This window comes from Macaca fascicularis, chromosome 16 (assembly GCF_037993035.2).
Source record: "Macaca fascicularis isolate 582-1 chromosome 16, T2T-MFA8v1.1".
NCBI lineage: Eukaryota > Metazoa > Chordata > Mammalia > Primates > Cercopithecidae > Macaca > Macaca fascicularis.
Genome location: NC_088390.1, coordinates 20699600 through 20769826, shown reverse-complemented (window position 1 = coordinate 20769826; position 70227 = coordinate 20699600). Strand labels below are relative to the sequence as shown.

Genomic DNA, 70227 nt, shown 5'->3' with positions numbered 1-70227 from the left:
GACACGGGTGGGATGAGTGTGTAAGTAAATGAAAAAACAGCCGAACAAGCAAACTCACTCACTCACCCTCCTGAGGCTCACAAGCAGGAGTGGAGGCAGAGATCAGTGGATAAGGGACGAGGGGCCTGGAGCCCCTGCAGGCAGTCAGACCCAGCATCCCAGGAACATGGAAGCCAATGACCCAGCCATGGCACCAGAGGCCAGCCTTGCCAGAAGAGGGCTCCTGGGCTCAGATCTGTGCTGCCTACCAGCCCCACGTGTGAGCCTTTCACTGGTTACTTGCCTCTCTGTGCCTTGGTTTCCCAGCCACAAGGTGAAGGTGATGGTAGCTGCTTGGGCAATATTTGTGGAGCTCATTGTGGGTTGGTATAGAAAGTTGGACGGGAGCTGGCTGTGCCAATGTTGGTCATTGTTTTTGAGTATTTGCCATGGGCAGATGATGGGCTCACACCCGCCCCAGGAGACAGTGCTAGGATGCCCATTTTGTAGATGAGGAAACTGAGGCACAGAGAAGTAAAGGAACTGGCCCAAGGTTACGCAGCTGGTAAGAGGCAGAGCCAGGATTCGAACTGAGCCCTCACTCCACAGCCCAGGTGCTGGAGGGAGAGACAGGAGGGGCGTTGGCAGGAGGGGGTACTGGCTTCCAGATCATTGCCCCTCTCCCCCTCCCATACAGGACCATGGGTGACAAAGGGGATGGCGGGCAGGAGGCCTGCTCAATCGGGATGCTGAACACTGCTGCCCAGCAACCTGGCCATTCATCTTCACTGACCACACAGATGCCAGAGCCAGCCTCTTAGCTCACAGCCAACGAGGTTAAAAATACACCCAAACCATGTTTCTATTGACTTGGCCCTGAGTTACGGCCTGGGGCCTGTGGCTGCCTCCAGCTCAGACTCTGGAGACAGGGCGTGCCGGGCTGGCCACCTCCCCACCAGAGGGACCAGCTCACCTTCCTCGCCTAGGAAAGGAGCTGACCCGCCCCTCCCTGCAGGCTCATGGGAGCGTTTCCCAGACACCAGGCCTGCAAGAAGCTCCTCCAGGCCTGACCCTGTGGCCAGCGGGGAGCCGGCCAGGCCTAGTGTGATTCAGGAGAGGAAGAAGGGCCTTTGGAATTTGCTGTCGTGTCAGTTTCTCCTCCTCAGCTGGGAAGACCTAAAGAGGGGCCTGGATGCTGAGTCAAAATCAAAGCCAGAAGGGCCTTGGAGACCCTGGAGAGGGGGCTGAGCTTTCTGCAGCCCTCAGGGTGGGGCTGAAGACCCGGCGTGCTGGTGGGTGCATGGGGTGAGTTCTCTCCCATTCCATTCCTGGTGAAGAAAGCGGAGGCGCTGCGGTCACCCAGGCCTCCTCTAATGCCTCTCCCCCTCCACACACACACACACACACACACACACACACAGGTTCCTCATCTACTTGCAGGTGCTGCCCTGGATAGGCGCCTTTGTCACCTCCTCAACTGACATCTCCCTTCTCCCCATTAACAGAAGCCAGGCCTCATCCAGCCAGGGGCCAATGGCGCAACCTCCAGAGCTGGGCTGTCCACTGCGGCAGCGTCTCACCACGCATTCACACTTAAACAAATGAAAATGACCTATAATAAGAATTCCACTCCTCCATCAAATGAGCCACATTCTGGGTGCTCAATGGCCACCTGTGGCTGGTGGCTGTCATTTGGACAGCACAGATCTGGAATATTCCCATCAACACAGAGAGTTCTGTTGCACAGCTCAACTCTGGAGGATGACTCCTGACTGGGCGAAACCAGTCAGGGAATCCCACTCCCCAACGCAAGTAGGGGGTCTGTGGCTGCCTCCTGATGTACTTCTGAACAATGATGAAACATAAGGGAAGGCTGGGAGAGATGGACCTCCTGGTATGAAGAGACAGACGTGAGAGAAGCAGACTCTTAACACATTGGCTGGCCCCCTTGCCTCCAGCCTTTGAAGGCCGTGAGAGGATGCAATGACTGGAGCTGAGGCAGCCATCTTGCAACTATGAGGCAAAAAGCCTAAGAACAAAAACCAACACGCACAGGATGGAAGGAGCCTGGGGCTCCACCAAGCTATGGAACTAACTGCCTCTGCAGTTTTTGTTCAATGAATCCAATTTCTTTATTACTAAGCCACTGTAGTTGACGAATTCTGTCACCTACAGCTGAATACTCTCTAACTGATAAGACTACAAACCAATACCCACATTTTGCTCTTAGGCCTTTAGGTAAACTTTTACCTCTTACAGAAATGTTCCCCTTCTCATCTCTGTTCAATCTATCCATGTGTTAGGGCCCAGATCAAAGCCTGCCTCCCCCAAGAAGACTTCCCTGAACCTCCCCCACAAATCTGGAAGCAACCACTCCCTCCTCGGCCTTAGAATTGGTCCCTGTCTTCCAACCCTCAGCACCAGTGAGGGCAGGGCCTACACCTGTCTTCACGGAGCTGCGCCCCAGGCCCTTAGAAACATGTCCACCAAGTAACAGGAGCTCAACTGACATTTGGTGAATAAAAGAATAGATGCTTTATTTCAGCCTCCTCATCATGCCCTATACAACATGGTTTAAACAAAAGCTTGCAAAATGGAGCAAGTTTCTCATGGCTCTCAGAAGTGGGGAAATCAAAGCAGACGACCTGCCCAGACCTCACACCACACACCCATGTACCTTCCTGGACAATTGAGGAGTCAAATGGAGATGCAGGAGGAAAATTTTATTTTAATTCTGTGCAAAATTGACAGATGAATGGATAAGATGTGGTTGATACCCACAGTGGAATATGATTCAGCCTTAAAAAGGAAGAACACTCTGATACGTGCTGCCACATGCGAACCTTGAGGACATCATGCTAAGGCGTGAAAGGACAAACGTGACTTCACTTACATGAGGTCCTTAACTTGTCAAATTCACAGAGACAGAGAGTAGAATGGTGGTTGCCCGGGGATGGGGAAGAGATGAGAAGTTGTTTAATGATGACAGAGTTTCAGTTTTGCAAGATGAAAAGAATTCTGGAGATGGATGGTGGTGATGACTGCACAACAATATAAACGCACTTAATGCCATTGAACTGTGCACTTAAAAATGGTTGCCAGGAGTGTTGGCTCACTCCTGTAATCCCAGCACTTTGGGAGGCCGAGGTGGGTGGATCATGAGGTCAGGAGATCAAGACCATCCTGGCTAACATGGTGAAACCCCTCTCTACTAAAAATACAGAAAAAAAAAATTATCAGGGCATGGTGGCGGGCGCCTGTAGTCCCAGTTACTCGAGAGGCTGAGTCAGGAGAATGGCGTGAACCCGGGAGGCAGAGCTTGCAGTGAGCCGAGATCGTGCCACTGCACTCCAGCCTGGGCGACAGGGCGAGACTCCATCTCAAAAAAAAAAAAAAAATGGTTCAGATGGCAGATTTTATATTATGTGTTTCTTACCACAATTAAAAATTTGCAGGCCGGGCGCGGTGGCTCATGCCTGTAATCCCAGCACTTTGGGAGGCCAAGACGGGCGGATCACGAGGTCAGAAGATCGAGACCATCCTGGCTAACACAGTGAAACCCCATCTCTACTAAAAATACAAAAAATTAGCCGGGCGCGGTGGCGGGCACCTGTAGTCCCAGCTACTCAGGAGGCTAAGGCAGGAGAATGGCATGAACCCGGGGGGCGGAGCTTGCAGTGAGCCGAGATCCAGCCACTGCACTCCAGCCAGGGGGACAGAGCGAGACTCCGTCTCGAAAAAAAAAAAAAAAAAAAAATTTGCTTAAATGCTATGTGGAACTGTGATATTGTTAAATATACGTTTGATCTTCTTCCCTTTTCCTGGCATACAACTCCTGAAATCCTTGGACTCTCCAAAGTGATGTCTTCTTGCATGTGAATGATTCACTGAGGGCTGGTAGCCCCTACGTAGCTTCAGGATGGGGCTGGTCAGAGGAAAGACCAAGGCAGGATCAGTCCTGGGAAGAGGAGAGAGGCTGACGGTTAAGTTGATCACCAGTGACATTGCAATCATATCATATTACAATCAATTGTATCTCCGTAATGAAACCTCCATAAAAACATAAAAGGACAGATTCAGGGAGCTGAACATATGAAGGTTCCTAGAGGGCAGTGCTCCCCAGGGAAGGCATGGACGTTCCATACCCCTTCCCCATAACTTACCCTACACATCCCTTCAGCTGTCACCTTTGTCATATCTCTTGTAATAAACCAGTCAATATACATAAGCATCTCCCTAAGTTCCGTGATCCACTCTAGCAAGTTAAACCCAAGGATGTGGTCATGGGAACGCCAATTTCTCGTTAGTTGACCAGAAGCACAGGTGAAACAACCTGGGGCTTTTGATTGACGTTGGAAGTTGGGGGGCAGTCTTGGGAATTGAACCCTTGCTACCACACTGGACTGGGGTCTGCTTGCCAAGTGCAGTAAAGCCAAACGTCCACACTGAGGTTTCGCAGCAGGAGAAGAGAGGGCATTTATTTGCAGGGCACCAAGCAAGGAGAATGGGACAGCTCACACTTGAGACCCAACCTCCCCAGTCAATTACAAACAAGGCCTTTTAAACACAGAGGTACATTTCAGGAAAGCAGAAGTTACAAGTACAATCATAAATCAATATACGGGGGCTACACATTGGTTTGGCCTAAAAACGTGGGATGTCTCGAAGCGGGTGCACTTCCGGGTCATAGGCAGATTCAGACTCTCTGATTTGCCATTGATTAAGGAATCTAGGCTTTGTCTGAAAACTTGGGGTCAGCAGAAAGGAATGGCCTGTGGGTGTGGCTTCTTCCAGGCCCCTCAGGAAGAAATGTAGATCAAAGAACAGCAGTGGTCAGAGTTCAGTGCTCAGCTCCCCATTATCTGGAGTCTCCATGCCAGCAGATTCCACGTGGTGGGGGTCCAGGTTTTTGAAAAGCTCAGGGTCGGTGACCGGTTAGCTCAGTTGGTTAGAGTGTGGTGCTGAAAAACAACTCAGGGACATACGTGAAGATCTTATCTTCGGTTTCTATAGGGAACGAAACACCTGACTCTAACTTCCTTGGCTATAGTTTTATGTTACTATTACCTTCTTGCTTATCGAGTTGCTTATTTACTTCTCAAGCCTAGCTGGGTACCTGGAAATTCCTCTGAAAGGACTCAAGATTTTCCTTTATCTCCTTGTGTGGGGTAGGGTGGCAGTGCTGACGTGCCCCTAAGAGGGATCTCTCCTCTGTCTCCTCAGCCTGTGGTCTGATGCTGTCTTCAGATCGATGGTGTCAGAACCCAGCTGGTGTCTGCTGCAGAAGTGCTTGCTTGCTGGTGTGGAGAAATCCCCCCAACATTTGGTCCGAGTGTTCTGTGTTGATTGTTGAGCGATAGGATAGAGAAAGCACTTTGGTTTCGGTTTTTCTATACCCACAGAGAAAGATACATATTCAAAGAGTTTGTTCAATGACTGGATACAGTTTAGACCAGAATGACTCCAATAGGCCCATCATCCGCCTGAAGAAACAGAGCGTTCCAGTCCCATGGAGGCCCTGAGTGTCCCCACCCAGCTTCAAGCCCTCTCCCCTCAGAGCAAACTCCCTTGCTTTTTACAGTTCTGAAGGTGGATTCTTAAACAATATACAGTTCAATTTTGCTTGGTTTTCACCTCTACATAAATGGAACAAAGAAAACACTAGATCGCTTCTGCGGCTCCCTCTTCTCCCTGGGTATCTTGGGGTGAGCATTTTTATTATTATCTGTTAAACTTGCATGCATGCCATGTTCTCTTGGCATGTCTCATACACTTAACAGTTACAAATAGATACACACAGTGCTAAATATAAAGTTCAAAGTCTTAAAAAAATAAAGCAGTTTAAGTGACTGTTTTCATGGTCTTCAGATGAGGAAGCCCTGTCCAAGCATATCACCAAAGACAAGCCACAAAAGAATAGACTGACACGTTTCATGACAAAACAGCTTAAAAAGCCTGTGGATTAAAAAACACCTGAAGCAGAGTAGGACGGGCAAAACAAAAACTGTGAAAATAAGGCACTGGAAAGATGAATATCTTTACTACGTGATGAGGCCCTTTCCAAATCAGACAGGAAAAGGGTGACGAGCCCCTCACTCTGGTTCTAATGGAAGTTGGTTCAACAGTTTAAGAGGGCAATGTATATCCAAAGGTGAAAGAAAAGCTCACCCTTTAACCTAGTAACCCTATTTTTAGGAATTTTGCTTAAGGAAATAGCCCGAGATGTGCACTAAAATTCCTTTACAAAATGCCCTTCACAATCCTACCTAAAATCAGGGGAAAAAATGGAAGTGACCTAAATGTTAAACAATATGGGATGGTTTAAACTATCAAAACTATTGAAATCATGTTCCAGAAAAAGTCTTTCCTTAAGTTGAGAAATAATGACGTTGTCGTAGCTTCATGAAGAAGAAGGTGGTACTCTGATAGATCGCTGATTAGAACGGTACAGTCACTCTGGAAAACATTTTGGCAGCCTTTTCTAAAGTCGAATCTCCCTTTATCACAGAACCCAGAAATTCTATTCTCAGCTCTTTACCCAAGAGAAGTGAAAACATGTGATCACACAAAACTTGTACACAAATGTTCATAGCGTCTTAATTCACAATAGCCCCAAACTGGAAACAACCCAAGTGTCCCTCAACTGTTGAATGGGTAATAAACAAACCGTGGTACATCCATACCGTGAAATACGACTCAGCAATAAAAAGGAATGGACTTTTGGCTCAAGCTCAAAAGCATTATGTTCCATTTATATGGCATTCTGGAAAAGGTGAAACTCTAGTGACAGTAAACAAATCCACGTTTAGGCCGGGCCCGGTGGCTCACGCCTGTAATCCCAGCACTTTGGGAGGCCGAGGCGGGCAGATCACAAGGTCAGGAGATCGAGACCATCTTGGCGAACACGGTGAAACCCCGTCTCTACTGAAAATACAAAAAAGTTAGCTGGGTGTGGTGACGGACGCCTCTAGTCCCAGCTTCTAGGGAGGCTGAGGCAGGAGAATGGCGTTAACCCGGGAGGCGGCAGAGCTTGCAGTGAGCCGAGATTGCGCCACTGCACTCCAGCCTGGGCAACAGAGCGAGACTCCGTCTCAAAAAAAAAAAAAAAAAATCCACGTTTGGTGAGGGCGTGGGAGGGGTGGGGTGGAAATGGAAGTCAACCGCAAATATGCAGGTGAGGTCTCTGGGGTGTGAAGGAAGGGTCCTAAATGTTTAGCATGGCAGGGGTTACACAACTGTCTCCATTTATCAAACTGACACTTCAAGTTGGTGAATTTTAAAGTCTATAAATTATGCCTCAATTAAGCTGATTCTTTAACAGTTTTTTAAAGCATGTTATAAAATAACATGGTTGAGCCAGGCATGGTGGCTCACGTCTGTAATCCCAGCACTTTGGGAGGCCGAGGCAGGTGGATCACCTGAGGTCAGGAGTTCAAGACCAGCCTGGCCAAAATGGTGAAACCCCATCTCTACTAAAAATACAAAAATTAGCTGGGTATGGTTGTGGGCGCCTGTAATCCCAGCTACTCGGGAGGTTGAGGCAGGAGAGTCGCTTGAACCCGGGAGGCAGAGGTTTCAGTGAGCCGAGATCACACCATTGCACTCCAGCATGGGGGACAAGAGCGAGACTTCATCTCAAAAAAAATTAATTAATAAAATAAAATAAAATAAAATAACATGATTGGTAGGGTCTCAATTTTGTGTAAAAAAGAAGTATACACCTGTGTTAGTCAGGACAGATTAAGACAAGCTGTGGTAACAAAACCCCTCAATTTTGATGGTTTAAGCAAACTAACGTTCATTTCCTCATCATGTCCCAGTCTAAGATAAACTGGGTAATGTCTAAGGCGGCTCTACTCCACACGGTGACGCTGGCATCCAAGCAGCATCCATCCTGCAGTTCTACCCTCTCAACATGTGACTTCCATGGTTACTGCCAACAAAAGAGGAGGATGTGAGAAGGCCCAACTCTTAACTGTCTCTACTGTGGTTGGCACAGGTCCCCGCTGCATCTGCCATCTGCCAGGATGAGTCATGTGACCTCAACTCAACAGGCAGGGAGGCTGGGAAAGGAAGGAGACCATGGATATGTAGCGAGTGCTGGTTGTCTCTGCTGTAAAATTTCCTTACAGTCACCAGATACCTCTTGCTCCCTTTTTCCTATACAGAGAACACACCCCTCTTCCCTAAGGGGCAAAAGCCTGTGCCACCCAGCATTGCCTCCAGCTGAGGGTGATGTGCAGGTCTATGTCTGTGAGGGTCCTCTTGTCCAGGGCCTTCTGAACTAAAATGACTGGTTACCTACCCTTCTCCATACTCCCCAGTACACTCTGGTGGATACCACGGGCATCCTTCCCACCTACAGCCTATGCAGACATGTCAAGATTCATAGTGAGTTTGAGAGCCCGCCGGGCACACTGTGGGGAGCCCCTACCTTGAGGATGAGGATGGGCCTTATATCAGGCCCTGATGCTTCTCAGGGGAGAAACTCCCTGTCCAGTGTCCTCCAGGGCCCCTCATTCTGCCTTTTGGGGTGTTCTCTTTCTGCCTGTTTCCTTTTTCTTCTTGTCCCTATCTGGGGTGAGATTTCCCACGTTCTCAGTTCACTTCCTGTCTCCTAGAAGGGCAAAGGTCCTAATGTCATTTAATCCCTTTTTAAGTTTCAAGTCATCAAAGGCTTTTGTAAGCCAAGCATGGGATTTCCCTGGAATCACATTCCCTTTAAACATCTCATAGGACTCTGATCTAGTTTCCTCCAGTCTGTTCTGTGTGCCTTATAGGGATGATGGGGGATCAAGGCTCCCTCTACCTTAGATGCCACTGTGTCTTTGGAGATTACCACAGCAGTAGAAGAAAAACAGAGAGGAGGCACACCAGGTCTTAATTGCTTCCAACTGGAAGTAACAGTCATCGCTGAGACTGGGAGGACTTGCTACACTCCCCTCTCATGGGTGATTACAAGGGGTTCATAGAAAGGTCAGAGGGGCTGGAAGAGTGCAGGCCCCATGAACTCTCCGTGCTAATAAATTAAAACTCCCTTCCAGGGCAGGGCCCACACTGAGATCTGACTGAGAGTAGGTGGGGTATGGTGGCTCACGCCTGTAATCCCAGAACTTTGGGAGGCCAAGGTGGCCAGATTGCTTGAGCTCAGGAGTTTGAGACCAGTATGGCAAAACAAAACCTTGTCTCTACAGAAAACACAAAAATTAACTGGGCATGGTGGCACACACCTGTAATCCCAGCTATTTGGGAGGCTGACGCAGGAGGATCACTTGAGCCCAGGAGGTCAAGGCTGCAGTGAGCTGTGATCATGCCACTGCATTTAAGCCTGGGCAACAGAGTGAGACACTGTCAAAAAAAAAAAAAAAAAAAAAAAAAAAGAACTGGGTGAGAGTAGAATCCAAAATGGACAGAACAGAGACAACAAGAACCACAAACTAGAAATGAAAGAAAGAAAGAGCAAGAGAGGGCGGGAGGGAGGAAGCGAGAAAAGGTCTAGGTAGAAAGGAAAAGGGGTATAAAATACAAGATCCTATTTTTTATCACTTCACAAAAACAACAGAAGAGGAAACTATAGAGCCGTAAAGTTAGAAAAGTGAGTCTGACCCACCCTCTTCTTCAGAGTTTAGAAAACTTATTTCATTAAAAAATGAGCAACACAGGCCGGGCGCGGTGGCTCAAGCCTGTAATCCCAGCACTTTGGGAGGCCGAGACGGGTGGATCACGAGGTCAGGAGATCGAGACCATCCTGGCTAACACTGTGAAACCCCGTCTCTACTAAGAAATACAAAAAACTAGCTGGGCGAGGTGGCGGGCGCCTGTAGTCCCAGCTACTCGGGAGGCTGAGGCCGGAGAATGGCGTGAACCCGGGAGGCGGAGCTTGCAGTGAGCTGAGATCCGGCCACTGCACTCCAGCCTGGGCTACAGAGCGAGACTCCGGCTCAAAAAAAAAAAAAAAAAAAAAAAAATGAGCAACACAAAATGACTGTGGTTAAACCCCATACAAATTATTGTAACAAAAATGAGAATGATGAACAACGTCCCTACAGATAAGGAAGGCATTCCAGAAACGCATGCCCCAAAGTACATGACCCAAAGTGTAGAAACTCATTTAAAAATGAGCCAACAGTAATTAAGAAAGTAACCAAAGTTATAAAAGAATAACAAAAGTTGGAAGACTTCAGGAAAGATGTGCTAGAACTGAATAAATAATTAGAAATAAAAGAAAAACTCTATTTCAGAATGACGACTAAACTAGAAGGAACACAAGAACAGATGAATGCAAAGAAGATAAAATGGTGAACATTTCTAAAACAAAAAAAATGGAAGACAAAGAACTAGGATTGAGAGAAAGTGACTATGTAGATGACAGGCAAACGATCTAACATATGTATAATAGTAGCTGCTGAAAAAGCAAACCGAAGCTAAAGAATCAAAGAAAGACTAAACACTACAATTTAAAAACACTTTCCTTAGATAAATACAAACTTGAAACAACATTGTGTACCTTAAAAAAGTGAGCCGGCACATCCAACAGAGAATCATATTCTATGACATGTTCTATGGATGCCATGAAGAATCTGGGAAAAGATCAAGTCACTCTTAGACAAGATGGCATGACAGAAAGAAAACAGAGAAAGAAAAAGATTAAGTCACTTATCAGGAAAATCAGATTGTCATCAGACTTACCTACAACATTACTTCATGCCAGAAGACAAGGGACTGTATGGTCACATTATTAAAGGGGTAAAGTATGATCCAAGAAAGATATGTCTCCAGCCAAACTGATGTTCAAGTATAAGAGCCATAAACAATTATCAACATGCAAAAACTCCAAGAATATTATTCCTGGGAGCACCTCCTGAGGACCCTATCAGAAAACTAGCATCAGGCACCCAAAGTGACTAGAGAAACATAAACATAAGGGCCGGTGGTGAGTATTCAACATATACAGCATATACTTACTTATACAATTAGGAGCAAACAATGGTGGTAAGGAAAAAAGTACAGCTGTTACAGTATGATTATGAGATATTTGAGTGAAAATGGGAAGAGCATATGAAAAGTAGAATAAGCTTGTTGACTGCCTTATAGTTAATAACTAGAAGTAAAAGGATATTAATTCAAATCAGGTGCTGTGGGAGAGAAAGGAAAGGGAAGAGGACACTAGCAAATTTCAATATTATTCTTAATAGGAAACCAACAGACAAAAAAAAGGGGCCTGAAAGCATTATGCACAGATATTAGTATAAAGGTAATCATTTCCGCAAAAATATGACCCTTCCTAAGTACCAAAAAAAAACCAATAAGAGATAGATAAAAATAAAAGCCACACTGAAAAACAATTTGTTGAAAAGACTTACATCAGTATAAATGTAACATAAAACAATATGACAGAACTGAGGTTAAACATACTGATTATATGGTCTTAATTCACCTATTAGGAGGAAATCAGATTTCTATATTGGCCAACAAAACAAAATTCAAACCTGTGCTTTAAAATTTCTCTGGAGGCTGAGATAGACCCTCACACCTGTAATCCCAACACTTTGGGGGACCAAGACAGGAGGATTGATTGAACTCAGGAGTTTGAGACCAGCCTGGGCAACATAGGAAAACCCTATCTCAAAAAAAAAAAAAAAAAATTAGCTCAGTTCAATGGTGCACACCTGTGGTCCCAGCTACTCAGAAGGCACAGGAGGGATTGCTTGAATCCAGGCAGTTGAGGCTGCAGTAAGCTATGATCACACCACTATACTCCAGCCTGGGTGACAGAGCAAGACCTTGTCTCAAATAAAAAATAAGTAAAATAAGATAAAATAAAATCTCTCTGGAGTGATGGCCAGAACATATTGTCTAGTGAAAAGTGTGACGTAGGGAAGTAACTCTAATATGCTACCATTTATCTAATACAGAGGCAGGATACACACTTACATGAACCATCTTATACTGAAAATGGAAAAGGAAGGGTGTTCTGATCACCTGAAGCAGCATAACAAACTACCTTTTTGGTAGGTCTGAACAATCATTTTATTACGTAAATGATTATTTGGATCTGGAATTCAGGCAGGGCTGGCTGGGTGGTTTTTCTTTCCCGCGCGGCGTCGATAGAGATCACTCATTGACATCCAGTTGGAGAATGGGCTGATCTGGAGGCTCCATGACGGCTTCACTCACACAGCAGTGTTTGGTAGGACCTCTGAAAGGCTGGGCTCAGCAGGTGGACCCAGTGCCTACGCGTGGCCTCTCCAAAAAGGGGTCTTGGAGTGACTGGACCTCACGCGGTGGCTTAGGCGGCTCCAAGCATGAATGCCCCAGGTAAGCTGGGTGGAGGCACTAAAGCATTTACAACCCACCTCAGAAGTCTCTGAGTATCACTTCTGCCACACTGTTAGCTAAAGCAGTCACAAGTCCTTCAGATACAAGCAGAGGGACGTGGAACACATCTCTTTTTTTTTTCTTTTTTTTTTGAGACGGAGTCTGGCTCTGTTGCCCAGGCTGGAGTGCAGTGGCCGGATCTCAGCTCACTGCAAGCTCCGCCTGCCGGGTTCCCGCCATTCTCCTGCCTCAGCCTCCCGAGTAGCTGGGACTACCGGCACCCGCCACCTCGCCCGGCTAGTTTTTTGTATTTTTTTTTTTAGTAAAGACGGGGTTTCACCGTGTTAGCCAGGATAGTCTCGATCTCCTGACCTCGTGATCCACCCATCTAGGCCTCTCAAAGTGCTGGGATTACAGGCTTGAGCCACCACGCCCGGCTGGAACACATCTCTTAACGGGATGAATATCCAAGGATTTGTGGCCATGTTTTACAAATGCCATGAAGGATAAACTGTATATTGTGTATAATGCTTACATATGGGGAAGAGTGGAGACAGGGTGGGACAGACAGGGATAGAAGTTAGGCTTCTCTGAATATAATTCATTCCGTAGATTTGATTTTAGAAACACGTAAGTATGTTATATAATTATAAAACTTTTACAAATTCCCTAAACATTGAAAGCAAAAGGAAACAAATGAACCTCTGTATACATGTTTTTTGTTCTGTTTCTTTGTTCGTTTGTTTTCAGATGGAGTCTTGCTCTCTCACCCAGGCTGGCGTGCAGCAGCACCATCTTGGCTCACTGCAACCTCCACCTCCTGGGTTCAAGCAATCCTTCTGCTTGTCTCCCGAGTAGCTGGGACTACAGGTGCGAGCCACCACACCGGGCTAATTTTTGTATTTTTGGGAGAGACGGGGTGTCACCATATTGGCCAAGCTGGTCTCGAACTCTTGACCTCGTGATCCATCTGCCTTGGTCTCCCAAAGTGCTGGGATTACAGGCATGAGCCACTGTGCCCAGCCTGTGTATACATGTTTTACTACCACATTGAGAAGAAGTATTCCAAGGAACTTCAAAATACCATAAATTGACTATACATTTCTAGTGCAATATGCCCTGAAAACAAAAAGAAAAAATCATTTTAAACTGTTTCAATCATTGCATTATGCTGATGATGGTGCTGGTATTATTCTGATATCATTGTGTGTGTATAGTGGCTTCATGCAAATGGTTTTCTTACTCTATTAATGTGTGTCATTGAGAACCAGATTCTTTCCTAGAGAAAATGAATATAAATAAATGATAGAAGTTAAGTAAAAGCCCTGAGGGCCTACATTTGAATTATGAATCATTATGAATTAATGGTGTAGAAATACTGACCACAGGCTGGGCACAGTGGCTTAAGCCTGTAATCCCAACACTTTGAGAGGCCGAGGTGGGCAGATCACATGAGGTCAGGAATTCAAGACCAGCCAGGCCAACATGGTAAAACTCCGTCTCTACTAACAAAACAAAAATTAGCCAGGTGTAGTAGCACACACCCGTAATCCCAGCTACTCAGGAGGTTGAGGCAAGAGAATCATTGGAACCCAGGAGGCGGAGGTCGCGGTAAGTGGAGATAGCGCCACTGCACTCCAGCCTGGACAACAGTGGGAGACTGTCTCAAAAAAAGAAGAGGAAGAGGAAGAAGAGGAAGAAGAGGAAGAGGAGGAGGAGGAGGAAGTATTGACCAGGGCAGCACTGTGCACTCCTGGTACCCAAGTTGTGGGGTTTTAAAATTTTATTTTCCTTTTTTTATGTTTTGTTTTACATGCTATTTTGACAAAGGTTGTGGTTTCTAAACACCATTTCTCACTAAAAGGAACTAGGGCTCCTAGGAGAAATGGCTGACTCCAGGTCTAGAGCAGTGAATGCACACAATAAACTTGCAGCTTCCTGCTAAACCAGAGAGCAAGTACATTCTCAAAGACCACTGGGGTCATGTCCAAAGTACTCAAGAGCCAGCTTGAAAGATGGGACAATTTGAACTTCAATAAGGGCAATTAATGCAATCAATTAAAACACATAAAATGTCTTTGAACTCACCAGTTTGTACTTATTTTTTTATCCCTACTTGATCACCACTGGAAGAACAATTTAATTTAGAAAACTGTTAGAGGAACCAGATCAAGCATATATCAGTTTGTAAACTGTACCACCAGGTAGCCAAATAGCAGAAGTTTGGTAGATGGGAAGTTTCTCTCTATAGAAACATTTCAGCAAATATATGAAGGAATGATAGACTATCACCATTACGCAACCACTAATTAGTTTTAAATTTATTTGCAACCACTAATAAATTAATGAGTCCAGGCACTGAGCATCAGCAGCTGCTAGTACCACAAAGAGAGGATAGAACACTGCCTCCCAACAGAAGAGCACAGAACTCTGCACCAAGTGCTCTTGCCAAAAAAAAAAAAAAAAAGTCCAACCTGATCTGGTCAAGTCACTAGACCAGCTATGGATTTACCGGAAATGCAGACTATGGGAAACTCTACAATCTAACAACCCAGTTTCTTCAACAAATAAATTATAGGAAAACAGGGAGGGGCAACCACTAAATGAAAGACACGGAGGCAAACCATCAGCCAGCCAGTCGAGAGGCGGGGTCTTATTCAGATACCAAATGAAACCATTCTTTTGCTAATTCTATTATTTATGAGACAATTGGAAATTTGAACCGAGACTGGATGGTTGCTGATATTAAGGGATGGTTGTTACTTGTGCAAATATGAAAGACTGTTATTGCCATTTTTTAGGATCCTAATCATCCAGAGCTATGCTCTGAAATATTTGTGAATTAAATTATACTGTGTCTGGGATGAATGGAACGAATGTTCAGATAATTTGGGAGGGGAAGTAGCTGAGGGTAGAGATGAGACAGGACTGTGTGCGGGCATCACTGCTGCAGCTGGTGGTGGCTTCCTGAAGGTTCCTTATGTGACTCTTTGTTTCTGTGTATGTTTGAACCTTTCATAATAAAAGGCTTGTGTATGTAAATTTTCACACAATAAAAAATTTATATTTAGGAAAAAGGCTAGAAGGATACAAATCAAAATGCTAGCAGACAGGATTATAGGTAAAATTACTTTTTAAATTGCTTAATATCTTCAACAGTACTTTAAAAATCTGGGAAAGAGATGAAACCAAACTATCCCACCCTTCTGCAAGCAAGGTTTTGCCTGTGCACTGCGGGTGGTCGGATACATTGGCACCACTGGACCAGGCAGACGTTTGGCTGTGCCAACCACGGCCCTTACAGGCAAATGCACTTCTCCTACCCGATTTCGCTTCTGGGAATCATGCCCGAGGAAATCATCTCAAATCTGAAATGCCAACAAAGCTGCCTGCGCAAGCTGTCCAGGTCGGGGCTATTTACTGGAGTGGATGCTGGAGTCAGAGGCCGCGTCCAGGGCAGGGAGTGTCTCGGGGAAGCCACGGAAAACGGTAACCACGGGGCAGAAGGCCGCAGACGACGCTGGGGCGCCAGGGATGCGCATCTGCACATATGACACATTGGTTTTGCAAACACGTGTGGAAAATGGACGGAAGCCAGTTATCAGCCTCCCGGGACACCTCGCTAGTATTTAAAATGGAAACGCCCCTAACCCCTCCTGAGGGAACCTGGCTTTCTCAAACGGCCCCGGAAGTTCCCAGGAGGCCTAGGGTCCCTCACCCCACTGCTGCCATGTTCCGTGTCGTTACACTCGCGACCTAGCTTTGTCGTTTGCAACTTGTCCCTGATCGCCTGGAGGGTTCCGTCTACACTCGCTCCTTTTCCCCACCTCTGACGCCCCTCCCAGGCTGCTGCCTGTGTCCACTTTCCCTGAAGATGGAAGAAGGTCGGGTTTCCCTGGGAGGGTCCTCATAGGACCTGCCTGGCCACTCCTTGCCTCAGGACGCCCTGGGCCGGCCACCTCCAGAAACATCTTCCTGCATCCTCAGCAAGAGCTGCCTTTCCACACCCACAGAATCCTCTGCATATTTTCTTACATGAAGACCATTCTTCCTAAAAGAATCTTGTCCCCGCTTTAAAGTTTGTGCTCCCTCCCTGCGGACGGAATGACAACCCGCACCTCTATTCCCTTCCCGCAGCGGTGGACCCAACTGTTCCGGGGAAGGCTGGCTCCCTTAAAAAAAAAAAAAAAAAAAAAAAAAAAAAAAAAAAAAAAAAAAAAAGAGAGAGAGAGAGACTACATTTCCCAGACTCCTTTGCGGCCACGGTTGGCCATGTGACCCAATACTGCCAACGGGGTCAGAGCGGCGCGGGGCGCCTCTCCTGTAGGTGCGCTGGAGGAACTGGACGAACTCACACCCCGAAGGGCATAAGAGCGATGGAACCCAGCCCGCAGTCCCTCCGTGAACCACTGACTGTTACAGGAGCGAATAATCGTCTTCGAGATGGAGTCTCGCTGTGTCGCCCAGGCTGGAGTGCAGTGGCGCGATCTTGGCTTACTGCAACCTCCCCCTCCGGGTTCAAGCAGTTCTTCCTGCCTCAGCCTCCCGAGTAGCTGGAATTACAGGCGCCTGCCACCACGCCTGGCTAATTTTTATAATTTTTAGTAGAGACGGGGTTTCGTAATGTTAGCCAGGCTGGTCTCGAACTCCTGACCTCAGGCGATCCGCGTGCCTCGGCCTCCCAAAGTGCTAGGATTACAGGCGTGAAACACTGCGCTCGGCTGGTTTCGTTTTTTAATAAGTAACCAAACCTGCATTCTAGCCAATAAACTCATTCTATTAAAACCTGCCTATAGTGCCCAGGGGCAGCAGGTTGTCTCGTGTCAGGTTCTCCCAGAAGCTGAGTCTGAGTGGAGGATTCAGGTGCAAATGTTTCCCTAGGGAGTTTCTCCCAGCAGAAACCTGCGAGGGAGCCAGGGGAAAAGAAGGAGAAGACAAGCAAGGGTTTCTTCATTTTCCATCCTTGCCATGGCCCGAGCCCAAGGGAGCTCTGCGGCACAAATTATGCCTCTGAGTTTGTCCTGCCTTAAGGCAAGGGGCTGGGCTTCCCTGCTGCATACTTCTCTGAAGCAGGTTTGAGATGCAAGGGTTAGCAACACAGCACAGAGCAGGCAGGGAGCTGGCTTCTCCCAGTAAGGAGGTCTGCAGGCTCCGGTCGAGGCACCAACATTACTCTATGCCCAGGAGTCCCAGACTCTTCGAAGCAGCCTTCCAGGCCCTCTGTGATTTCCACACCTGTCAACCTCCCCCACCCACCTCGGCCCACCTCCTCACACCTTGACCCAACAAAATGAATGACTGACAGCCCCACAAACACTTCCCCAGGACCTTCAACTGGGAGTGCAATACCCCCACCCCACCAGCCTTTGTTCCCAGGACCTCCAGCCAGCACTCTAACACCCGGGCCTTCATCCTCTGCCTTCTGGAGATTTCTGGCAGACACCACAAGACCTGGGATAGGACTGCTTAGCAAAGTATGCTGGCATTTGCCCAGAGAGGGTGTCAGGTCCCAGCACACGGGGCTGAGAACGTGGAGAATCAGAGAGGTGCAGTGACTTGCCCAGGGCCACACAGCTAACAGGAGGGAGGAGCTGAGATGATGAGGAAAGGAGAAAGCAGTGCCACCGAGAAGTCTAAAGGTGCGAGAGAAGCTGGGGGAGGTAGACCTCAGACTCTGTGGGGAAGCACCAGCGGTGATGTGGAGGGCATGGTCCAGTGGGGCAGCAAGGGTCCCTGCAACATCAGGCGTCATTTGCTGAGCACTTTGTGGTCAGCTCCTGTACTCCCCACCATGATTCTCAGAGGCGCTGTCTGCTTGGCTTCGCCCAGTACACTCTCAGACACTGAGAAGCTTTGGATTCAAGTAAATCCTAGGAAATACCATAGGGAAGTGGAGAAGTGAGACAGGGAAGAGCCAACTAAGGCTGTTGTCATCTGCAGAGCTATTGCTGGGTGCAACTGGAGCTCCATCCCCTGGAGATGGCGCAGGAGATACACTTCCAGGTCTCCTCTCTTGGCTGGACGGATGCTCGTGAGGAACACCAGCCTCAGCTGGCTGGCTTTGCACTCACTCAAGCAGCTTTGACCCCTCAGCTCCACTTCACAGCAACCAAACCGTGAGGGATGTGCTGACTCACTGAAAGTCATCCACAGACAGAAGGGACCAAGTGGGCCCCAAGAGGGGGTCTGGGCACCTGGCCAGGCTCTGCCCTAGCTCCAATCAGGGGCTCCAGGACCCCAAGATGGCAGGTCTGTGCCTGCCTGCAAGCACAGCCTGTGAAATGTCACAGTCCCAGGACAGATGCCTCCAGCCTCCTAGCCCAAGGTCTAAGGGCAAGCCCAGCTCTGCCATGGATGTGTGTCCTGAGGGACCCCACGGGGACAGATCGTAGTTGAAGGCGACTGTAGGAAGCAGAATAAACTTGGGTTTGGCCCAAGAGGAGGCAGTGGAGGCAGGGACCAGAGGGACAGCACTATTCATGGAGTGCCTACTGTGCGCCAGCCTGTTCCATGCTGCAGGGTTCTGTTGAAACCACCCACAATCTGGCCGGGTGCCGTGGCTCAAGCCTGTAATCCCAGCACTTTGGGAGGCCGAGACGGGTGGATCACGAGGTCAGGAGATCGAGACCATCCTGGCTAACACGGTGAAACCCCGTCTCTACTAAAAAAAATACAAAAACTAGCCAGGCGAGGTGGCGGGCGCCTGTAGTCCCAGCTACTCGGGAGGCTGAGGAAGGAGAATGGCATAAACCCAGGAGGCGGAGCTTGCAGTGAGCTGAGATCCGGCCACTGCACTCCAGCCTGGGCAACAGAGCGAGACTCCGTCTCAAGAAAAAAAAAAAAAAGAAACCACCCACAATCCTGCAAAGATCCTGCCCCAATCTGCAGATGAGGAAACTGAGTCTCTGAGAGGTGCAGTGACATCTTCAAGGTCATACAACCTGGGGTGAGAGTGTCAAATTCAAGGTTATCTGACCCAAGGGCTGGGGACAGTGGGGGCTGAAGAGGCACGGAGTAGGGCTTTGAGGGCTAACAGGCGTGATCTTGCTGCCGCTGTTGTTCTTAATACAATTAGATGACATCTCTCCCCGGCTCGCAGCCCTCCAGTGACTTTTACCCTCAATATGAAGTTCAGTCTCTCTGCCACGCCCTGCAGGGCCCATGCCGTCTGTCCTTCAACCCCTTGGTCTCTTGGGTGGCACGCAATCCCTGGCTGCCCCAGGGACTTTTAAATTCAAATATAAAAACTTTAATTACTTAAATGTAATCATTTAATGGTAATTAAGCTTAACTAGTTTAAATGACTTTCCTAATTAACTTAGATAGAGTTCACTGCTTCTCCTTAGGGAGTGATCATGGGGTGATGCTGGAAGAATGGGGGGAGCACGGCTTTCCGCGAGGGTGAGTGCCTCCTCCCTGCCTGACGCCCTGGCTGAGCAGGCCCAGGTCTGTCTGAGCCCTGCTACAGCTACGGTTCTAGAACACAACGTGGCACATAGGAGGTGCTCAGATAATGCGTGCCATGGGCCAAGCCCTGTGGACAATAACCCAGATAAGGCCCTGCTGTCAGGTTCATGCTGTGCCTCCTTTTCCTTGGATGTCATGGGAATAGGGAGCCATGGAGGGTTTGGGAGGCAGACAAAGAAAGAATTTCCTAGGCTAGTGCCCAGAGCAACTCCCCCATCCCCAACCAGAGCTTGCAGCTGCCGCTGCCTCCCCAGGCCTCCCCAAGTCCCCAGTAAGGCTGGCCCAGAACAGGAATAGAGCAGCCCACGGCTTCTGTGAGGACAGAGTGGGTGGCTGCAGCTAAACCTGACTTGGCAGGTGGCTCCCTGGGGCGGGGCAGAACCTCAGCTTGGGGTAGGGACTAGGGGCAGGACACTTGGGTTTCTGGGCTTCCCTGGCTCTGCCTCACTCTCTGGTGGCCTCAGGAGGGGTCAGAGCCTCACTGAGCCTCTGTAACCTCCAGGAGAAGCTGGCTGCCCTGGGTGTGAAGACACACAAGCTCTGATAAACATAGTACAGCCAATGTATATATAGACCCTCCCACCTGGTTTCCAAAAGGATTTGCAACAGCTTTCACAAAAGGCGAAGAAATGAGCATTGAGAGTGAGCCAGGGTTTACACATGGGCCCCTCACGTCACAGGCCTGGGGAACTAGAACAGGGACAAGAAGATGGAGTCCAGATCCCTCCAGGAATCGTGTCTGTATGTGAGTGAGCTCCCCATCAGGGCGGGTATGCAAAGCAGAGGCCGGCAGGCCTTGGTGGGGGTGTGGTCGAGGGGATTGGTGCATCAGGTAGAGGTGCGGTCAGATGTCAAGCCCCTGTTGGAAGATGAGGTGACTGGTCCTGCCTGCCCACCATGGCCCCTGCCCACAAGGAAACCAGGATGAGATAATGCTGGTGTTGGGGGCCTGTATTCATCTGTTTCATTGTTGCTATAACAAAATACCACAAACTGGATGATTTCTTCTTTTTTCTTTTTTTAAATGGAGACAGGGTCTCAATCTGTCAGCCAGGCTGGTGTGCAGTGGCAATCACCGCTCAATGCAGCCTCGATCTCCTGGGCTCAAGCAATCCTTCCACTTCAGCTCCTGCAGTAGCTGGGACTGCAGACAGCCACCACCATACCTGGCTTTTTTGTAAGGATGGGGTGTTGCTATGTTGCCCCAGCTGGTCTTGAGCTCCTGGCCTCAAGCGATCCTCCCGCCTTGGCCTCCCAAAGTGCTGGGATTACAAGTGTGAGCCATGTGCCCAGCCCAGACTGGGTACTTTCTAAACAACAGAAATTTCTCAGGGTTCTGGAGGCTGGGAAGTCAAGATCCAGGCCGGCATCTAACAAGGACTTCCTGCTGTGTCCTCCCATGGCAGAAGGAAGGCGGAAAGGCAAGAGAGTGCTGGAAGGAGCGGGGGAGGGCAAAACGCCCTTTTATTACAACCAACCGCCTGGGTAACTAACCCACTGGGAGATGGCTGGCGGCTTTCATCCATTCAGGAGGGCGGCCCCCCAGGACCTAATCCCGCTGTGAAGCCCCATCTCCTAACACAGCAGCTTGGGGGACACATTCCATCCTGCTGGCCCCTGACCATTCCCTGGGGGAAGAGGGACTTGACCACTGTTTCGGGGCTGCTGGAGCCTGAGCCGCCAGGTGGGCAGCACGGGCCTCCTTGGGCTCCGAGGGAGGGCATGGGAGCGGGAGGGAAGCCCGGACGACGCTAATCCCCGGCATGAGTGCTGCCTGCTGTCTGGCCTGAAGCTCCTGCCTTCCCTTCTGTGAGGTGCAGAGTCCTCAGCCAGCACAAGGCGTGAATCGGCTCGCTTCTAGACAGCCTTCCCAGGGCGGACCCCTGGAAGAAACAGAACGGCAACACTGCCCCCAGACCACCTCCCGCCCAGCCCTGCTGCCTGCTGTCTGCGCTGAGCCTTGGGGCAGCCTTCCTGCACCTGCCCTGTCTGCTGTGAGCAAGGCCGGCTCCTCCTGGTCTTGCGGGGGAGGCGGTCAGCGGAGCAAGAATGAAAATAAATAAATGTGAAGAAAGTGCGGCAGGACAAGGGTGGTCAGGGAGGCATCTGAGCAGACGCTGAGCGGGAGCACATCCGGGGAAGAGCGTTGCGGGCGGAGAACAAGACGGCCCGTGCAGAGGCCCTGCGCCGCCAGGCTCGGGGTGAAGCGCAGGGAGCCAGGCTCAGGGTACCGGGGAGGCGGGGGCGGGCGCCCAGGGTAGGGCACTGTGGACCATGAGGAGGCCCCCACCGAAGACGGGAGCTGCAGCAGGGATCTGGAGGAGAGGCTGCTCGCCCTGGCCTCTAGAAGGGAATTCGCCAAATCCTCCCTCCACAGCCTCGCTGCTCCGGAGCAGGCCTGTCTGCTGCGTTTTCTTTTTTTCTTTTTTTTTTTTTTTTTTGAGGAGTGTCACTCTGCCACCCAGGCTGGAGTGTAGCAGTGCGATCTCAGCTCACTGCAATCTCTGCCTCCCAGGTTCAAGCGATTCTCCTGCCTCAGCCTCCCAAATAGCTTGGATCACAGACGTGCGCCGCCACGCCCGTCTAATTTTTGTATTTTTTTTTAAGTAGAGACGCAGTTTCACCATCTTGGCCAGGCTGGTCTCGAACTCCCGACCTCAGGTGATCCACCTACCTTGGCCTCCCAAAGTGCTGGATTACAGGCGTGAGCCAACACGCCCGGCCTGTCTGCTGCATTTTTAATGCTGCCTGATGAGGAGGCTCTCACGGCTGTAATTGAACAGAAAGTCCACACGCCTCTGCCATCTCCGGGTCCAGAGACTCATTAATCCCGGGCCTGGAAGAGGCGCCTGCCCGGACCCTGCTGCCTGACAGGAAATGCGGGCGTCCGGCCTCGGGGGAGGGGGGGCCCGGCCGCTCCCCATCCCCATTCCCCTACTTCAGGGCCAGGGAACAGGGGAGAGGGGCCCTGCCGCTTGAGACCTCCACGGAGGCCCTGGGTAGTATAAACTGTCAAGGGCCTGGGCTTCGTAAATGTTAGTGAACTGCACACTGGCTTCCCCACTCTGATGGCTGGATACGCTCTGTAAAAGCCAAAGTGTCCCATAAATGGCAAGGGAACTGGAAACGAATGGGGCTGCAGTCGTGCGTGGAGGCGCCTGCTCTCTATGAAGGGCTGAGGCGTCCAGCCAGGCCTGCGAGCCGCGAGCTGCGCGGTGAGCTGCTGGGCGCTGGGTAACCTCAGGGGCGCGCACGGTAAATCGCTAGGCTTTGGGTCTGCTGCTCTCTGCAGGCTGCAGAGTCCCCAGAAGCCCCGAGGGCCGGGCCTGGGGGTGCACACGGGTAGGACAGCCACGGAGGCCGAGAACTGGGCTGACGCGTGGCAAGCCCGCGGCCTCCAGCCGCGCCGAGGACACACGAGGACGCGGACCGGCGCTCGGGGCCGGGCGGGGCTCCAGGGCACGCTGTTGAAGCCGAGCTCTATCGCCCCCTGGCGGCTACAGGAGACGGAACCTGGGGCCGCGCCCCACCAAGGGATTCATTCCCTTCCTCCCCCCTTCCCTCCCTCCCTCATTCATTCTTTCATGTGTTCATTCAGCAGAAGTCGAGCGCTCCCTCGGTGTCGGCAGCATTCTCAGTGCTGACGACACAACAGTGACAAATCAGGTCTCGGCCTGGATAACCCAGGATAATGAGCCAGACTGGCTGGGCCTGGTGGGTGGAGGCTATTTGAGCCAGGGTGGTCCTGGAAGACGTCGCTGAGGAGGTGACATGGGAGACCCGGATGGGATTGTGGGGAGCCAGTCACAGGAAGACGGGGGAGGGGGTGTTCTACGCAGAGTGAACAGTCAGTGCAAAGGTCCTGGGGTGAGAACAAGTCTTCACGATTGAAGGATGGAGGGAGGGAGACAACAGCTCCCAGGAATTATTAGCCCCTGTGCCAGGGAAGGGTTAGAGGGCAGAGACCTGACCCAGACTGGGACTGGAGGACAGGAGGAGTGCGGCAGGACAAGAGTGAGACAGACCCCATGGGGACCCTCCTCCTGGGAACACACCCTAAGCTTCCTCAGAGGACCACAGAGGCCCTGCTCCCAGACCTTGAGCCATAGTGCGCTGAGTCCCTCATGCCTGCCCTGACCTGAGCCGTCACACCCACCCTCCTGGCGTGGGGATGAATCCGACTCCTTCCCAGCTGGTAAGAGCCAGTCCTGGGACTTTGGGGTACCCTGGGCACGGTGTGCTGAGCTCTTGGAGTCCCTGGGTCCTGACTGGTCCCCATGAGGGGGTGAACCTGAGACTGATGAACAGCCAAGGTGGACGCAAATCCTTCAGGGCATCAGCTGAACTTTGACCCCAACGGTACCTGCTTATGTGAGCAAATTCGCTGCTTCCCCCGGCCATGCTGCCAGTGTCACAGGGCCAGACTGCAAGGGCACCTTCATCAGGCTGCCCCCACTCCCCTCGGAGCCTTCTGCGGAGCCCACCACCTGTCCCCAAGTCTGTTTTTCTCTTATAAGCTGTGTGGCTTTGGGCAAGTGATGTCAGCTCTCTGGGTCTGTTTTCCCATCTGTAAACTGGAGGTCACGTAACCTCCATGAGGTCACCGTGTCCAGCCCAGGCACAGTGTCCGGGGTGCTCGCCGCTCTGTGCACCTGGCTGTCATCACTACTCCAGGACAGTGGGATGGGTGGCCGCCACCAGCGGGCTGGGCCTGTGTGTTCGCTGCTCTGTCCAGCATCAGTACAGGGCCTGGTGCCTGGATGATCACAGCATGTTACCTCGTCACAGCCCTCTGGGGGCCTCTGTGTCCTCAGATATAGAAGGGCCTGATGGGTCAGCAACCCTCCCTCCCCTAAGCACGACACCCTGGCCCTGGCCCAGAGGCAAGGGTCCCTCGAGGGGCCACAACCTTCCCCAAGTAAAAGGGGGGCTCGCAGGTGTCATACGGAGTCTCACACAACCTTTAATCCTTTTCTTTTTTTTTTTTTAATTAAAACAGCAACCAGGTAACTGCCCCAACCCATCAGGGAAAGGACCCGGGATGGGCAGTCGTTTTTTCAAAAAAATATATTTTCTTTTTTTAAAAACAACACCAAAGCAAACCCATAGCCCCCGCTGAGCCAGTCCTCAGGGAGAGTGGGCGGCAAGGCTCCCCCTGCACTTCTCTGAGCAGAGATCTTGGGCCCCTCCCACTGGACCCCAGCCTGAGCAGAGGGCGAGGCTGATACCCTATGGGGTGGGGGAGAAGCGATCAGATCCAAACCATGCAAGAAAAACAAGCCAAACCCATAAAGCAAAAGAAAAAATCAACAGAGGATAAATTAAAAAAAAAACGAAAAGGTGAATGACACCGATTAGGGTGGCAGGCAGGACTGGGTGACCCAGTGTGCCCCGCAGAGGCCCCGTTTGCCAGTGCCAGCGGAAGGCCTTGGGCGGCTCATGGCATCTCCCTCATGGGAGTCTTGGGGGATTCACACAGCTCATCCCCTCTTGTGTACCCCGCACCAAAGCCGGGATAGAGGTGTGGCCACCCTGGGCCAAAGTGTGCAAAGTCCATTCAGTCAAGAGATTAAAAAAATATACAACTTGGCTGGCATCCAGGCTGGGCAAGGCAGTGGCCCATTCACCCAGGCACCAGCGGCCTGCTGTGCAAGGGGCAGCAGCATCCACAGGGGGCATCCAGGCCCCCTCAGTCCAGGATCTCAGCAGCTGGAGACGGGTCCTTGGAGCAGCAGGGAGAGGCACTGGTGGGGCCGACAAGGGCCTGGCTGGCAGCCCTGATGGTCTGCTTCTTTGGCACTTGGGACAAATGGCTCGCTGCAGAGTCAGGTGGGAACAGGCCCCTTGGTTCCTCCCAGGTGCCCTGGGCCAGGATGGCAGTAGCTTATGGTGTGGGTGAGCACTGCCCCCGCAGATGGGGCTGTGGGGCTCTGGAGGGCCGGAGTGGGGTCCGAGGCCCAGCCCCTATGAGTCTTCGCCCAGGATCTCCTTCACGAAGGCAGCGATGTCTGTCTTCTTGGTTTTGTGCAAGGTGAAGAAGGGGTGCTCCTGGGGGTGACAGAAGGCACAGTCACCATGGAGGGGGTAGCGGGAGGGGGAGGTGGCCACTCCTCCCCAACCAGCTCCAGCCCAAGTGTTCCTCCTGACTGGCAAAATCCTACTCATCCTTCTAGGACCTCCACCCCCAGGAGGCCCTCCATGACAGTCACGATGGCATTTGTGGCTCCTCCTCAGCTCTCTTGTGGTCACTCTCCAGCCACACTGACCTCCCTTTTCCCCGACACGTCAGGCCTCTGCCCATGCTGGACCTTCTGCTTGGGACGCCTCTCCGTCAGCAGATAACCCTTATTCATCCTTCCAGGCTCAGTTCAAATGGTCCCTCCTCCATGAAGCCTTCCCTGATGCCACCCTTGGCCCCTCTGCCCCATTCTGTCACACACTGCCTGTGTATCCTTCCCAGGGCCTGGCATGCAGGAAGGAGGGAGGAGGGAGCCAGGCATGCAGGAGCAAACAAATGACCGAGCACCTAAAGGAGTGAACACAGGGCCAGCCGGAGGAGCTACCCATCTGTGTGCAGGACGTAGCCCTCTGCCCAGAGCCCCACTCAGCCCCAGCCAGCCCCGAAGAGCAAGGCAGGCACCTCCCGCCCGTACTCACCATCAGCTCCAGGTAGCTCATACGCTCTGCGGGGTTCTTCCTCAGGCTAGGAGAGAAGAGTGCAGCTGTGGCCAGGCGGGCAGGTAGGAAGGAAGCCCAGCCCCCGAGGGCCAGCCAAGCCACTCTGGGATTGCCCCAGGCCTGGCAGCAGGGGACACGTGCACCCAGGGAAGAAGGGACAGGAGTGTCCAGGGCTTCTCCCAGGGTGGAGGGGCATTCATAGGGGCAAACTAGAGACTCGCAGCAAGTTTCTGGCTCTTGGGGTCCTGGTTTTCTTGTCTCCATAGTGACCTAGGAATTTCCATATCAACACCAAAATGGGACTGCAATGTTCTGCCTAACAAGCATATACTCGGTATCCTCAGTCAGGAGAGAAAACTCCTTATCATGGGTTCTGGGAGAGGTTAGTCCCCAGTTAAAGGGGTCAGACTGCCCAGGGACACTGCTGGGCTCCTCTGTTGCTGATTATGGTCAACAACAAAAGTGCTGGGACCATGGGTGTGAGCCACCGCACCCGGCCGCTTCTTCCTTACCCATTTCTTGCTCTGTTTAATTATGGTCAGAGAAGTTGGTCTGTATGACTTTGCCTTCTTCCTTAGTCCCTCTGTAACCTCAAACATGATTTTTTTTTTTAAGAGAGAATCTCGCTCTGTCGCCCATGCTGGAGTGCAGTCGCATGATCTCGGCTCAGGCTCACTGCAACCTCTGGCTCCTGGGTTCAAGCGATTCTCGTGCTTCAGCCTCCTGAGTAGCTGGGATTACAGGCGTACACCACCATGCCTGGCTAATTTTTCTATTTTTAGTAGAGACAGCGTTTCCCCATGTTGATCAGGCTGGTCTCCAACTCCTGACCTTGTAATCCGCCCGCCTCAGCCTCTCAAAGTGCTGGGATTACAGGCATGAGCCACCGCACCCAGCCTCTCAAACATGATTTTTATAAGGCTCCTGTGGGGCATTCTTTAATTTGGTACAAAGTTCTAGATATCAGTAAAAGCAAACTTGTTTTTTGTGTTCAAATCTTCCATACACTTTGTTCTCTTTTCAGTCTGTCTGATTTGTCCACTTCTGGAAGAACTATATTAAAATCTCCCACCAGGACCATCGTTTTGTCAAATGCGCCTCATGCTCCAGCTGTTTCTGCCTTACATATTTCGATGCCATGTCATCTGGGGGGTTATTTGCAAAAACAAAAAGGAACAGGGCCCAGGAAGGTGCAGGGATCTGGCCAGGGAGGGGCAGTGACAGGTGCTCAGCAGCACCCAAGACTCACCACTGAGCAGTGAAGTCCACAAACTCGGGGGAGAAACGGTCGGCTGGGAGCTGGGGGGACGGCTCCTCCACCACCTGCTTCAGCTGCTGGAACGGGGTCCCCCAGGACTCGTAAGGGAACCGCAGGATGGCCATCTCAATCTGCAGTGGTGACATGGGGGGTCAGAGGCCCTGGCCCCAGATACACCCACGCTCTGCACCCAGGAGCCAGGGTTGGGGGCTCCCACCCATCCTGGTCCCGGAGCCAGGCCTCAAAGCTGCACAGCTCATCTCCCTATCACAGCCCAGCAGGACAAAGGCAAGAAAGCTCTTAGCTCCTCCCACCCAGCCAGCAGGACCCAGCTCAGGAAGCAGATCAGGCCGACGCCGGGACTGGTGGGACCATCACTGGGTTTTCAGACAACCTGAATTCTGAAGATTTTACAAAACAATGCAGGTTCCAGCTGCTCTGGAGAAATCTGAGGAGGTGGCAACCTCGGGCCGCAGCCTCGTGAGCCAGGTGGGCAGGTCCCAGGTGGTCACAGCCATTCCCCGCCCTAACATCTGACCATCTCAGACTTCAGCATCTGCTGTCATTTATTTGGGCTGCTGTTTTCACAGAGGAGGCACACGGGAAATGCTACACACACACACACACACACACACACACACACACACACACACACACACACAGCTGTCCCCAAGGCCACAGACAGACTGTGAGACCATAAGGTTGCTTCGCCTCTGCACCCGTGAGCCTGCAGCCTCATCTTCTGCAGGGCCCCGGCAGTTTCCCTCCTAGACAAGTGGCCTGTGTGGCCACATGTGCCCTGCTGGATCCGGATTTCCTGTGGGTGACATCGGGCCGGTAGGTCTCTGTACTCGCTGCAAACTCCCAGCCCTGTGTCCTCCCTGTGGTTGGCAAGAAGTCATCATGGAAGGGACGGACTAGCTAGGACTAGTCTGGGCTCCAGTCATGACGACTGGATGGAAAAAACAAGTCATGTCAGCCCTGGTTCCAGCCTGGAAGGACAGAGAATTCCGAGGCTCCAGCACAAGGGCCCTCGCTGATGGCCGTCCTCACCATGATGAACGGAAGAGGCCTCAGCACAAACGCTTGGCACTGGCAACTGGAGCCTGGACAGGACCCTAAGGACTGTGCTGAGAACGTGCCTCCCATCAAGCTAGAGGCCCTTTCCAGCTCGGACACAAACATACCCACACAGGCAGGGCCCACTGTGTGTGTGTGCGTGTGTACACGTGTGTTCACAGGACAAAACCGTACCGATTTGGGGGGCTTTTCTCTTAGAATTTTCACTGACTGCAATATGTAAAGCAAGGACCCCACATGAGCTGCAGGAGAAGGGCCAGTGGCCATGAGAGTTATAATTAGAAAACCAGAAGTGTCCAAATCCTCAACCTCGTACTCCTTTATTTTTTCTAAAGAGCTCAAAAATACCTGGGCGCGGTGGCTCACGACTGTAATCCCAGCACTTTGGGAGGCTGAGGCAGGCAAATCACAAGGTCAGGAGTTCGAGACCAGCCTGGCCAACATGGTGAAACCCCATCTCTACTAAAAATACAAAAAATTAGCCGGGCATAGTGGAGGGCACCTGTAATCTCAGCCACTCTGGAGGCTGAGGCAGGAGAATAGCTTGAACCTGGGATGTGGAGGTTGCAGTGAGCCGAGATTACTCCACTGCACTCCAGCCTGGGCGACAGAACAAGACTCTGTCTCAAAAAAAGCTCAAAAAATGAAAAACAACCAAAATAGCCTCTGGGCACAAAGATGTGCCATATGGTGTTATCTGCCAGGAAATGTTTAGAAGCAGCCTGAATGTCCAGCACCAGGGGCCGGCCCCACTGTGGGGGCGGAGACCCAGCCAGGACCGCAGTCACACCCCTGTGACTCGCCAGCGACAACACTAACAGGCCAGCACCCAGTCAGCACTCGCTCCTGGCCAAGGGCCATCCCTGGCATGACCCCTGTCTGTTCTGGGTGATTCCCACTGGCATCCTGAGGCTTGTGCAGTGAGTGGGAAAAAGCCAATGCCAAGAGAGCGCTGGGGCCCTTGCAGGATGGGGTGAGGCTGAGACCAGGGTCCCACCCAGGGTGACTCTCCCGACTCTGTTTCACCAGTCACTTCCCCAGGATGGCCAAGAATTTCAAATGGAAGGAAAACATCAGGAACAAGGGAAACATCCCACATCAGCAGACAGGGTGAGTGAATGGTGGCAGATGCTTATGGAGTCTTTGGAAGAGATACATACAGGAGTCTATTACAATTTAGAGAAATTGGCCAGGTGCGGTGGCTCACACCTGTAATCCAAGCACTTTGGGAGGCCGAGGCGGGCAGATCACATGAGGTCGGGGGTTCGAGACCAGCCTGACCAACATGGAGAAACCCCGTCTCTACTAAAAATACAAAATTAGCCAGATGTGGTGGCGCATGCCTGTAATCCCAGCTACTTGGGAGGCTGAGTGAGGCAGGAGAATCACTTGAACCTGGGAGGCAGAGGTTGTGGTGAGCTGAGATTGCACCATTGCACCCCAGCCTGGGCAACAAGAGCAAAACTACGTCTGAGAAAAAAAAAAAAAAAAAACAGAGAGAGAGAAAAATATGAACAATATATAATGCTATAAAATAAAAATTAAAAAGGTTTTTAAAAAGAAGCATTACGAGGCTGGGCGCAGTGGCTCACACCTGTAATCCCAGCACTTCAGGAGGCTAAGGTGGGTGGATCAGAGTCAGGAGTTTGAGACCCGCCTGGCCAACATGGTGAAACCCCATCTCTACTAAATATACAAAAATGAGCCGGGCATGGTGGCACACGCCTGTAGTCCCAGCTACTCGGGAGCCTGAGGCAGGAGAATAACTTGAACCCGGGAGGCGGAGGTTGCAGTAAGCCAAGATCACACCACTGCACTCCAGTGTGGGCGACAGAGCGAGACACTGTTTCAACAACAACAACAAAAAGAAGCATTACATATTGTTCATATTTCTCTAAATTATAATAAAATGTATTATAATGCACAATATTGGCACTGAAATGGGGTAAGAGGTGTCTCTAGGTAGCTAACTACAGTCATTTTCCCCTTACTTTGCCGCTGTATTTTTATGTTAGGTTTCCACCACTTTTGTAACTTGTGGGAGAAAAACCTAACCCATGCCCAAAGAGGCCACCTTCACCTCCACCTCCCTGTGTGCGCCTGCCGATCCTCCATCAAGCCGGGAGCATTCCCTGTCCTTGAACCTGAGCTGGCCTGTGACTTGCTGACCAAACAAGGAGGCAGAAGTGATGCTGTGCCAGTTCTAGGCCTAGCACTTCAGAGGACTTCCTTTTGGATGCCAGCCATCATGAAAGAACTCCAACTCTGCTGACACTGCCATGCTCTGAAGCCCAGGGAGCAGGCCAAGGTGAGTAAGTCACATGGAGAGGCCAGGCGGAGGAGGCCCATGTTTGTGAGGTCGTGTTGGGACTTTCAGCCCAGCCCAGCCCAGCCCAGCCATGACCCCAGCCAGTGCCAGGTACAGCAGAAGAGCCATCCAGCTGAGCTCAGCCACAATGGTGGAAACATGAGAAATAAGAAACTGCCATTGGTTTGGGTCAGTAGGTTCTGGGGTGGTTTGCTATGCAATATTTGATAACTGAAATGTACACTTAGCACACACTTGTCCAAGTTCCATCAGCTACATCAGAAGGCCACTAGCCATGGTGGGCCCAATAATGATGATGGACAGATGGAAGGGAGACAGAGAGGTGGGGAAGGGACATAAGGGTGTGTGTATGTGTGAGGTGGTCATGAGCGGGGTCTCTAATATCCAACCAGTTCTGTGCAGTCTAAATACAGCAAGAACTTGTCCTTTGCATCTAACCTAGGACTTGGAAAACTATTATTGCAGATACAGCACCTGCCTTCAGGCTGAATATTCCTCTCCACCTCAAAAAAAAAAGTTTAATTGAAAAATTACATGTCACCAATTAACGAAAATTGAAGGTATGGCCCAGTCCCACCTCTCTGACAAAATTATTTTGACTTTGAGTCTTTCCCAGTCACTGTCTACAGATACACTGTTTATAAAGTTACAGCCACAGGCCAGGCGCAGTGGCTCAAGGCTGGGCATGGTGACTCATGCCTGTAATCCCAACACTTCGGGAGGCCGAAGTGGGTGGATCACCTGAGGTCAGGAGTCGGAGACCAGCCTGGCCAACATGGTGAAACCCTGTCTCTACTAAAAATACAAAAATTAGCTGGGCGTGGTGGCAGGCACCTGTAATCCCAGCTATTCGAGAGGCTGAGGCAAGAGAATTGCTTGAACCTGGGAGGCGGAGGTTGCAGTGAGCTGAGATTGCGCCATTGCACTCTAGCCTGGTCAACAGAGTGAGACTCCCTCAAAAAATAAAAAAATAATAAAAAAAAGGCCAGGCGTAGTGGCTCATGCCTGTAATCCTAACACTTTGGGAGGCAGAGGCAAGCAGATCACCTGAGGTCAGGAGTTTGAGACCAGCCTGGCCCACATGGCGAAACCCCATCTCTTCTAGAAATACAAAAATTTGCCAGGTGTGGTGGCTCATGCCTATAATCCCAGCTACTGGGGAGGCTGAGGCAGGAGAATTGCCTGAACTTGAGAGGTGGAGGTTGCAATGAGCTGAGATCGTGCCATTGCACTCCAGGCTGGGCGACAGAGTGAGACTCTGTCTCAAAAAAAAAAAAAAAAAAAAAAAAAAAAAGCAGGGCATGGTGGCACAAGCCTGTAATCCCAGTTACTTGGGAGGCTGAGACAGGAGAATCACTTGAACCTAGGAGGCAGAGGTTGCAGTGAGCCAAGATTGTCCCATTGCACTCCAGCCTGGGCAACAAAATGAGACTCCATCTCAAACAAATAAAAATAAAAAATAAATAAAGTTCCAACCACATGGTGATAATAACGATGGTAGCAGCAACACCAATAAAACCCACAACACCCGCGTCAACTCTCTACCCACCAGACACTTCTCTTCCCTCGCTCCCAACCCTCCCTGCCTCTCTTCTGACCTGGGCCACCCAGGCACACAGCAGGCACAGCCCCACCTCAGGGCCTTTGCACCTGTACCCCCTGGTCTACCCTGCCCTCAGGTCAGCAGGGTGCCCTCTTTGCAGAGGCCTCCACATCTGCAACAGTGGCCTTCCACCTGTCCCCAGGGCCACACCCACCTGCCCCACTCTTCTCCACCCCTGTGGCATCAACAGAAATTTATTTGGTCTTTGTTCCTGGCACAGAGCTCCTAAAACCCTTGGAATTTCCTGAGTGACAGGAGCGGCTTTGTTATCCACAAGAAGCTTGAGTTTATGCTAATGAGGTGACTCAGGGTGAGGCCCCTAGACAGTCTCAGGACCCGGCTGCTGCCCAGAAAACCCAGCTGATTATACAGGGTGGGAACTCTCAGCATCACCCGCCAACTGACACTGAGAGGAGGGGGCTGCAGACTGTGCTCTATAAAAACTTTCAGTGGGTGCGGTAGCTTGTGCCTATAATCCCAGCACTTTGGGAGGCCAAGGTGGGCAGATTGCTTGAGCCCAGGATTTCAAGACCAGCCTGGGCAACATAGTGAGACTCCTCTACAAAACATTTAAAAAATTAGCTGGGCGTGGGGGCACACACCTGTAGTTCCAGCTACCTGGGAGACTGAGGTGGGGGGATGGCTTGAGCCTGGGAGTTCAAGGCTGCAGTGAGCTGCGATCGCACCACTGCACTCCAGCCTGAGCAACAGAGTGAGACCCTCTCTCAAAAATAACTTCTCCATGTGAGGCCGGGCGCGGTGGCTCATGCCTGTAATCCCGGCACTTTGGGAGGCTGAGGAAGGCAGATCACTTGAGGTCAGGAGTTCGAGACCAGCCTGGCCAACATGGCAAAACCCCACCTTCACTAAAAATTAGCTGGGCATGGTGGTGCCTGTAATCCCAGCGACTCGGGAGGTTGAGGCACAAGAATTGCTTGAACCCAGGAGGCAGAGGTTACAGTGAGCTGAGACTGTGCCACTGTACTCCAGCCTGGGCGACAGAGTGAGACTCTGTGTCAAAAACAACAATAAAACTCCATGAGCTTGAGGAGCCTGTAGGTTGGGCAAGCACAGGGAGGTACCAGGAGGGTGCCAGGCCCTGAGAGGGCATGGCAGCTCTGTACCCCACACTTACACCCCTCCCCCCATGAGTCTCTTCCACCTGGCTGGTCCTGAGTTATATCCTTTCTGATAAACCAGTAAACACAAGTAAAGTGTTTTCATGAGTTTTGTGAGCCATTATCAAACCTTAGGAGAGGGTCGTGGGAAACCCCAATTTGTAGCGGGTCAGTCCAGTAGTATGGGAGACCCGCTACTTCCAAGTGGTGTGTGATGTTAGGGGCAGTCTGGTGGGAGGGAGCCCTTAACATGTGAGGTCTGTGCGAACTCCAGGTAGCATGAGAACGGAACAGAACTGCAGGACACTGGGCGGGTGTCTGGAGAATCTGAGAATGGGTTGTAGTGTTGGAAAACACCCCGCTACTGCTTCTCACCACATCTTACTGATTTCCTCTGATGGCCTCATCCCCAACACCAAATAGTCAAAGGGACTGGGGACAAGCAGGAATGTCCTGGGCCAGGCTTCCCTGGGCAGGGAAGGAGCTGATGCCCAGAAAACTCCATTGGTCCCAAGCCACGCAGCTGGCAAAGGCCACCGGCCTGAGCCCTACCTGCTGATGGCATCGTCCTTCCACGCATCTCCTGCACAACTTCCTAGCCCTGGCTGGGGGACACACCCTGGTGGTCTTCCCATCCTTCCAATCCACTATCTACATGGGAGTCAGAGCAGGCTCACCCACACCTTGACCTGAGCCCCGACACAGAAGGCATGGGGTTTTGCCAGGCAATTCCAGAAGCAATGGCTCTGGGCCCATCCCTACACCTGGACTTCTGCCGCATCTGCTCTCACCCTACCCAAGCCAGGGATGCCTTTGGCCTCCACAGGCCCAGGATTGAGAGTCCACCCACCCTTCCTACCACTCCACAGCAAGGTACCAGCACGCCACTGGCAACAAACCTTCTGCTATGAAATATTTCTGAAAAGATCTTCACCATCTTGCTTTTGCACGATTTACATACCAGGAACTCACATAATTTGGGATTGGCTGTGATTTCTCAGCAAGCACCAAGAACTCCAGAGAAAGCCCTGTGACCACCACATCACAAAGCGCCCAGGACTTCATGATGAGTGACCCTGACCCTAGGACGTTCCCCTAAATCGATGGTAATTTCTGATGGCATGTTTTCTTCTCAGATTTTGAAGCGAATACTTCTTTCCAGAGCCTAAACTATTTGAGGAGTCTCCCAAAAGCTCAGGGCCCCAGGCACAGCTCCACCCACCCCACCTGACCACCAAGGGCAGGCCCTGGCCCCACACAGTACCATGGTAATGCCCAGGCTCCAGACGTCGGACTTGACATTGTAGCCCTTCTGGTTCAGCTCCGGGTTGATCCTCTCAGGCTGCAGGAGGGAACAGTGAGGCGTGAACACCCGCCCCAGGTAAGCTCCGATGGCTAGGCCTTGCCTCCCAATCCCCAAACTGAGCGCTCAGCTTAGCCCACCTGCCCATGTGACCGGGGAGAAAACTGAGGCTAGGAGGGCCTGGGTCATGCTTAGAAGGCCCAAACCTTGCCTCGGGCTGCCCCTACCTGGGAGCAGACCCCTAAGGCCCTCCTGACAATGAGGGCGGGGCAGGACCGGCACAGCCCACCACGGTCCTCCGGGGAGGTTGTTCATGCAGCTTATCACCTAACTGGGGCGCTGTGGGGGTCAGTTAACAACAGGGTACAGAAGGGCTGCCCCTGGGCAGCCAGACACAGGTGGCCCCACTATGGTAGGAAACGCAGTGTGGGGAGGCTCTGCCCGACGGGTAGAGGGCATGGCCGGGGTGGCTGATTTGGGCAGATCTCTCCCCGCCCCATCCTCTCCTGAGCCTGGGGGGCTTGGGGACCACTCACGGCCATGTAGGGCTTGCAGCCGGCATCCATCGTCTTGGCCACAGAGTCCACCAAGTAACCACTGATGCCGAAGTCACACATCTTCACATGGCCCTCCTTGTTGATAAGGACATTGGAGGGCTTCACATCTGCCAGGAAAGGACATGCCTCAGCCACGTCTGTGGAGCATGACTGGAGGCAGGTGCCATGCTCTGCATAGCTGTGTCCCCCTCCCTCGCCCCAGACCCCTCCTGTGCCCCCTCCCATGCCCCAGTGGGCAGGTTCCACCAGGGTCCCAAGGGTCGGACCAGGGAACTGAGGCTGCAAGAGGTGTCGGGCTAGCTGACGGTCATACATGGTCCTCAGGGAATAGCCAGGACGTGCCCAGCCCAGCCAAGCCACTGCAAAGAAGGCAGGACTCCAGGTGCTTTGCTGGGGGCGCCGCGCCTGCATCCGCCCTCCAGACGTGAGGTGCAGTGAGAGCCTGGCTTGTGTGGGTGCTCCCAGAGGGCAGCAGGATCAATTAAAGCCTGGGAGGCAGGATCTGTGTGTTTGGACATGGAGTCCCCACAGACCAGCATGGGAGACCAGCCTAGCAGGGATTCTCCATGCAAATGCGCACAGGACACTCGCATCCGCGTGCCCTCCATGGGGATGTGTGTAAAGATGGAAATGCACATAAAAAGGACCAGAAGGTTCCGTGCCAAACGCCAACCACAGTGACCTGGAGGTGGAGGCTGGGATGGGCACCCAGTGGTCAATGGGAACTAAGCCTAATTCATTTTTTGAAAAGCCGTAAATCTGGAAAAATAGACTTGGGCTCAGCAGCAAAAAGGAACAAACCGACACCACACCAGACCCGGATGGGTCCAGAAACATCAAGCTAGTGAGGCTGATGTTCCAGAAAGGGCGAAACCAACCCACCATGGGAAAACCAGACTTGTGGCTGCCTTAGGCACATGAGGGATGGCAGAGAAGGGGCCCAAGAGAACATTTTGGGCTGGGGTAAGGGAATTATCCTGCATCTTGCAGGGAGGTGGTTGCATGGGTGTGAACGTGATTATACGTACTCTGTGCTGGAATTTCACGATTTGTAAACTATACGTTAGAACAGAACCCGGTCCACCTTTCTCAGGACAAAGGTAAAACTAGTCCTTGCTTCGAACACCAGCAAACATGAGGGGAGGCAGCTGCAGGGCTGCAGGTGGAAAGCGGCTGGGACCCCATTGGGCACGTCACAACTTATCACCTCTCTGAGCCTCAGTTGCTCATAGGGAGACGTCTACCCGCCTTGGCCTGGGATCCCTCCCACTGGCTGCACCGTGCCTGGGTGGCTGCCGGGTACTGACCTCTGTGGATCACCGACAGCTTGCTGTGCAGATGCTCCAGAGCCCGCACGATCTGGCGGTGGGGTGGGGAGGAGGGAAGAGACAGGACTCTGTTATTGCTGGTCATGTCAACAACGACAGCAGTAAGACCCCATCCATGTCCACCTGTCTCCTGCTCCCGCTGCACAGGCTAGGCACCTCCTCACCCCAGCCTCCTGCCCTGTCCTGGCATTTGCCTCAGCATCCTAACAATCCCTGTGTGGACACACTCAGCCTCCTGCCTCCTCTCACCCTCCCAGGCTCACCTCCCAGGGAGCCATCATCATCACTGCCTGCCAGGCTCTTCTTGGGTAAAAGCCAGCTCTTGGCAGCCTTCCTGTCCCATCTTCCCTCCCGTGGCAGAGCCAGTATTCTAGCAGCTTGGAGCCATTTCCCTTGGGAAGGCTGGGTGGGGAGCCTGAGGCAAGCATATATTGTAAACGTTTCCAGATGCAGTGAGGATTGAACCAGTGTCACTAGTTCTATTTTCCTTTTTCCTTTGGCTACTGGGATGCTCAAGCCCAGTGTTGCTGCCCTCCCTCAAGGACTTTTGAGACTCAAAAAGCACACATTTTGGATGCTAACCTTTCCCTCAACTTAGCTTGTACCTCTGTGAGCTGCCCCGGGGCATTTTCAGTATGATGCTGTTGTAAATACTAAATTCCTTTTTTTAAAAAAAATGGTCTGGAACTCAAGAGTTGGAATCAATGGCTCAGACACCTGGATCTGCCAAATCTGTGGGGCTCCAGGAGCCCAAGGAGCTGAGGTCTCCTAAGCGTGAAGGCTCTGGTGTGGGGTGGAGGAGAAGGGCCTATGCAGGGCAGCTGCCCAGGCTCAGGGGGCACACTGATGCCCAGCTCTGCCCAAGACACCAGTATCTGGCAGGCTCCATGCCTGCTGGAAGGGCTGGGCCTCTGCCTATGCACCTGGGACCCCCAGCGCACCCAGGCCACTCACAGACACAGCAATCTCCCCGAGGATGTCCTCTGGAATTGTCATGTTTTTATCCAGCACCTTCCGGTAGAACTTGTCCAGGGATGTGTCCATGAGCTCCATGCAGATCCACACGTCTCCCTGTGGGTGACACCCAGAGCTCAGCCAGGCTGCCGGGCTGCCTGTGTCGGCACCACCTACACTGCCTGCCCCAGCACCAGCCCCAGCCCCCTCCTCAATGTGTGCCCACCCACTCAGCCACAGTTCACCGGGCTCCCACCCACCCCCCACTTGCCCGCTTCTCCCCACCCTCCACTTGCCCACATCTCCCCACCCTCCAGCTCTGCCTGCACTGCCAGGTTCGGGTGCCAGCCTCCTCCATCTAATCCCTAATTCCAGGTGTCTCCAGGGAGGAGGGGGATTAGCACAGAGCCTCACTGGGTCCCTCCACCAGAGCCTCAGGATGCACCCGCACCAGCTCCACGGCAACAGCCGGCCCTGTGGACCGACAGACACCTTCATGCCCGCTGACCCTGGCAGATGGCTCCCTGCCTGCAAGGACCAGCTCCCTCTTCCCCAGTGAACTCCTGAGGACCCTCCTGACAGGAAAGTTAGGAGATGCGCACGGGGCACCCACAGGCTGTAGGGGCCCCATTGGCTAGGAGCTGGCACAGGGGATGCTGAGCTCTTCATGAGTGAAGAGTGAGGCCAGGTGAGGCAGCCCTGACCGTGCCCGATTGCTGGACTCAGATGCCCTGACCTTGCCACAGCTCCTTGAGGGGCAAGCGACCAGTATGAGCCCAGCATCGCCCAGGCTCCCAGGCTCCCTGCTCACCCACACCCACCCGGCTTGGCGGAAGGCAGCTCCACCCTTCCAGCTCAGTCACTCCCTCAGCACACACCCCATGCTGCCCACAAACCTAGAACCCAGATCTCATATCTCCATGGCCACTGCCTGCTCAGGCACCCCACGCCCCGTATGCCATGGGGATGCGAATGGTCACACAGGCAGAACTGAGTGCAGCCGAATGCCAGGCCCCAGGCCATGTCATTTAACTTCCGTGTCAACTTTAGGAGGCACCCACAACCACTAGCCTCATTTGACAGATAAGGAAACCGAGGCACCAAGCAGGACAGTAACAGCCAGGAGGTGGGGGAGCCCGGTGGTCTGGCAGGGCTGGTGCCTCTGGGAGCCGTGCTGGCCCCGGGTGGCTCCCCGTGTCCCCAGCACCTGGCACACTGGAGGGACTGAGTGACAGTGGGTTGCAGGCGACTGATGGGTGGGAGGTGGAGCTCCCCAGCTGTACCACGCGAGGACACACCTCTCTGAACAGTGCCCCGTAGAAGGTGACAGTGTAGAAGCAGTCGACCGTGCGCATGTTGATGTCCAGGTCCATGAGCAGCCGCTTCTGCTCCTGTGAGTTCACAGTGGCCCGGATCCGCTGCAGGGAAGGACTGCCGTTCAGAGGTTGCTGTGGCAGAGGCCAACACCCCCACTCATGACAGGAGGACCAGGAGCTCAGAGGGCCACTGCCTAGTGTGCCCCAAAAAGCCTGGGCTCGGTACTGGTCACTGAGAGGGACAGGCAGGGCCCCATGGCAGGGCTCAGCTCGCCTCCTCCAGGGAGCCCTCCCAGGTGCCTCCAGGCCCTGCTCACCTTCACGGCCATGATGGTGCCGCTCTGGGCGTGCCGCACCTTCTCCACCACCCCATAGGCTCCACGGCCCAGTTCCGAGATGGTCACCAAGTCATCAGCCTCCACCTCAAAGTTCTTGAGGGATGGAAAAGAGAGAGAGTCAGTGGCCACCAAGCTGGAAGCCAGTCCTCACCTCTCACCCAGTGGAGATAGCTAGGCAGCATGAAGAGGACCAGCTGGTTAGATCTGGGCTCAAACCTCATACCCACCACTCCCTGCTGTGTGACCCTCAGCAAGTCACTTAACCTCTCTGAGCCTCACGTTGCCCTCTATAAAATAGGCACAGTGCCAACACCCCAAGGCGGCTCTGGAGTGTGACTAAGACACCCATGAAATGCCCCGCCAGCAGGCAGAGCTCTGAGAAAGAGGGGCCCTGTCCCTCTTTCCCCAACTCCACTCAGCTGGAATGGAATGAGTCAGTCATTCAAAAACTGTTTACCAAGCACCCACAATGTGTTTTAGGCACTGGGGACACAGTGACAACAAAACAAGTCTTGCCTTCACAAATGTGTCCCTCTCTTGGGAGGGACACAAAAAGGAACAAGCAAGTAGATGAACAGGACAGCAGGTGGTGAGTGTCGGGGGTGCGACAGCCTGGAGGGGGCATCGTCAAGGACAGGCCTAGGAAGTGGGGTTTCTTTTATTTGTTTTAGACAGAGTGTCACTCTTGTCACCCAGGCTGGAGTACAATGGGGTGATCTCGGCTCATTGCAACCTCCACCTCCTGGGTTCAAGCGATTCTGTCTCAGCCTCCTGAATAGCTGGGATTACAGGCGCCTGCCACCACACTGGGGTAATTTTTGTATTTTAGTAGAGACAGGGTTTCACCATGTTAGCTAGGCTGGTCTTGAACTCCTGACCTCAGGTGATCTGCCCGCCTCGGCCTCCCAAAGTGCTTGGATTACAGGTGTGAGCCACCGCGCCCAGCTCTTTTTTTTTTTTTTTTGAAACGGGGTCTCACTCTGTCACTCAGGCTGAAGGGTAGTGGCATGATCATGGCTCACTGCAACCTCCACCTCCTGGGCTCAAGCGATCCTCCCACCTCAGCCTCTCAAGTAGCCAGGACCACAGGCATGCACCACCACACTGACCAGTTTTTTGTATTTTTGTACAGACAGGGTTTCGCCATGTTGCCCAGGCCTGGTCCCGAGTTCCCGAGCTCAAGTGATCCTCCTCCTGCCTCAGCCTCCCAAAGTGCTGGGATTATAGGTGTCAGTCACTGCACCTGGCCTGGGAGTAGGGTTTCTGTTGGGAGGACCTGGGCATAACACGGTCCCTGAGACAGGATTCTCAATGGCTAGTGCCCTTCCGAGGCTTCTGGAAGCAGAAAATGCAGGTTTCCTAGGTGCTGGCCTGAGGGAATGATCCAGCAGGTCCAGGGAGGCCTAGGAGCCTGCACGTTCAGTACTCTCCGCTAGGGCTAGGATGAGGTGCAGGGCTGTGCTCTCAGCTCAGAAACCTTCCTACCAGCTCTGAGCTCACCAAGCTCCAGACAGGCAGCCAATGGTCCTCATTCCCTCCAGCAGGGTCAAAGGGTGGGTGGCCCAGGGCCACACAGCCAGCAGCACAGGACAACACTCTTCTCCACAGCCTGACCCTCTCTGACCCCTCAGTCACCTCCCCTCATAGTGACCCTGCAGGGTCAGCTCTACCCACTCGTCAGTTGAAGTGAGAGGCCCTGCAGGGGTGGCGGCTGGCACCTACTCTGTCTCCAATGGTGATGAAGGTCCGGGAGTCCAGGTTCCGGGGGGGTCTGTGGAGAAAGAAGGCTCCATGAGCTTCAGAGAGAACCACACCCTTCCTCCAAGAGCAGCAGCAGATGGGCCAGTGTGGGGCCTGGCGTGGGAACCAGGTATATCCTGCCCCGGAGGCACCTCCTCGGACCACCTCCTCTCATTGGCTGCTGAGCATCTACATGAGCTGGGCACGGCCTCATCGAGCCTCCAAGACGGGGTGAGAAGTGAGCAGAGCAGAGCAGATGGTGCTGCATGAACCCCAGCAGCTGTCACCTAGCTGGACCCACAGCAGGTGCTGCCCAGGACAGGACGAGGCAAAGCAGAGCTGGCCCCACCTGCCTCTCACTCCTTCCACTGAGCCCTGTTCGGGAAGCCTCTCCAGGGTGAGCCAGGGAGAAACTGAGGCAGACTCACGTGGGGTTAGGCGCGGGTGGCTTGGACATGCAGGATATCCGTAGATCCTTCTTCCTCTTGGATTTTCCTAGAATGGAGAGAAGGTGAGGCTTCTGGCCTATCCCTCAGTCATCAATGTCCCCTGCACTCCCCTTGGGCTGGGCAAAGATGGAGACAGGGATGACTCAGGCCCTGGCCCACAAGGATGCCAGCCTCTGCGATCACCCTTGCCGGGAGCCCCCTCTCTCCAAGCCAGACCGTGAGGCGTTCAAAGGGAGGAAGGAGGCCCACCAGCCCTGCAGGGGAAAAGAGCAGGACAGACCCAGGCCTAGAGGCTGGAGCCCAGGGCCTTATCTCAGCCCTGCCCACTGGGCACATCTTGAGTACCTCCCTGGGCCTCAGTTTCCCCATCTGTGAGGTGTCCTCACTGCCCTGCCTGACTAGCCAACGGGACGTGGGGTGAGAGGGGCCCAGCAGGGGTCCAGCCAGCACCCGCAGCAGCCACTGTGCAGGGGCCTCGTGGCCGCAGGTAGCAGGATGAGGCTCACACTACCTCCAAGATGAGGAAGGCCAGGACCCCAGAGAGGGCAACAGGCGGTGGAGCAAGCGGGGACTCCAGCCCAGGCTGCCCTGCAGGCTAGCTCTGCCGGGCCCTGCTCACCCTGGAGGCCAACACCTGATGCCCGTTTCTCTCCCTCCCCTGAAAAGTGCTGGCTCTCTCCCCTCCCCTGCACTGGGCAGGCCACAGTCCTGGGGCAGTACCTTCCTCACTCCACCCCTGGGGGCAGGTGAGAGGTCCCAGTGTCCACACCTCTCAGGCTGGCTGCAGGAGCATGGCCAGGTGCACAGCACTCAGCTGGTACTAACGGAGGGTCAGCATTTCTGGGGCTCCAGGCACAGTGGGGCTGGCATGCAGAGGGAGCTCCCTGTAGTCAGGGCTGCCCTTTGAAGAAGGCATAGCCGCCATTCCACAGGCAGGAGAAGCAAGGATCAGAGATGGCAGGGTCACCGGGCGCTCTGGCACCATCAGGCAGCAGGGCTGGGAGTGACACAGCTCCCCGAGACCACCCAGTACAGACATGCTGGCCACATTCCTGCCCTTGCGGGAGCTTCTGCCCCATTTCCCAAGCATGGTCCTGCCACACCTTGGCCCTCACCCACCACCTCCCACTCACTGCTGCTGGCTCAGCCTGGCTGCTGGCACTGGGGCCTGGAAACTGCCCATGGCCCTGCTGCCACCTGCCAAGAAGACCCCAGTCTCTGAAGCCGCCTCCAAGTCAGGTCCAGATCCAGCCTTGGCCACAGTGCAACGCAGACTTGTGGCCCCATCTGAGAGCCACGCACTGGGGCCCAGCAGCCAACCCGGCCCGGACGGAGGGCAAAGGGTGGTTACCGCCACTAGGAAGACAAGGCCAGATCAACAGGAAACAGAATAGCCTCGGCGGGGACAGGGGTCCCAGGGTCCATCCTGGGGCAGGTGGGCAGAGTGCAGGGGCCAGGCAAGCAGATACCTGCAGCCTTTCCACCAAAGCCGCCCCGGGGACCCTGCTGCCAGGCCCCAGAGGCTTCAGGAAACAAAGGCATCCACAGACAGAGGCAGCAGCGGCAGCTGCCGCCACATGCACTGGGTGCCTGCCTGCTAACCGCTCACCCGGTGAATCAATTGCCTAGTCACTACTCCTGTGTGAGGCTTTTTAACTCATTTTAAGATGCAGCAACACCCTGGCTGTCCGGGACTGCACGGGTCTCACGGCGAGTCTGTCAGAGCCACAGCACTGGCCACAGGCAGGGCCCTTCTCATCTGTGACTCCAGATGCTCCCACAGCCCCACAGGGAGGGGCTCTCAACCTCACTTTACCTGGCGAACAGGCTCAGAGAGGTGAAGCCACTTGCCCCAGGCTGTGCAGCAAGTCAGGGTTCTGGCTACAGTCCCTCCTGAGTTTGTTGACTTGGAGACCCCCACAGGCCAGGCCACGGCTCACAGCACCCCTGCCCCAGGGAGCCCTCCCTGAGGCTGAAGGACAGGTCCAAGTCTCATGCTTAACAAGAAACGGCAACAGAGTCTGGAGACGCAGAGGCTCAGCACACTCTCACAGGAGAAACCATGGCACACAGGGCCAGCAGCTCCCGAGACCACTTCTATCCTGCCTCTGGGCCAAAGGCTCTGAACTTCAGGGGGCTCTGGGCTTGGCATAGGGCAGCCATAGTAAACCCCAGCTCTGCGATCCTGGCGTGGTGCCCTCCTCTGCACCTTGGGTTCCTCATGTACAAAACAGCTCGAGGCAGAAATGCCACCCACCTGCCCCGCACGGTGCTGCAGGACGAAGCAAAACCACGTCTGCAAGGTGCTCAGCACAGGGTTCACTGCGCAGATGGGGACCTGTTGTGGCCCATAAATGGTCACCATGGATATGACCAGCCTCTCTGCAGAGGTGGAAAAAAAAAAAAAAAAAAAAAAACTGCCCTAGGTAATGAGAATTACAGATAGCTTTTATTCCTGATGTCAGGTTTTTTGTGATCAGAATATAAAATATTTTCTGTTAAAAATGAAAGCTCTGCACAGAGACCCTGGGCCTTGACCTTGCCCAGCCCCTTGCAGTCCCATCCTTTTCCTGTGGGGTCCACGCCACACCCTCCCTGCACTTTCTCTGCTCTTGGTCCCTCTGGCCCAGCCTGCCACCCACCTCACGCCCTGGGATTTGGGGATGTTGTATCATGTGCCCCCCTTTCACCAAGCCTCAGTTTCCCCACCTGTCAAGGGCACTTGCACATATGGGCTGGATGGGTGGGGACCACGCTCCTCACAGGCCTGGGGGGTATATGGCCTGGCCTCTGCATCCACCTGCCTGTTGGGGACACCGGACTTGCATCAGGAGGGCCGCAGGCTCCACAGGGAAGCCACCCAGCTGTCAGACGGAGTGGGTGAGGCCGTCATGGAGACAGCCCAGAAACAGGCCTCAGGCTGCCACAGACGTCAGAGCTGGGCCCAGATGGCCAGGCAGCCCAGGGCTGCCCAGGTGCAGCCATTGTGGCGACCGTCACCACAACAAACAGAGGCTCTCGGCGGCCACTGGCAACCCATGACAAGCCCGCCTGTCCCGGTTCCCAGCACGGGGTGTCCTGGGGTGTCCTCCACATACTCTAGCCTCAAAGCAGCCCCCAGGCAGGGATGAGGAAACGGAAACTGACCAGAATTCAGCCACTGACCTGAGGCTACACCACAGGTAAAGAGAGGTGCCCCCAGACTAGGACACAACTCTCACTGGCCGCGGCAGCTCTGCCCTATCTCCTCCCACTCACCCCCCACTAGAGACCCGACCCTTGAGTGAGCCCTTCTCTGAATGAGACACCTGCTTTCCCATCGCAGGGCCTTCGCGCATGCCCTTCCCTCTGCCTGAAATGCTCTTCCCTGCGACCGTCCCAGCTGCCACATGGTCTTGCCTTTCACCAGTTCGGAGAGGCTGCCTGACCGCTCAGGCCCCAGTGACCGGCTCTCCCTGTGGCCTGCTGGTTTCTCTGCTGTGGAGTCCCGTAGGTGGCCGTTCTGTGTTACCATCTCAGCCAGCCAGTCTGCAGATCACCTGCGAACAAACGCTCTGGAGCCAAGGCCTGGGCTCAACTGCAACCCTGCCCCTTCCCTGCTGTGTGCCCTCAGGCAAGTGGCTTCACCTCTCTGGACATATGTGAAGCGGAGACTACAGACCAACCTCCCGGGGTTATCAGCGCCATGCCGTAGCAATGCCTGGTGCGTGGAGATTAGATGGGGCCATCTGGGAGTGCACAGCTCCAGAGATAACACCACCCTCAGCCCCAGACCATCCCTGTCCACCTTCTCAGTGACTCCACGAGGGAGCAGGGGAGGTTCACGTATCTGTTGTACCAAGCATACGGGAGAAGAGGCGACTCAGAGAGGCCACACGGTGGGCATCTGGTGAGGACTGGCCGTAAAGGCAGGTCTGCCCGGCTCCAACATCCAAACAGCAACAGCCTGAGGGCAGGGACCCCACTTCGGCTGCTCCTTCCATCCTGGGCCTGGGGAGACTGAGCTGTGTGGCCCTCTAACGGTCACCCACAGGGGCAAGGTGACAACCCCTCCTCACAGCCTCTGCTCTGCCTCCACTCATAAAGACAGCCCCCACGCCGTGCCACACCACGCCACACCACGCCACGCCACGCCACACCACGCCACGCTACGCCACGCCACGCCACGCCACACCACGCCACGCCACGCCGCGCCACGCCATGCCACGCCACGCCACACCACGCCACGCCACACCACGCCACACCGCGCCACGTGAAGGAGCATCACCAGGTTTCCGACGACAGAAGTAACCCCTGCTCCTAGTTCACTGCCCTCGCCTGACTTCTGGATGTTCCAGGAGGTCCCTGTTCCACTGTAGAAGTGCTGGGCCCGCCAGAGAAGGAGCCACAGGGGCTGGGAGATGTGAACAGCAAGAGGCGCCGCCCTGCCCCAGGCCACCTCTATTCCGCAGGGTCCCTCAGAGGGACAGCAACGAAGCCAGCCCACTCCACGGCACGGGGAAACTGAGGCCCTGAGAAGTGGGCGCAGGCTTTTGCGTGGGCAGATGTACCTCGACAGTGAATGCGTTTGGCTGCGATCTGCCAGACGCTGGCCCCTGTGCCCAGGACAGGTGCCATCAGAGGTCCTGAGGCGCTGCATGCGCCACTGCCAAGCACCTGCAGGCAGTAGGGGGTGGCCATGCACCTTCAGGCAGGGCCCCTTGCCCTGAGGTCCTGGGGCCCCTGTCTCAGGCTCTGGAGAGGATGCAGGACAAGGAGAAGGTCCTCCCATCTACCCAAGCGCCTGCTCCATGCCAGGCCCAGGCTGTCCCATCTGGCCTCACATATGGCCACTGCAGGCCCTACCTTCTCTATCCTCACCTCGTAGGAGTGCAGCAGGCTAGGGTGAGGAGGAGTGACCAAGGCTCTGCCTTCCAAAGCCCTGCCCTGCTTCTGCCCGGCTGTGCGAGGCCACCTGGTCAGGGCCTGGCCTCTAGGGCCTCACACCCTCCCCACCTCTCCACCCTACAGGGACTTCTTCACCTGCAGAGCACTGGAGACCCCCAGCCTACCTACCTGGCAGTGCCCCCTCCCCAGTGATGCTCCGGACCGGTATGGCTCGTGAGCACCCCTAACGTCCAGTGGGAGGCCAGGTGCTAAGCTGCACAGGGGCACCCATGGCTGCCAGAGGGTCCTCCCGCCCGATGCCCACAGCCCAGCAGAGACAACCATGGCCCGCCTGCAACATGGAACCACTTGTGATTTGGAGGGAAGGACATAGGGAAGGGCCAGAGGCGTGGGCTTCGCTGAGGAGAGAAGGCGGCAACACGGGAGGACCCTGGGCAGAGTGGCCTGGGCACAAGGCGTGTGAAAGACAGGGGGCCCACAGCAGGTGGCTACGGGCATCATGGTACGGCCTGGCCTCCCATGGCCAGACCTCACCGGTCTGGGTCCTCCATGCCCCATGACCATCAAAATGTCCATTCTTCTGCACCCAGAAATTCCACACTGAGCGGCTCACCCCCACACTATAACACCCACTAACATTTAGTGAGCACCTACTATGCTCCTGGCCTATGCAAATTACTTTCATTACATCTCATTTGATCCTCTCAGCAACCCCTTGAGGCAGGGACTAATGTGATCTCCATGCTGCAGATGGGGAAACTGAGGCCCAGGGTTTATAGAATCAAAAGGCTGGCACATGCAATTGGTGAGGATCCTGCAGGTCCTCAGCAGGATGTGAGGAGCGGCCTCCCAGGGACAGGAAGAGCCAAGAGCAGCAGGAGGACAGCAGTGTGAGAAAGAAAATGCTGGTCAGACCAGGCGAGGTGGCTCACGCCTGTAATCCCAGCACTTTGGGAGGCCAAGGCAGGAGGATCACTTGAGGTCAGGAGTTTGAGACCAGCCTGGCCAACATGGTGAAACCCTGTCTCGACTAAAAATACAAAAATTAGCCAGGCGTGATAGCGCAGCACATGCCTGTAATCCCAGCACTTTGGGAGGCCGGAGTAGGTGGATCACTTGAGCTCAGGAGTTCAATACTAGCTTGGGCAACATGACAAAAATCCCGTCTCTACAAAAAATAAAACAAAACAAAAATGTAGTGGGTGTGGCGGTGCGTGCCTGCAGTCCCAGTTACCTGGGAGGCTGAGGTGAGAGGATCGTCTGAGCTGCAGTGAGCCATGACTGTGCCACTGGGCAACAGAGTGAGACCCTGTCTCAAAAAAAAAAAGGAAAGAAAATGCTGGTCTCTGCACAGAGTATTCCGAGGAGAAACAAGAGACTGTCTTTTTGCCCCTTTGAGATTCCTGCCCTGTGCGATAAAGGTTACTCAAGTGCAGGCAATTTAAAGAAAAGAAGAAACAAAGAGACCTGCTTTAAGCCAACTCCAGTGCCCTGCTCCGTCTGAAGGGGCAGCCAGGCTCACTGAGCACAGTAGAGCCCCAGCAGCAGGCTGCTCGGGCCGGACGGTGCCTCAGAGACTGTCCAGTGCAGACGCTGACTCCAGGGGCCCCGGGACACACCTGAGGTGAAGCACCAGTGCAGCAGCAGAGAGGTCCCCAGCCTGGGCCCCAGCTCCTGCCTTCCCCACACCTCAGCTAAGCAACCATCACAGCGCCGGCCCGTGCCGGCCTCGGAGCGAGCCGCTCTCCCTCTCTGTGCACACCTCGGTTTCCTCCCTTGATGTTCCACGAACCGGTGAAGGGGCCATGACCTCTGGGAAAGGATGAGCAAGGGTCAGGAGTTGTAAAGACAAAGCCATGCTCCCAGGACAGTCCTTCATGACCTTGAGCAGGTGACTGTCCCACCAGGCCTCAGTTTACTCACTCCTAAGATGGGGTGATGATAACACACCCAGGTTGCTGGGTAGCCACGAAGACTAAACAAGTCCATGGAACGGGCACGGTGGCTCACGCCTGTAATCCCAGCACTTTGGGAGGCCAAGACAGGCAGATTACAAGGTCAGGAGATCGAGACCGTCCTGGTTAACATGGTGAAACCCCGTCTCTACTAAAAATACAAAAAAATTAGCTGGGCGTAGTGGCGGGCGCCTGTAGTCCCAAGTACTCAGGAGGCTGAGACGGGAGAATGGCATGAACCCGGGAGGCGGAGCTTGCAGTGAGCCGAGATCGCGCCACTGCACTCCAGCCTGGGCGACAGAGCGAGACTCCGTCTCAAAAAAAAAACAACAACAACAACAACAAGTCCACGCACACAAAATCCCTGGCACAAAATGGGTCAGATGGGTGGGACTCTGGCCCCAGGCTCCCACACTGTGGAGTAGACCCCATGCTCAGGCTTTAAGAGGCCATGACAGGGAAGGGGGACCCACAAGAGATGCTCAGCCCTCCCAGGGCATCAGAAGAATGGGACATTCCTTGCACTAGGATTGTGGGCTGTGCTCCAAAGGTCCCCACGTGGTCCCAGCACAAGGTCAGCAAGGCCATCCCGGCCACCTGCACTGTCGACAGGCCAGTGCTGCTGCTACTGCAGAACGGAAAACAAACCTTCTGAACAAACACCATCTGTGCTTCATTGTTATCACTACTTCTATTTTTTTTTTTTTTTTTTTTTTCAGACGGAGTCTCCCTCTGTCGCCCAGGCTGGAGTGCAGTGGGGTGATCTCAGCTTACTGCAAGTTCCACCTCCCGTTTCACGCCATTCTCCTGCCTCAGCCTCCCAAGTAGATGGGACTACAGGCACCGGCCACCATGTCCAGCTAATTTTTTGTGTGTTTTTAGTAGAGACGGGGTTTTACCATGTTAGCCAGGATGTTCTCAATCTCCTGACCTCGTGATCTGCCCACCTCGGCCTCCCAAAGTGCTGGGATTACAGGCGTGAGCCACCACGCCCGGCCTACTTCTATTTTTTTTTTTTTTAGTTTTGGTTGTGTTTTTTTTTGAGACAGAGTCTTGCTCTGTTGCCCAGGCTGGAGTGCAGTGGCCAGATCTCAGCTCACTGTAAGCTCCAACTCCTGGGTTCACGCCATTCTCCTCCCTCAGCCTCCCGAGTAGCTGGGACTACAGGCGCCCGCCACCACGCCCGGCTAATATTTTGTATTTTTTAGTAGAGATGGGGTTTCACCGTGTTAGCCAGGATGGTCTTGATCTCCTGACCTCGTGATCCGCCCATCTCGGCCTCCCAAAGTGCTGGGATTACAGGCTTGAGCCACTGCGCCCGGCCTTTTTTTTTTTTTTTTTTTTTTTTAAAGAGACCGGGTCTCACTCTGTCACCCAGGCTGGAGTGCAGTGGCGCTCACTGCAGCCTTAACCTCCCAGGCACAAACGATCCTCCCACCTCTGCCTCCTGAGTAGCTGGGACTACAGACATGTGCCACCATGCCCAGCCAATTTTTTATGTTTTTTGTAGAGATGAGCTCTCCCTGTGTTGCCCAGGCTGGTTGTGAACTCCTGCCCTCAAATGATCCTCCTGCCTTGGCCTCCCAAAGGCTGGGATTTATCATTTCTAACAAAATCTTACAAAGCATGGGGTTGATGATGAGAGATATCAAAAACGGGGATCTTGGTGATGGAAATGCTAGCACAGACATCAGCTTCAAATTCAGCGCTGATTAGCACCTAGGGGCTCCCGGGACTTGCCGGGTCTCACTCACCCTCGACAGCAGCCCTGAGAGGTAGGTGTGATTCACTCGTGTCTTCAGCAGACACTAAGGCTGGGGAAGGTCACAACAGGGGTCAAGGCAGAGCTGGCCTAGAACCAGCCCTGCCCCCTGGAAGTCCCTGCAGACTTGCCCAACGAGTGTCTGCCCACACCACCCTGGGGACTGCCCCAGCCATCCGGGATGCAGTGTGCCATGCCAACGGCAGGAGGCTGTGGGGTTGACCAGAAGGCTAAGCCAGGTGAGAGCAGAATGGCAAGAGGATGGGAGCTGTCTCCATCCCCATACCCAGAGCCGTCCTGGGCAGGCCTCCCATGTGTGCCTCAGCTGCCAATTGACACCACCAAAGCAACCCTCCCAGGCAGCAGTGCTCCCCACCCCCCACACACCTCCTGATTAGGTCTGAATGCACCGCTGGCATCCACAGCCCTTCGCAGCCCTGCCCCAGTGAGGCAGGCCCCCGGCCTGTCATCGCATCACCGCACACACTGGCACATGCAAACCTTGGGACAGGCCTTGGAAGCCCCTGGGGGCATCAGCACAGTGATGCAGGCGAGGACAGTCAGGGCACTCCATACAGCCACCAGGAGGCGTCAGCAGAGCCAGGTGCAATCCCGGCCATGGGCCGCATGGCAGAAGGTGGTGCCGGCCACCCTGGGCAGGGGACCAGCTGGGAGAGGGTCAGCTGGACATGGCCTCCCCAGAGAAACCAGGGAGGGTGGCCCTGGAATGCAGGGCAGGGAGGTGACAGGGACATGCGCCCAGGACTGGGGTCAGGGGAAGAACGCCTGGGGCCCTCTCTGGAGCTGCTGCAGTCAGGTTTGGTATCTGGAAGCTGCAAGGGGCCCAGCAAGCTGCTTCGGCCTCCCCCGGTCCTGTATGGCCTTCATGCCCTTGACATGAGGCTGTTTGAGGTTTCCAGGGCCACTGCTTTGGGGAGGCATCTGCAGAAGCCACTGGGCAGACAGGCCTGACGGAGGTGGGCAGCGCCAGGAGGCACGGCCAAGGGCAGGCATGGGCGGCATGTGGGCATCAGTCGTGGGGCCCTGCCATGATGCGGTGTCCTCCACGCTGCGGCCCGGCAGCCCTCCTCTGGGACCCCTCCTAAGACACCGGCATCATGACCCTGTGCCCAGTTGCTCCCTTCAGCTCGGCCCACCAGCCACCAACACCCCTGACTCAGGACCGAGCCCCCAGAACCACAATCCCAGGCCCTCCTGCTTCCCAGGCTGGCCCAGGGGCCTGCGTCCTGATTCCAGGCCCCACCCCACCTTCCCTGCATCCATCCTGTTCATGCTGCATGCCAAAGCCTGGGGCAGGGCAGCTCTCTGTTCCCCACTTGCCCTCCCCAGGAAGGCCCAGGAGGCCAGTGGCAGTCCCCAGCCCCCACCTTGGGGACCAGTGGGTTAAAAGGCCCTAAAGCCTGGTAAACTCTGGCCTGCATGAAAGGACCCTGCTGCCAAGAGGCCTCGCGTCACAGCACCTACGAGCCCATCGCCACAAAGCCCTGTTACTGTTTATCCACCTACCAACGAACTACGCTCACAAAAGTAACAATAATAAAATAATAACAGATGCCATTCACTTGCCAAATGCTATCTTCAAGCTCGACCACTACCCTGCAAGGAAGGGTGTTTACTCCCACTTTACAGAAGAGGAGACTGAGGGCTAGAGAGGGCACAAGACTTACCCAGGTAAGGAAGTAGTGGAGCCAGGATTCGAACCCAGGCCCCTCCCAGCAGAGCCCAGGCCCCCAGGCTTCCTGCCTGGCAGAGGCGTGCCTCGGCTGGGTTCTCTGTGGGCAGAGGGCAGTCTCACTATGACTCGTGCCTGACACTTAGCAAGTGTGGAATGGAACTGTCTACATCCAGACAGGCAGGGTCCCCGTTCCCAGTCTGCAGATGACGAAATGGAGGCTTCTCCTCTGAGAGCTGGGCCATGCCCAGGGGACAGAAATCTTTTACGGAGTGCAGAGAGTGGACCGGATGCAACTTGTGCCACGTCACATCGCAAAAGGGACAGAGCTGGGGTATGAACCCAGGCAGTCAGGCTCTGGAAACTGAGGTCTCAGCCTCTCCACATCACCATCTTCCAGGACCTCAGGTCGGGTCCCACCCCAGCCGACCCTGCACAACCTCTGCTCCTCGCCCTCCCTGAGTCCCAGATGCACAGCTGAACCTGAGGTGTCCCCTGGACCAAGGGTAGTAAACAGTCACCGCCACCTGCTCCTGCTCTGTGAGCAAGAGGAAGCAGAGCCCCTTGCCTAACAGAGGAAGTTCCTGGGTGGGGCACAGAGGGCCTGCCCAGGGGTTCCCAGCCTAGTCCGAGGCGCAGGAAGGGGCCACCTCCAGTGCTCCAGCTCAGGGCTAGGTGCCACCTGCAGGACACGTAACCCCCTCCCCACCCACCAGGCCAGCAGGCATCGCCCCTTTAAGCTGTAGGCAGCCGGCTGGCATGCCCAGCAGGTGAGTCAGCACTCAGTGCCCGCTGACTCACCGCCGGAAGCCTCCGCTGCCCCGGCCTTCTCCTCACACAGGCCAACTGAGAACTTTGCTCCCTTTGGGCCCTGGGCCATGGGTTGGCTGACAGAGAGTTTCCTGTGCGTCACAAGAGGGGTGGGGGAAGTCCCCGAGGTGCCACCTCCAGTCTTTCCGACAGCCGGGGGATGGGGGATGGCCACAATAGGCAGGGCTAGGATACAACAGTGCTCCATGAAACCTCAGTGACCCCATTGGGCAGTCAGGAGTCCTACAGCCACAGTCCAAGCTGTGTGAAGATTAGCCATGAAGTGCCCCCACAGGTGGCACTCTTAGGGCAGAAGGGGCAGAACCCACGTTCTGAATGACAACAGGACACACATGGTACCCTCCAAGGACAAATGTGGCTTGCACACATGCCCCCACCCACTGGCCCCAGCGCCGGCCACTTGGCCTCTGATCCCAGCCAGAGATGGCCATGTGGGCAAGAAGGCCAGGGGAAAACCAACAGAGCTGTGGGCCTGAGGGCCTCACACGCTCACGGAAAACTCCCCAGGCCCATGGCAGGAAGGATAGGGCAGGGTACCTGCTGCAAGGCAGGAAGCTCAAAGGTAAAGCTCCAGTAAGGTCAAGCGCCAGCCACTCCCTGCTTTGTTCAAATTCCTTTGAGAAGGTGGAGAAGGGCTCAGTGCTGGGAGGCCCAGTGCCCAGGATGGGGCAGGCACGGGGTGAGGATCTCCACCTGTGGGAGCAGTTCGGCTACTCCATCCAAGCTCAGTTCTGCATCTGTCAAATGAGTGGGATTTTGCAGCGAGTATGCAACAGGCCCAGTGTAAAGCACTGTGCACAAGAGCAGCAGCACCTCTGCCTCAGTCTGTCCTCTAGGTCTGACATGGCCATGAGGACAGGCCCACTGCACATGCTCTGAGCAAGGCCAGGGGTGGGGGCACCCCACCAGCTCAGCTCAGGCATCCAGCATGGGAGGGGCACATAAGGGAGCACGGAGAAGGCCACTGTGGGGATGCAGTCCTAGGGGGAACCCTAGCTCCGCCTGTCACAGCTGCGTGGCCTCAGGCAAGGCACTTAACGCCTCAGTTTCCTTGTCTATAAATGGGGCTATGAGGAATAAATGAGAAAATGCATGGCACATGGAAAAAAAGAAGAAGCTCATAGCGTTTTTGGTGAAGGGCATTGCGGCTCTGTCACCACATCCTTCCCCAGATCCCAAAGAGACTACAGGGTCGCTGGGCCTGAGGGAGGTCCCTGACCCTCCATCCAGCTCCCTCAATTTCATCTGCGACCTGGGTCCCTATCTAGAAGTTCATCTTGGCCCTCTCACAGCGTTCTCACCACATCTATGACCCCTCTCCCTTCACAACTCTGCAACTGGAACTTTTATTTTGATCAGGCATTCTCTGCCTGGAGAGCTAAAAAGCCTCCAAAACAAACAGGGCTTCCTACCCTTCCCCAGGCTCTCCAGAGTGGAGAAGTGTCTGATTTCCTGGTTCCCAAGCTCCACGAGGTCTGGGCAGTGCAAGTCCCTCCCCAGACACCTCCCCCCTCAAGTGCCTCCTGAGTTACTCACAGTGGTTGGGCAATGGTCAGGGATCCGGCCTCCCACTTATGTAAGGCATAATTATCCTGCCCACCCGGCTCCAGCCACCACAGCAGCCAGCAGCAGGGGCCAGGAAGAGCCCGTGCCCTCCCCAAGCCCCCACAGGGCTCCCACTGGCCTGCGCCCTCCAGAGCAGAAGAGCGGCTGATCCCCGATGAGGGGCCCACTAGGTGCCCGCTGCTAGATGCTTCCTCCTGCTCACTCTGCGGCTGCAGTTCCAGCAGTGGAGGCCTTTCCAGCAAGAAGAATGGAAACAATAGCGAGATGTGTGCAGCCAGTGTCCCCTGGTGAGCACCGGCTCTCCGCCAGGCGCTATGCTGAGTGAACACCTCAGAGCTCTTTTGTATTCACCACCCCACGCCACACTCCCGCGTCCACAGAAGCAGGTGTGATTACTTCCAATTTACAGAAAAGGAAACTGAGGCCCAGAGACACCAGGGAGCTTGCTGGGGTGAAGCAGCTGCAGGTTCAGCTAGGCAGGAGGCAGCCCATTCATTACGGCTACGTCCGGTTTGGAAATCTCTCACACAACCCAGCCTACTGAAACTCCGACGCACCAAAAACATCCTTTCCTCTTCCTGAAAAAAAAATTCCCCTTTTGCCCTCCGAGTCTCATCCTTCCCCCTCCGCATGACAAATCCTGCTGCTGCTGCCACCTCACAAAAATTTCCAGGAAGGCCAGCTACTTGGAGAAGAGCAAATCCCTTGCACAGCCAGCACCCTGGCCTGGCGGTTGGCCCAGATCCCAGGCAGCCAGGAGAGGAATAAGATGGGGTGAGAACCCCAAGTGCAGGGAGAAGCTTGCAACTCAAGACAGAGAGAAGCCAGTAGAGAGGGGGCTGTACCTTAGGGAGGGGTGGGAGGACAAGGGAGGTTCCTGGGAGCACAGGGCTGCAGGACAGGGTGCAGGCCAGCCAGGGAAGGGGCAACATAGGGCCTATAAGGATAAGAAGAGCTGGAGGAGAGAAGGACGGGGAGTTCCGAGCTGGGGTGTAGCCAGAGCACCCGCATAGCGGGTACAGTGAGGTCCGAAACAACAGAAGCACTCTGGGGCCCAGATGGAGACTTAAGTTAAATCCCAGCCTGGATACAGCCCTGGGACCCCAAGTTGGAAATGGGAGTGGGTGCTGCCCAAGGACGCAGATGGAGGCCAGTGTGAATCTCACCTGGGTCCCTCTGAGGGAGAAGACTGAGAGAGTTCCTGTCCAGGCTACAGCCATAAGGCCCAAATGAGGTCAGAGTGAGGCTCCTGACTTGGATGGGGTGAGCAGAACAAAGTCCTAGTCTGGGTCCAGCCTGGGTGATCTCGGGCCTGAATGCAGTCCCAAGGCCTAACCTGGGGGTCCAGGTGAGGACCCAGGCTGCGGCCGGTCCCGGGGCCCCGAACAGGAAGGGGTTCCGGGACCGGACGCCGCTGCCAGGTCGAGAACAGGATGGGGTGGGACCAAAGAAATTCGGTCGGGGTTTGCAGCCCGGCCCCAGATTGGGCGCGGGGTCAGGCCGAGGTTCCGGCCGGGATCGCCTACCTTTGGACTGGGGCATGCTGGCGGGCTGGCTTGAGGCGGGCGACTCCATGCTGCAAGCTGGTCCTGGACGGCGGTGGGGACTAATCTAGAGGACTGCGGGCTCCACCGGGGCCGAGCACGCTCATGGCTGCGGGCAGACGGCCCGGGCCAGGCGGAGGAGCAGAGGCGGCGGCGGCGACTACTGCAGGGACGAGTCCGCGACGGGCGGCGCCGGAGCCAGACTGGGCAGCGCCGGGGGGACCCCGGCCGAACGGCGCTGACTCAGGCCCCGCCCCTGCGTGTCCGATTGGCCCTTTCGTTTCCAAGGCCCGTCCCCTGCCTATCAGACGCCGGTCTGTCCCTGCCTGTCAATTACACGCCCCACCCTCCGTGGGCCCAGGATCCGGGCCCCTCCCGCTCTCTGTCAAGTCTGCCAGCCGCCCGAAAAACCCAAGTCCGGTCAGGCTCCGCCCACCTGGACTAAAGCCGCGCCCCTCGCGCTGCCCGTCAACACGCAAGCCCCACCCACTCCCGGGACCCACTGAGCCCGCTGCTCCTTGCAAGCGCCAGGCTCCGCCCAGCACCCCCAGACGCGCAGCCCCGGCGGGTGCGATGAGTGGGCGCGTTCTCCCGGGTGCGTCGTCTGGAAAAAACCCGAGATCCCTAAAGGTGGCACGGCTGGGCCTGGCGAGGCGGGCGGGGGTTAAAAGTGCGCTGCTGGGCTGCCTCCTGGCTCTCTGAACCTGCAGCTGCCTCACCCCAGCAAGCTCCCTGGTGTCTCTGGGCTTCAGTTTCCTTTTCTGTAAATTTGACCCGGGTTCAGATGCGAGTCGGCAACTTTGTAGCGGAACTAGCCTTGGTCAGGTCGTGACACCTGAGCCTCAGTCTACGCATCTGTGAGCGGGCGGCGGTGACAGCCGTCTGACGGCGCTGCCCGCTGACACGCACTGAGGGCCCGGCGCCAGCAAACGTCCGCCCGCGCCCGCGCTCCAGGCGCCCGGCCAGGGCGCGGGGTTGGTGGTGAGCTCAGCGATGCCCGGTGACGAGGCAGCACGAGGAGTTGTCGTGGCTGGTTGTTGCTGCCCCTGTTCTACACCGGGGGAAACTGTCTCAGAGGGAGTGAGGCAGCATGCGGTGCATTTTATCCCACGAGCCCGGAGGCCCCATCCTGGCTCTCTCCTGGACCTTGGTTCTCTCCTCTCCTCCTAAGATCTCAGTCTGCCCATCTGTATAATGGCTGGATGGACCAGTCCTCTCTTTGCTCCCACACGGAACCTTGGGGGATTTCAGGAACCGCTGACCAATCTGGCGCTGGGATCAGATGACTCTGGATGTAAAGTCAGGGCTAGTGAAGGCAGAAGGTACCAGGCAAAGGTCAAGGGGTCAGCCCCTGGCCTCCAGGCAGACATGAGTGTGTACCCTGTCGGGGACCTCACGTGAGGGAAGCAGATTCCACCACCTGCTAGAAACGCTTGAGGCCGGGCCTGACCTCTGCTTGCCCAGGTGTAAAGTGGGGGTGATGCAGGGCCCCATGCACACAGAGCGGGGAGGGCCACATGAGATAGGAGGGAAGCCTTGCAGCCGTCACCATTCTCTTCCTGCGTCTCCTGTTCACAGGCAGTGGGATGGAAAATCATGAGTCTGGGGCTCAGACAGGTGTGAGTTCCAATACCAATTCCTCCACTTACTAGCTGGATGTCCTTAAAGAAGTCACTGAGCAGCTCTGTGCCTCAGTTTACCTATCCCATGGGGACAAGAAGGTCTCTGAAAGCATTTCATGAGTTCAGGAGTGGGAACACCTGGCCTAGGGCCTGGCCCTCACTAAGTGCCCGGGAAATGTGAGTTCAAAAACACTGTTGGCTGCCTCCATCCTGGCCGTATCATCCCTGGTGACCTGCGCTTATCCATCCATAAAATGGGCATCCAGTAGCAGTTTCCTTTCTACCAGAACTGAAAGGCTGGTCCAGCAAGTTTTCTGGATTCAGGCACCGGCCAACAGCCTTGACTTCTGCTCCCCGACACTCTGCCTTGTGCACTCTGCTCCTTGGGATGTTCAAGAGTCTTAGTGTTGCCCCTCAAATGTGCCAGTGATGGTCCTGCTGCAGGAGCTTCACCCTTGCTGCTTCCACCCAGAACATTCCTCCACTCAAGCCTCCTGGGGCTGGTTCCCTCTCATCCCTCAGACTGCCTCCTAAATGAACACGCCTAAGAAGCCTTCCCATCAGTTTGGGGACCTTCCCTTCCCAGGTCCCCAAACTGAGGCACAACACTCATGCTGCTGATGCCTTTGTCACTGACTCAGTTTTTAACACAGCTCTCCCTCCAGACCATCTGCGCCTCATTCCCTGCTGTGTTCCCAATGCACAGCCCAGAACCAGGTACATAGTAGGTGCCTGATAAATATTTGAGGAATGAAAAAAGGAAGGAGGAAAGCATCCACAGACCAGGGTGAAGCGACTCCAGTCCCGTGCCAACCTCCTTGGCAGCCAGATGACTCAGACGGGCCCTTGCAAACAAGCAGTTTGTAGATTAGTCAGGAGCCCGATAAACAGCCCAGGAATCACAAAACTCCATGTGAGTGCTATAAATAGATGCATGAGCAAAAGTCCCAGTAGGGTGCCTGGGTGATGCAGGCATCTCCATCTGGGTGCGGTCAGGGAAGGCCTCTCAGAGGAGGTGATTTTGAGACTGGAACTTTAAGGACCAGTAGGAGCTTGCCAGGCAGAGAGGCAAGAAGAGCATCGCTGGAAAGGAACAGCAGAGGCAATGGGTTGGAGATGTAAAAAGGGCCACACATGAGGACAGGGTGAGGGGCCAGACTGGGATGCACAGCTGCATTGCTGCAGCTCAAGAAGTACGATCAAGGACCATCAGAGACAAAGGTCTCTTGCCGGCTTGCTATAGTGACATCTCTTGATTTCTTTCTGTCTGTAAGTGGCACAGTAAGGCTGGGGAACTCCATGACCATGCAGAAATCAGAAGAAATGTTTGACATGGGTCACAAGAGGCTGCCTCTTACCTTGACTCCTAGGAGAAAAGTCCCAAACCCGCTGTCTGCGGATGCAGGAAACTCAGTCTCTGGATGGGAAGGATTGTGGCCAAAGTCAGGATGCAAGCATGATCTGAGGTGGACAGGACCTGGGGTGACAGAAGGCTCTAGAAAGAGGCTGACTCAATAGCATTAACTATAAGTTTTGTGCTTCCAAATCACTTTTGGGTTTTTAAGAATTTCTTGATACTCTTAGAGCCTGCTTTCGATTTTGATCCTTTAGTCTTTCTATTTGTCAGGTGCACGAGATTACCTTCCTTTTTTAGCCTTTTGTCTTGTCACCAACCATTCGTACTTGGTGGCCACATACTTGGAAAAAGGCCGCATGATCTTTTTGGCTCCACTCAATGTCTACGACACCCTGCTTCCTTTGCTTGCACCCCACAGACTATTTCCCTCATCCTATTTACTGCAGCAAATCTCTCCTTAGTTGATGACATTGTGTTTATCTCCCTTTAAAACCCTACCTATCCTGAATGGTCTGTCATTGTCTGCCTTTAAAATCCTTCCTCTTTCTTCTTCCTCTATTCTCTAAATAATGATGGGGCTAAGTTATACCCAAAGCTCACTTTACAAAATATTTCCTTGGTGCTTTGCAGAAAATACCAAACAAAAATGCCATTTTAAAAGAGCTGTATTTTTTCTTTTAGAATGTAAGCTCCTCAAGAGCAGGGACAATGTTTTCTGTATGTTCTATTTTGCCTAGTACACTGTAAATGCTCAATAAATATTGATGATGGGAAAAAAAGAGAGAAAGAGAGAGAGGCTGACCCAAGCCCAGGATGTGGGCAGCTCCTTCATTCATTCAACAGGTATTCGTTGAGCACTTACTTGTGTGACCGGCACTGAGAACACAACATTGAACAAGATGGGCACAGCTCCCTGGGGAGGTATGCCCTGGTGTGTGAGCCAGACAAGCAAAATGCCTAAGTCAAATTATGACAGGCCAGGCGTGGTGGCCCACACCTATAGTCCCAGCACTTTAGGAGGCCAAGGCAGGTGGATCGTTTGAGCCCAGTAGTTTGAGACCAGCCTGGGTAACATTGCAAAACCTCGTCTCTACAAAAAGAAAAAAAAAGTTGGCTGGGCATAGTGGTATGCACCAGTTACTCGGGAGGCTGAGGTGGGAGGATCACTTGAACCCAGGAGATTAAGGCTGCAGTGAGCCAAGGATATGCCACTGCACTCCAGCCTGGCAGACAGCAAGACCCTGTCTCAAAAAAAAAAAAAAAAAAATGCTATGGGGAAAAGTAGGGTAGGGGACAGGGTGTGTGTCTGGACATGGGGGCTATAATTTTAAGGAGGGAGGTCAGGAAAAGCCTCCCTGGAAGGTGCCATATAAGCAGAGACCAAAGGACGTAAGGGAAGGGCCCACAAGGATATGTGGGGGAGAAGCATTCCAGGCAGAGGGAACAGCTGTGCAAGTGCCCTGAGGTGGATGGCTTGTAGGTGAGTAACAAGGAGACCGATGTGGCTGGGTGGTGGGAGCTGAGGGGCCCCTGTTCTCACCTATATACACCCCTTGGACGTGCTCACTCCCACGTGCCCCTTCATACCTGTGCTAGTCCACACATCCCAAATACACACGCACACACACATGAACACAAGGGGGTGCACAAGTGTGTATGTGCATGTGGAGGCACCACATGGGCACGTCCACAGACACAACCCACAGGCACAGCGGTGCACATAGTATATGCATGGCCTTGCCACCAGCTGGGGCCTCCACTGCTTGCTGCCCCACAGCGCCCTCTGGTGACCAGGGCATGGCAGTGCTCTAGAGTGCCCAGGAGCTCAGAATCCACTGCCCTCACTGCTTTGACCGCCATCCAGCCTCCTCTTCTCTGTGCTTCCTGCCCCTAGGCCTTCCACACTGCAGCCACAGCCTTCCCAAACACGGCTGGCCAAGTTCTAAATCCTGCCCTGGCTCCGTAGATGGGGACCTTCCAACACTCCAACCCCTGGTGACTTCTCCAGACATCCCTCAGTCCAGTCACTCCCAATTCAAGCTTTCCTCCTTGAATCCTTCTTTGCAAAGGCTGTTCCCTCGGCCAGGAATGCCCTTCCCTGCCTTCCCACCTGACACATTCCCTCCACTCCTTCGAGGCCCAATTCTGAAGACGGGACAGGAGGCCCTGCCTGACACTGCTCTGCCCAGGGCCCCTGCCCCAGCCCCTCTCACTATGGCTCACCTGCCCTGTCAGTAGCTGCGCCCCTGTCTGCCTCTCCCATCGGACTCCTGCTGCTTGAAGACAGGGCCTGCGACTGGTTCTCCCCAGAACAGCATCGGGCCATGCTGGAGGTGGTGGAAAAGTGAAAACGTGAGAAGCCTGGAGGCAGCAATATGTGGTTCCTGAGCATCTTTTACTCGGGGGCCGGTTCTGAAGTCGAAATATAGAGAAGGAAACCTCAACAGACGCTCACCTGCTTTATTTAAATCATCATCACTCTCAAATATCAAAAGATGAATTCACACAAGTGACTGGCTCCACTAGCAAAACAGCAAGTCCCATTTTTACAGCTCCTACTCTGTGCTAGTCCCTCCAAGCACAGCATCTTGTGGACTCACTGTGATGCAAGCTGCATGGGGGCAGTGCCTTTGCTTTGGTCACTGCAGTGTCCCTGGCACACAGTAGGTGCTCAGTGAATACTTGTGGAGTGGAGGAAAGTTTTCAATGTCCCAAGAAGGTGTCTACAATTATCATCATCTCCACTAAACGGATGAGAAAATCGAGGCTCAGAGAGGTGCCCAGAAGCATCCAAGACAGCTGGTCATGGCAGAGCTATTGTTTGAAATCTGTTCTGTCAGATGGAGACAGTTTTCCCTGCCTTTTCCTGCCCACACTTCCATTAAAATGTTTTGCAACACCCTGCTTCTGAGCAACACAAACTCCCCTTGAGCTCCCGTCACTGCTTTCTGGAAAGCCGCCAACTCTGCTTGTAACAGAGCAGTTGAGTCTGGCCTGCCTGGTTCCCTGCAGGGTTGCACGGACCACCCCGTGACTGCCCCCAACACCAATCCGGGGGTCCAAGGAGCCTCAACATGGTGCCTCCCTGCCCAGGGTTCTCAAACATAGCACTTCCTGCCCAGCAGGCAGGGGGCAGTCAAGGGGACAACATTTGGTGGCACCTGTTGCATGCCAGGCCTCGTGACTTGACACACACTCCAGGGAAGTGGGTGTGGTTAGACCTTCATCTTACAGATGAAGAAACAGAGGCCCAAGGCTTCAAGCAGCTTGCCCAGGTCCCACCACCAGGAAGGATGACACCAGATTTGTAACCCAGACCATCACCATAACAGCCTACTGTGTGTCGGGCTTTTTAGTTCAAGCCTGTGCTTCATATCTAGATGCCAAGACCACAGGGCTGTTCTTATTGCCCCGTGATGGGTGAGAAGTACTGTAGACACGGAGATGAAGCAACTTGCCCACAAGATCACACAACCAGGGAGCAGAGAGGTAGAAGCGTCCCAATGGGGCTGACTCCACCACACAGGTGCGTCCAGCATATCTGCCTTCAAAGGGCTGTGCTCTAATCTAAGCCAGGAAGTAGCCAAGTAACCTTGAGCCAATGATTTGTCTCAGCCGGGCCTTGGAGGTCCCCCTGTCCGTTCCCATCAATGCCTCTGTCCCTTTTCGGCCATCCGAGCCTGGGCTTATGTCCCTCCCACGATGAGTGTCTCACCCTTTCATGGCAGGGTCTTTCATTCCCCGTAAGCTTGGACCCTTATTAGCTTTTTCTTAAGCAATCCTGAAGTGGTGTCACGCTCAAACCCATCCGTCCATTCCCTGTGCTTCCTCAGCATCCGGTTTTGCCTGACACTACGGGAAGCACTGAGGATACAGTGAAAAGCAAGACAGACAGGTCCCTGCCTTCACGGGGCAGTGAAAACCTCCTGCCTTTATGGGGCAAGCCTTCTGGAGGAGCTTGAGAAATAAGGCAAATTCAGCATGGATGCACGTAATCTATAAAATAATTTCAAATAGCAGTAAGGGTAGGAACCAAAGTCGAGCTGAGTGAGGTTGCAGAGAAGCACTGGGTAGTCAGAGAGACCTTCCTGGAGGAGCTGTCTTCTCTGCTCAGGCCTGGGTGACAGAAAGAGCTAAGTGAAACTGGGGATGAGGGCTGGCTTAAAATAGGCTGTGGCGCACAGCAGGTGCTCAGAGAGTGAGAGGGACTTCTAGCTAACATGGAACGAATAAGGATATGTTTCTCCGTTCCCTCTCCAAATCCCACTAAGATGACAATATAAGGAAAAATGTTTAAGTCGCAAACTTATAAAGAAAGTCAATGATAAGGACAAAAAGTTGACAGAACTTTTTTTTTTTTTTTTTTTTTTGAGACAGGGTCTCTCGCTGGCACCCAGATTGGATTGCAGTGGCGTAATCGCCTCCTGGACTCAAGTGATCCTCCCGCTTCAAGCTCCAGAGTAGCTGGGCCCACAAGCGTGCACCACCACGTGCCACTAATTTTAAACTTTTTTGTAGAGACAGGGTCTTGCCACGTTGCCCAGGCTGGTCTTGAATTCCTGGACTCGAGTGATATTCCTGACTCAGCCTCCCAAAGTACTAGGATTACAGACGCGAACCACCGCGTCCAGCCTACAGAATTTTCGAAGCTGGAAAATTAATAGTAATCACCTCGGCAGAGTGGGGGAAGCTGCAACCAAATTCTGCATGTCGAGGGGGCCATTCAAGGCCAGAGGCCCCCCAGAAACACAGCCTGGGAGTCACAAGGTCCCTCTGGAAGTGGAGGGGCAGGTGGGGACGGAAACAAGATGAGTTGAGAGCTTGTAAAAACAGCACTTGTGCCTTCCAGCTTCCCAGAACCGAAGGTCATGTCTCCAGATTTGAAAGGATCCACTGAGTGTCCAGCTTGATGCAAGAAGAAAACAGGCTATTATGAATTCCCAGGAAAACAAACAACACAAAATAGAAAATGTTGTCACAATGTACTGCACAGCTCAGCTGGGAACAATATTTACATAACCATAATAGTGTAAACACCAAATACTGATGCATTGCAAAACTGATGAAATGAGACTTGGAGCTCACAGGAGGCGAAGCACAGCGTTCATACCTAAGAGAACCAAATCCTCACTGAGTGTCCATGGTAGAGAGCCGGCGGATACTGTCTAAAATCGCAAAGAAATAAAAGAATCTCAGTGTAGAATGCAACTGAGAAATAAGGAGGGAAGAGCTCAAAGGGCCGAAGAAGTGCAGCTGCCATGTCGCGGCGGAACTGGGTCTGTTCGGGGGGTCAGGACCCGGGCTGCACCGGCGATGCGCATCCTGCGGGTAGGGGTGGCGGGTGGGGCAGGCCGCTTCGCGGTCGCCGCCTTGCGCCCTGCAGCCGCGGGCTCCCACCGCTCCCTGCGCCACTGCCTTCCTACAGACCAAAGGCGGCTGCGGGGAACTGGAAAGGCCCACGTGTCCCCAGCATACAAGACCGAAGGAGCAGAGAAGCAGAGGAGAGCAGGGCCACAGAGTGAGCAGGCCAGCCCAGGTCGTCGAAGTTCAAAAATGGAGTATTTTTAGAGAATGTTAAGACACTCGGGGACTCGCCGGCCGGCCACAACCCCCTACACAGACGCTGGAGCAAAGGCGGCAGCGCAGAGAGGCCGCGGGTACCTCCCGGCCACGCCCTCCAGCCACGCTCCAGCCACGCCCCCAGCCACGCCCCCAGTCCGGGACGGAGTCCAGGGCGAGCCTCTGATTGGCTGCGCTGGCTCACATGGCCGCGCGGGTCGCAGGGCAAGCCGCAAGGGCGAGTGTGCCGCCGCCTCCAGGTTCTCAGCCGCTAGCTGGGTGGTGTGGAGCCCCGGGGTCTGCGCAGGGCCGGCGGAGGGAGCGCACGTGCCCCGGGCAGAGCCCTCCGGCCTTGGCTGGGAGTGTGGCCTCCTGTCCCAGGTCAGAGCTCAGCCCCCAGGGCCGGGCCTCCAGAGGGCCGCGGACCGTGGGGACGTTGGGCGGGCGTGGAGCCGGACCCGAAGCCAAGCCTCAGATCTGTGCGGGGAGCGGCGTGGCCGACGCTGTTAAACCGGTGCTGTAAAGGCCTCGTTTTCTCTCCCTGAGCGGCTCGCCACATCCCCATGCAGAGAAAAGGCCGCTTCTCCTCTCCCATCAGCTGTGCCCCCGGGTGCAGCAGCTATGGGTTCAGCCCTTTAAAGGTTCAAGACGGTCACACACCCCATACTTTCCCAGCAAGGAACAGGTCTTGCTTGTATGAGGGTAGAGAGGGCATTCAAGTGGTTGGTCTTGGAAAACTGCCATCCGAAGGCTTGCAAACATTCTTGGGTGGAGAGAATAATTTGTCCCCGGTGGAGGAGGGCTGCTGGGTGCTCTTGAGGCCGCTGATGAAGGGAATTCATTTCCTCTCCCGGGTGCCCAGGATTCAGACTGATTCAGACATCTGTTGGGCCGGCCGCCAGGATGCCCCCCGGCGTGCTTAGAGAAGTGGCTTTCTTTGCCCTCCTGAGAATAGATTTACACTGTCCTGAGTCTGCAGGTTATTGTTTGTGCTTGGAGACTTGAGAGCCAAGAATAATCTGCAGCAGGAAGGATGCGCCATCTTCAAGGATGCCCCTATACAACAGATCAAGTCGGCCGGGCACAGTGGCTCATACCTGTAATCCCAGGACTTTGGGAGGCCGAGGCAGGCGGATCACCTGAGGTCAGGAGTTCGAGACCAGCCTGACCAACATGGCAAAAACCCATGGATTTTTTAGTCTGTACTAAAAATACAAAAAAAATTATCCGGGCATAGTGGCGCGAGTCTGTACTCCCAGCTACTCGGGAGGCTGAGGCAGGAGAAATGCTTGAATCCGGGAGGTCGAGGTTGAGGTTGCAGAGTCCACCTTACCCAAGGTGATTCTGACATGAATGGCTTGAGGCAGGAGGAACGGTTGTGAGAGCCTCTGCGGCAGTCGGTGCAGGGCAGAGAAGGAGCAGCCTTGGCCTGGGGACCCTGAGTAGTTCTGTCTGGGCACGGAGGGCACTGAGCTGACACCCTCCTTGGAGGCCACATGGCCCAAACATGGGTACTTCTGCTGGTGACGGGATCTCTCCCTTCTGCCAGCTGGTCTCTGCCCTGCTTGAGCTGGGAAAGTTTGCTAAAGGCTGCAGCCTGGTCTGAGTTGGATGGTAGAAATGTAGGAAATACACCAACACATCAACCATGATGATTTCTGGGCACTGAAATTACAAAGATTGTTTTGTTTTTTTCTTTATACTTTTTCTGTCAAACATTTCTGCAAAAAGTATTATCTTCTGGATATATTAAATGTATAGTATTTTAATGTTAATACAATCAATATAATTGTTAATATAGCATTTTAACATAAATAAACAAAATATCACAATTATTTCAACTCTGCCTGTTCTTTACAGCTCAAATCCTGCCTCTTCCATGCAGCCTTCCAGGATTACCCAAATTGAGGTCTTCATGGGAAGCCAGAGCCAGGAGGAACATGTCACCATCTAGTGACCTGAGATCCCAGACTCAAATGTTGTCAGGGGCTAGGGTGTGTGCAGTGGCTTAGGGGTAGTGCAGGGAGGGGGTCCTGTCAAATGTGCCCTGATTCTAATCCTGCCCCCACTGTTTTACAGGGACAGGGAAAACAGTGGATCTAGGATTTGACCTTGAGCTGCCTGTACAACCCCTATCCCGTCATGGGTTCCAGCAGATACGTGTTGAGAAAGGAATGATGACCAGGGTTGGGGGAAGTCACAAAATTGCCTCTTTGCTTATCTCCTGCTGTGTCACAAACCACCCTAAACTCAGGGGTATGAAACAGCTGGCACAGTAGGGATGGCCTGTCCCTGTGCTATAAGGTCCCAGCCTCGGCGGGATTCATGTGCAGGTTCCTTCACCTGCGTATTACCTCCTTCTCACCCGGGCCAGGAGGACTCTGGGCCTGCCTGACTGTGGACAGGAGCACCTGCACCCAGCCTCTGCCTATGACTTCCTCATAGCATGGCAACAGGCATGGAGCACGAGTGTCCCAAGAGAACCAGACGAAGCTGCGTGGCCTGATGTAGCATAGACAGCCTCCCAGCATCACTTCTGCCTCACTCTGTGGGTTGAAGTAGCCCATTTAGATATAAGGGAGGAGACGTAGACCCTGCCTCTCAACGGAGGAATGACAGAGAATTTGCAGCCATTCTCTAAAACCTCCCCACTCCTGGAATCTATCGTGAACCGTGACCATTCACAGGGCCATCTGCCACACTTCACAGTCTCTCAGCATGTTTCCTAGGGCAGGGCCCCTGGCGGAGGCTTCCTCCTCCAGTGGGGAGGGGACGGGACCTGGGAAAGATTCTGAGGTTGTGGTGGCAGGTGGGCAGTAGAAGGGAGGCTGAGGGAGGAGGCCAGGGTGATGGGGAGGCTTGGAGCCTCTTCCAGATTAGGGTTGGGGAGCCTGCCAATCACAAAGTTAAAACAAGGCAGGGCAGCGGGTGTGGGAAGGGGAGATAGAGCTTGGTGGAGAAATGTGGAGTCGATAGGTTGATGACCACGTCATCTTTCTAGGCCATGTGCCAGCACCACCTCCCCTGAGCAGCCTTCCCTGATGCTCCAGGTGGGATTACCACTGGCTCCTCTGGGTTCCTGCAAACCCTGTACTGACCTCGAGGCTGCAGATGCAGGCCAGATGTATCTTTGGGTTCCTAGTGTCATCCAGAGCAAGAAAAAGGTACCTGCAGGCCTCCAGGCCTCCCGCAGTTGGAAGGGCCGGGCCGCCTTGGCCAGTCTCCCTTAAGGGCTGCTGCGAGCCTCCAGATAGAGCTCTGGTTCTTAGTAGCTGCTTGGGTGGGGACGCTGGTGCAGGAAGCAGCCCTGCATGGAACAAGGTTCAGAGATGGGGCCACATGAGCTTAAGTGGGGAAGGAAAGGGGATTCCAAGGGTGAATGGGAATGGCAGGGCCTCCTGGAGGACCTTTGTGATGGCTGGTGAGAGCACACGCACAGTTTGTGTGCTCCCAGAACTGTGGGCCAGATTGGGGCCCATCCCACTGAAGGGATACAGCCCATGGATTCAGTTGGGCCCAGCAGTCAGCCACTCTGGCTGAGGAAACAGTGTGCCTAGGTTCAAATCCTGCTCTGCCACTAATTTATTGAGTGAGTCACTAGGTCTCTTTAAGCCTCAGTTTCCTGGTCTGTAAAACCGGACAATAGCACAACAACAGCCACCTCACTGGAGCGAGATCATTTATGCAGTCTGATGGTGCTTCATACCTGCTGGGTGCCCAACAGTCGCTGCCTGCCTCTGGCTGCTCTCCCACTTGGGCGGGCAGCAGGAGAGGTGGATGAGGGTTTGCGGAGTGAGAATGTGAGCAAGTGACGACGTGAGAGCCAGAGACCCTGCAATCGCATCTCAGTGCCAACCTTCTGGGCCGTGGGACTCTCGGCAACCACGTGGCCTCTTTGAGACTCTGTTGCCTCATCTGGCAAATGGGAATCAGAACCTAGACCCAGGTGCTATGGTGTGGCTCTAATGAATGGGAGATGTCTGCAGACACCCAGCACACTGGGCTGTGGGTACAGGCCAGGTGATGGGGAGGGCTATGGTGTCTCTCCCACAGGCCCGGGAGGGCGAGGCCGGGCGAGGCCACCTCCCAGGCCTCTCCTCCCATGAGCGGTGCAGCTGAGCAGCCTAAGTCAGCTGGCTGGTTTTGATAAGTGAGTATTATAAACAACACATGGCCGGGCGCGGTGACTCAAGCCTGTAATCCCAGCACTTTGGGAGGCCGAGACGGGCGGATCACGAGGCCAGGAGATCGAGACCATCCTGGCTAACACGGTGAAACCCCGTCTCTACTAAAAAATACAAAAAACTAGCCTGGCGAGGTGGCGGGCGCCTGTAGTCCCAGCTACTCGGGAGGCTGAGGCAGGAGAATGGCGTGAACCCGGGAGGCGGAGCTTGCAGTGAGCAGAGATCCGGGCACAGCACTCCAGCCTGGGCGACAGAGCGAGACTCCGTCTCAAAAATAAATAAATAAATAAAAAATAAACAACACACAGAGCACATCCCAGGGCTCTGGTGGAAACTGGGGCTCCTTCGGGGGGGCCTGCTGGAGGGGACCCGACTGGTAGGTATGGGGCACCGAAGAAGCTCCATGGGCAGGTGCTCCCAGCAGTTCTGGGCTGGGAGACACATCATCGTATCCACAATGACAAAATGAAGTGATAAATAATAGTAATAATCATAATAATAATAAGAGCACCCACTACTGGGTGTTGATGATGTCATTTAATGCTCAAAACAACCTTGAGAGAAGATCTTGGCAGAATACTTCCTAGATGCAAGGCTTGCACCCAGAGCATGCAAACAATTCCTACAACTCAATAGTAAGAGAACACCACAACAAAAAATGTGCTATGGGCCAGGTGTGGTGGCTCACTCCTGTAATCCAAGCACTTTGGGAGGCTGAGGCAGGCGGATCACGAGGTCAGGAGATCGAGACCATCCTGGCTAGCACGGTGAAACCCTGTCTCTAATAAAAAATACAAAAAATTAGCCGAGTGTGGTGGTGGGCACCTGTAGTCCCAGCTGCTCAGGAGGCTGAGGCAAGAGAATGGTGTGAACCCGGGAGGCGGAGCTTGCAGTGAGCCGAGATCACATCACTGCACTCCAGCCTGGGCAACAGAATGAGATTCTGTCTCAAAAAATAAAAAAAGAAAGAAAGAAAGAAAGAAAAAGAAAAAAGTGCTATGGCTGGGCGTGGTGGCTCACGCCTGTAATCCCAGCACTTTGGGCGGCCAAGGCAGGTGGATCATGAGGTCAGGAGTTCAAGACCAGCCTGGCCAACATGGTGAAATCCCGTCTCCACTAAAAATACAAAAATTAGCCAGGCATGGTAGTGTGCACCTGTAGTCTCAGCTACTCAGGAGGCTGAGGCAGGAGAATCGCTTGAACCCAGGAGGCAGAGGTTGCAGTGAGCCGAGATCATGCCACTACATTCCAGCCTGGGCGACAGAGCAAAACTCCATCTCAAAAAAAAAAAAAAGAGAGAAAAAGAAAAAAGAAAAACGTGCTAAAGATCTGAACAGACACCTCCCCATGGAAGACATGTGGATGGCAGATAAGCACATGGAAAGAGACTCAACCTGGGAGTCATCCGCAGAGTGCAGTTAAAACCAAAATGAAACCACTGCACACCTATTA

At 54.0% G+C, this 70227-nt stretch overlaps 1 protein-coding gene and 1 long non-coding RNA gene across 5 annotated transcripts; both read right to left on the bottom strand.

The window, feature by feature from the left end:
* Positions 1-24726: 24726 nt before the first annotated feature.
* Positions 24727-56258, bottom strand: MAP2K3 (mitogen-activated protein kinase kinase 3). Of its 4 annotated transcripts, XM_065532897.2 has the most exons (13): positions 56036-56258; positions 44073-44197; positions 41795-41861; positions 41349-41397; positions 39606-39719; positions 39271-39390; positions 37973-38089; positions 36998-37049; positions 35670-35797; positions 35095-35172; positions 27692-27831; positions 26422-26467; positions 24727-25812 (listed from the first exon to the last, which is right to left on the bottom strand). In XM_065532897.2, the coding sequence occupies exons 3-13, from the start codon at positions 41821-41823 to the stop codon at positions 25729-25731; spliced, it is 957 nt and encodes a 318-aa protein (XP_065388969.1). In that variant the 5' UTR covers positions 41824-41861; positions 44073-44197; positions 56036-56258; the 3' UTR covers positions 24727-25728. The 4 variants fall into 4 exon arrangements, with proteins under 4 accessions (XP_065388969.1, XP_005583203.1, XP_005583205.3 ...); XM_005583146.5 differs by lacking the exon at positions 44073-44197; XM_005583148.5 differs by lacking the exons at positions 44073-44197; positions 56036-56258 and adding an exon at positions 55676-55902.
* A 5220-nt stretch (positions 56259-61478) lies between these two features.
* LOC141408767 (uncharacterized) lies at positions 61479-64704 on the bottom strand. The gene is made up of 2 exons (XR_012425385.1): positions 64143-64704; positions 61479-63937 (listed from the first exon to the last, which is right to left on the bottom strand). It is a non-coding gene; the product is annotated as an uncharacterized lncRNA (long non-coding RNA).
* Positions 64705-70227: the final 5523 nt, after the last annotated feature.

Excerpts from the sequence above, each read along its gene's own strand:
- MAP2K3 (XM_005583146.5), bottom strand. The coding sequence starts at position 56,084 with ATGGAGTCGCCCGCCTCAAGCCAGCCCGCCAGCATGCCCCAGTCCAAA. Across the intron at positions 41,398-41,794 it reads CCACCCGCGCCTAACCCCAC|ACCCCCCCGGAACCTGGACT; the intron begins GTGAGTCTGCCT and ends CTTTCTCCACAG. Across the intron at positions 26,468-27,691 it reads GTGGACTTCACTGCTCAGTG|CCTGAGGAAGAACCCCGCAG; the intron begins GTGAGTCTTGGG and ends CTTCTCTCCTAG.